This window comes from Lineus longissimus, chromosome 13, assembly GCF_910592395.1.
Source record: "Lineus longissimus chromosome 13, tnLinLong1.2, whole genome shotgun sequence".
NCBI classification, from domain to species: Eukaryota; Metazoa; Nemertea; class Pilidiophora; order Heteronemertea; family Lineidae; genus Lineus; species Lineus longissimus.
The window spans coordinates 14,279,342-14,351,430 of NC_088320.1; the positions used below are offsets into that span (position 1 = coordinate 14,279,342).

The 72,089-nt window shown below is 40.0% G+C and overlaps 2 protein-coding genes across 2 annotated transcripts in view; both read left to right on the forward strand.

Moving 5' to 3' along the window:
• The first annotated feature begins 16,757 nt into the window (after nt 1-16,757).
• LOC135497706 (putative nuclease HARBI1) lies at nt 16,758-17,177 on the forward strand. Its single transcript, XM_064787540.1, has one exon. The coding sequence runs from the start codon at nt 16,758-16,760 to the stop codon at nt 17,175-17,177; it is 420 nt and encodes a 139-aa protein (XP_064643610.1).
• A 54,466-nt stretch (nt 17,178-71,643) lies between these two features.
• LOC135497707 (uncharacterized) overlaps nt 71,644-72,089 on the forward strand; it is a gene marked incomplete at its 3' end in the record, with an annotated part of 1,294 nt that continues 848 nt past the window's right edge. Inside the window, exon 1 of the mRNA XM_064787541.1 lies at nt 71,644-71,968. Coding sequence (XP_064643611.1) covers nt 71,772-71,968 — 197 coding nt within the window. The remainder of the gene's footprint in view (nt 71,969-72,089) is intronic.

Below are 72,089 nucleotides of genomic sequence, written 5' to 3' on the forward strand. Positions count from 1 at the left end.
AAAATAATTTGTCTTCTTACATTCTACTCCAAAATCAATTATCAGTTTTGTTACATTTGAATGCCTTTCCCAAAGCTTGCCTAAACCGTTGTCCCGTTGCACAGTAGATGAAGAAATTTACAAAACTGTTCAAATTGCTCAGAAAGTATGAAATAGTGAGAACAGCAATACTTATATCATGGTCAACATCGAAACTTGAATATGTTTCAATTAGTCCCAGTATTTGGTAAAGCCCACCCGGTACTTCTAGTAATATAAATATTACCACCACTGTGACAACCCTGTACGTAACTATCTTCATTTGCTTAGCTCGATGTATATCATTTTTGATGAGATGTGCAGAGGTCGCCTGCTTTAGGCCAGATAATATTAAGCCAGTGAAAAATATCAGGATAATTATTGGTATCGAAGAATTGATAATGATATGTAGGCTGCTAATGTAGATGATGTCGAAATAATAGTTATAGGACAAATCACTCATGTACCACATGGGCAGGATCATACGTGAGCAAGGATCATAATGAAATGTCAACTCAAATGAGAAGATCAAAGGTATTCGATACAAGAAAGCCCCTAAACAAATTGCGAAAAGTAAAATGTAGGCATTCTTCTTTGTGCATATAGCTGCCGCCCGCAGAGGCCTGCAGACAGCAATGAATCGCTCAGTGGCAACGCAAACAGTGATATAGATGGATGCTGTCTTTGAAAAGAACTGCAGTGTGTTAAGATAACGCATTGCTTGCGCATGAAACAAAATATACTCCAACCAGAAACCTGTATAGTTGTACAAGTCCTCCAATAACACACCAAATACTACCGAAACTAAGACCAAACTGTCTGTCGCGGCTAAACCTTGTAGCAGCACAGAAGTTGATGTGTAAGGCCGCTCATATCCTATGCCAATAATCGCAAGTACATTTGCTGGTAAACCAATTATTGCCATTATGAACGTTAATGTTACATTAACGGTGAAAACCACCAAATCATAGTAACCAGTCAAGGGATATATATGATACAAACATCGTTCACGCTCTATCGATGTGGTGAAAGGAATAGTTTCGTTTTTTGTCACCATCGTAGCTCGTAGCGGTTAAACATCTACGAGAAAATTATAACAATAATATGTAAAAATTCTACTAGCCTTAACTGAAGTTCCCACCATTTCGCACTCCTGCATAAGGAAGCTCAAGTTTATACATCAAATCAAGCAGAATCCACTAGTCTGCACGTCATTGCTGTATATTAAAAACACGTGTCGAGGTAACGTCATAATCAAATTTTATGGTTGATTTTGTTAAGTTTGAATTAGTTGAATCATTTGTTGAATGAGAAAGACTTGACCATGTTTTCTTGATTATCAAAACTGTAATATGTTGGATGAAATACCTGGTTTTCATGCGGAGGACATTTTTATTTTGGCCTTCTGACAACATATCAGTCATATATCTTGCCGACAAACAGAAGTCATTAAAGAACACACACCCCAAAGGAATCGATTTCATCAATGTGTTGATTATCATCGGAAACGGCGCGTTAAACCACCACCACTAACTTATACCGAATTTCTCTTTAGCCCTCAATTAGCTTTTCATTCAGTTGGACAATTTTCCATTCCTGTGAGACAGTTCAAACAAAACTCTCCGTAATTCCCACACATCGGTTTCCAAAGAGTCTGTCCCTGAATCACCTGAAATTACTTGACAATATCCACTCTGATCTGATGATAATGGTCGACGTCAACACCTCCATGATGGTGAACTCGAACTCCTTTTAGCAATCGGACTACCACTGAAGAGAACCACTGAATATCGATAGAAACGCAGCTTAACGCTCTTCGTCACCCTGTCAGTCAGCATGGTCAATGGGACACGAAATGAGAACAGTGGCATAGAGAACATATATTTCTACAAAACTGTTAAAGTTTCGATTTAATCACACTAGCTAGATGCGTACCTTTGAAAACAAATATCCACCTTGCAACTGGAGAAATAACTTTGCTATCGATGTTGTATTCTGTTTCGGTGACACGGAACATGATACCGATATTTAATGTTTAAGTTTACTGTTTGAGGCAGTTCTTGTGTGTATATTGCTAAACTGTTCATACATCACTGTGATCAACCCACACGCCAAATGCAATGCCTCTAGTCATTATCCACATGCGAGAAGTAAGCACACATTTCTTATTTCTTCAATGTTTTTTCTTCAATGATCTTTCCAATACTGAATGTGGTGTCAGGATAGCTGAACATCTTTTTACTAACAGAGCATCCGCTGACGATATAAATTTAATTGCTGCTAATGTTCCCGGACTCCAAATGCTTCATGACAAGTGTTTCAGTTACTCTAAGAAGTGGCGCTTCGTTTTTTTGGAGAGAGTTCGGTCTATTGAGCAACGGTTTCTCCTATCTCGGCGTCTCGTCTGTGGTTAAAGTTCATATGTGGAAAATGGCCGTGTGCCCTATCCTAGTTTATGAATGTGCGACGCTTCACTCTGGCCCTAGAGACATCGCCTCCCTGGTTTCCTTTCAGGGGTCTTGTATCAAACGTGTTTTTTGGTATCCCTAAGCGCAGTCATCACACCAAACTTGTGACTGCTGCTGGTATAAAATGTGTCAAAGATGTTATACATGACCAACAGGTTTCATATTTTACCGTATTTTTAAAAGGTGCTCCCTGCGAGGGACCTCAATATAGCGTTTTTATCTAATTATCTATCTGGTGGTGATGTTGTAAAAAGTACCCTTATGGGCACTAGTTTAAACTGGGTCTCTCACCACTTACATCTGCTTTCACAGTTAAGCAAGGCAAGTCAGGTCTTAATACCCCGGATGGGGTTACTGACTCACTCCGGTCCTTAATTTTTAGTGAATCTTATCAGAAAACATACTCTACTGAGAGGACCCTCGCTAAATTACTCACCTAAGCTTTTTAATGTCACGTGCACTTTATATAAATATTAGCATTGTATCATGTGCATTATGTATTATTTTTTTGTGTATTATCTGTGTCGTTGATGAATTCAATTTATACTTCTCCTTTTAGGAGGATTTATCAAATAAGTCAGTGAATTCCACTTGCAATTAGCACGTAGACAATTACAGCTAACAAACACAAATTCCACACCTCCTCAATTTTGGCCTAGATTAATGCTCATCTTTTGTAATATCGGCTTAATTACTCTATACATTGAAACCTGTTGACACATATTCACTGGAAGCAGCTCTTGGGCGCAATTGATGATTTTTATTTCAATGAGAAAAATGTTCTTGTCTGGTGAAAATATTATTCCGCGAATATGTCCATCGACCGGCATTAGCGAAAATTTAATGACGCGAAAATTGTTTGTTCTACCGCATCTTTCAAGGCCATAGATAATATGGTTACTATTTAGTTCTTACAGAGAGAATCTAAAGACTGGGACGGACACCGTGACGCTTCACGGTGATGTTATGACGGGTTTTTTGTAAAGCCCGGAAATTGTAATTGATAATGGTATATAATATTGATATTGTTCCAGGTGTTCTGATGCCATATACAAGGGCTAAATTGTGAGAGAAAAGCATTACTTCTGACATTCTACTCCAAAATCAATCAGCTCTGGTTACATTTGAATGCCTTTCCCAAGGCTTGTCTAAACCGTCGTCCCGTTGCACAGTAGATGAAAAAATTGACAAAACTGTTCAAATTGCTGAGAAAGTATGAAATAATGATGACAGCAAAATAGATATCGAGATGAATATCGAAACTTGAATATGTTTGAATTAGTCCAAGTATTTGGGTAATCCCACCCGGTACTTCAAGTACTATGAATATTACCGCCACTGTGATAACCCTGTACGTAACTATCTTCATTTGCTTGGCTCGATGTGTATCAGTTTTGATGAGATGTGCAGAGGTCGCTTGCTTTAAGCCAGATAATATCAAGCCAGTGAAAAATGTCATAATTATTATTGGAATCGAAGAACTGAAAATGAAATATAGGCTTCTGATGTAGATGATGTCGTAATAATAGTTATAGGACAAATCACTCATGTCCCACACGGGCAGGATCATTCGTGAGCAAGGGTCATATTGAAATGTCAACTCGTATAAGAAGATCAAAGGAATTCGATACAAGAAAGACCCTAAACAAATTGCGAAAAGTAAAATGTAGGCATTCTTCTTTGTGCATATAGCTGCCGCCCGCAGAGGTCTGCAGACAGCAATGAATCGCTCCGTGGCAACGCAAACAGTGATATAGATAGATGCTGTCTTTGAAAAGAACTCCAGTGTGTTAAGATAACGCATTGCTTGCGCATGAAACAAAATATACTCGAACCAGAAACCTGTGTACCTGTACAAGTCCTGCAATAACACACCAAATACTACCGAAACCAAGACCAGACTGTCTGTCGCGGCTAAACCTTGTAGCAGCACAGAAGTTGATGTGTAAGGCCGCTCATATCCTATGCCAATAATCGCAAGTACATTTGCTGGTAAACCAATTATTGCCATTATGAACGTTTATGTTACATTAACGGTGAAAACCACCAAATGATAGTAACCTGTCAAGGGATATATATGATACAAACATCGTCCACGCTCTATCGATGTGGTGAAAGGAATAGTTCCGTTTTTTGTCACCATCGTAGCTCGTAGCTGTTAAACATCTACGAGAAAATTATAACAATAATATGTAAAAATTCTACTAGCCTTAACTGAAGTTCCCACCATTTCGCACTCCTGGATAAGGAAGCTCAAGTTTATACATCAAATCTAGCAGAATCCACTAGTCTGCACGTCATTGCTGTATATTAAAAACACGTGTCGAGGTAACGTCATAATCAAATTTTATGGTTGATTTTGTTAAATTAGAATTAGTTGAATCATTTGTTGAATGAGAAAGACTTGACCATGTTGACTTGATTATCCAAACTGTAATATGCTGGATGAAATACCTGGTTTTCATGTGGAGGACATTTTTATTATGGCCTTCTGACAACATATCAGTCATATATCTTGCCGACCAACAGGAGTGATTAAAGAACACAAACCCCAAAGGAATCAATTTCATAAACGTGTTGATTATCATTGCAAACTGTGCGTTAAACCACCACCACTAACTTATACCGAAGTTCTCTTAGCCCTCTATTCGCTTTTCATTCAGTTGGACAATTTTCCATTCCTGTGAGACAGTTCGAACAAAACTCTCCGTAATTCCCACACATCGGTTTCCAAAGAGTCTGTCCCTGAATCACCTGAAATTACTTGACAATATCCACTCTGATCTGATGATAATGGTCGACGTCAACACCTCCATTATGGTGAACTCGAACTCCTTTTAGCAATCGGACTACCACTGTAGAGAACCACTGAATATCGATAGAAACGCAGCTTAACGCTCTTCGTCACCCTGTCAGTCAGCATGGTCAATGGGACACGAAATGAGAACAGTGGCATAGAGAACATATATTTCTACAAAACTGTTAAGGTTTCGATTTAATCACACTAGCTAGATGCGTACCTTTGAAAACAAATATCCACCTTGCAACTGGAGAAATAACTTTGCTATCGATGTTGTATTCTGTTTCGGTGACACAGAACATGATATCGGTATTTAATGTTTGAGCGTACTTCCGGGGGTAGTTCTTGTGTGTATATTGCTAAACGGTACATACATCACTGTGATCAATCAACACGCCAAATGCAATGCCTCTGGTCATTATTCACATGCGAGAAGTAAGCACACATTTCTTATTTCTTCAATGTTTTTAATACCAATAGGCACATTAGGAAGAGTTTTTTCAATGTACACCTCACGAAGTCAAAACCTTTATATATAAATAATTGATTTTCAAGATTCCGCATGCGCAGTCGACGTACAATTTCTAAAAGCATTGATTTTGTCTAGAAACACATTGCGACCAGGAATAGTAGCCGAAATCAAACATATTTATCTTGTCAGCACATGCTTATTAAACGATATTTGGCTATCCTGATACCGGTGTTAACGTTTGAAAAATCCAAGTATAGAATATCGGGGAAAACAGGCTTCTATAATCATACGCTTATTCTAATGGTCAAAAAAAGGAGTATTTTATGAAATTTCACGAAATATATCATTTCTGGTCACATTTGAACGCGTTCGACAGGATTTGTGTAAACCGTCGTCCCGTTGCAGTAGATGAAAATACTGACGAAACTGTTTAGATCACCCAGAAAATATGAAATATTGGGGACCTCTAAATAGCAATGGTCAATATCGAGAATTAAGGATGGTTGACAAAGTATTTGCTGAAGCCTGCCCGGTTTTACTTGAATATTAAGATACGATATAAAGTCAATGAACTTATTCATACATCATACAGTGCAGCCGTCTTTTAGATCGATGAAACACGGGCATAAGGCGTTTCCTACAGCGTCCATAAGTTAGCTCTGATTTGTTCATCAGCTAGGTAGCAATTCAGTTCAGATAAGTCCTGTTATGCGAACAGTGTGCTCGTAGGACATATTTTTCTACTACCAATCGAATCGAATAAATAACCACCACTAAAAGCCAAAAATACAGTTATATACCTGACAACGGAAGAAATCGATTAACTCTAAAAGTTTACTGTTTGAATCAGTTTCTCATGTGAATATTGCTTAACAGTTCGAAAATCACCATGATCGTCCAAGGTCAAGTCCTCTAATAATTGTCCTCGTATTATCATTTGAGGAGGATTTCAATTGTTCAACACTACGATGACAAATGTAACACTCGTTATAATCTTCGAGACTAAGTTTTATAACCAAAGAAGCCATTACTCGGGTATAGTGACAATGGTTTATCGTTGGGAGCAGCGGTCCGTTATAGAACAGCTTAACCCCAGGGCTGCTATACGAAAATGTTTAAACTATCCAATGTAACAACTAGGAGCTACAAGTCGCAGAAGTGATTGAAAGGGTTGCAGGTTGTTTCTCAATCCTGAGATGTCAAAAATTTAAGAGCACCTTCTCTGGATTAAGAGAGAATGTCGTGTTAACGTTGGCATCACCATTTGTTGCAAATTATTCTCATCTCAAATCGACGCCTTGTTTGGAAGGTTGTTTTGCCACATTAAGGCTGGTTTACGCTTGCAAAGTTCTCCCAGCATTTTTTTGCAAATATTAATAGCAAACGCCGAGTTTGCTTCTGTTTGGATTGGATGTCCTCACTCTGAAAGAACGGTAGACTGGCAAACAAATGTTCGGGCGTCTTTTACAATGTTTTTGGTAAATTGAAGGGAGTTCCATTGCATTTTTTTCTCCAAATCTATCAAAACAATGGCGGAATTCAAAAAGACATTTCATGAGGGCACATGCAGCAATATGTGCAACTGCTGTTAGACGTCGTTGCCGCTGGAACAACAGAAGCCTCAGTTGTCGTTGTTGGAGATTTTTATCTCCCGGGTAAAAAAGGAAGGTCACTTAGCATGTTGGTTTACATACGTTTTACCTACTCAAATTTGACACAGTTGGAATTATCTTTTGAAAGAAAAATTCCATTGGTATGGTTGATTATAGCATAGAATGGGCATCTTTTTTTTTAAATTTCAGCGCTGTTATCAAGGCAATGTTGTGTGATTTGTAAAGTGCTAAAGTCCTAAGAAAGAACCTAATATTATTCCAAACAAAGGCCCAGGTGTATGGTACGAGGTTTATATTACCGATTTTGATCATAAATGTCATTGAATTTTGTCATTTAAAGCATAAATTCAACCAAAAAGTGGATTTTCTTATACTTTTTCTTGGTGCGATTGGGGGTGGACACAAAATAGAACAGCCAGCAATAAACCACTTGTGAACATAAGTTGATCATTTCATGAGGGCTTTTAAATGCTCTGTTGGTAACAGTCATGTCATTTACCTTTCTCTGCTTTGGTGAGCAGAGATTAATTGATGAATTAGTTCTCTTGGAGAAGGTCCATTAAGTTACACACCATACGGATATTGCCTACGAGCATTTGATTTGACCATGGCCAATTAGAAATGTAGCTATTGCCTTTATGTGTATGACCAACACCTGCATCTTCTGATGCACACGTCAGTGTACAATGCAGAATGTTAAGGGTGGCCCATGTTGTGACCTGGGGCAAGTCACTGTTCTTGAACAGACGACTGACTTTAAACTTGCAGAAGGAAATGACAAAAGTTCTACCACCCAGTGATGCATTTTTCCCTAGTTGAACCGTAGTGGTTGTCATCTGTCATTGGCTAGCGATGTGATACGCGGTGGTAAGACATCAAGAAATACAAAGTACCATGTTACATGGAGAAGCTAACGAATAATCGCACTATTGTGGATTATACAAGTTTCATATTTGTGATGGATATATTACAACTTCATGCAGCGACGATTCTGGCACTTAGGTCATTGATATCTGGTGAAGGCGACTTGTTGTCTTGGTTCTCAATATTTCCCAGGGGGTGAGGTCAGGGGACCGTGGTGACCATTTAATCTCACGGTTGGTCGCACCAAATGCATCTGCTACTTGCTGGAGACTTCAGTCCATTCCTCAGCCACTCGTTTACCTCAAACACACGCTGCTTAGTTCTAAGCTGCATTTTGCTGGTCTGAGAAAATGAGCAACCTTTCCAAATTTTAAGGAGTGTGCAATTGAAACACATGCAAAAGGTTTGCATAATTTTGAGGCCAAACAAAAGGAAACCCTGCACTGGGCAGACAATGTTGATTACCAACACGTTTGTCTGGTTGAGGACCAGTTCTGCCATGGTTGATTGAACTGTTTCGTGTTCAATCATCTCTGACAGTTAATTGGATTTAATGGTGTCATAAGAAAGAGGACATCATTGGGTAATAGATGGTGGTTGTCAATTTCAAAAATATTTAGCCGTGTCCAGGAAATTAACAACTTAATCTCGGTTTCCTTTTTTTGAAAAACCCTGTATATTTTGAAGATTAATGCAAAGAGAGTGCTTACAAATCCTCTTATTTTGCAAGATGAGACATTTCACTGAAAAAGCTGCTCATATATTCATGTTGTCAAAGACCCAATGATCAGTGTGTCAAAGTTCTAACAAAATTGACCCAACATAAAGCGTTCCAAGAACAAAATATTTTTTGTAAAGTTTCTGTTCATCAAAGTCACTATTTTCAAAAATCAACCATGTTCCTAGTCCTAGCTACAATGCTATATATATGTGTATATATTAAACATCGTGTATCTAGTATTTTTTAATCTCTACCTCGGGTGACACATAATGTATGGTTTAAAATTAGGATTTTCTATACACGTCTGGTTATATAATAATCACACAAAGCAGCAGTGACCCATATCCTCAACCCAAAGGAGGTGTTAAATACTGCTGCCCTCTGTTGGATTAGTTACTGGATCAACTCACCAATGAGATCCCAAGCCCGACAATACCCAATTTCTACCACCGCCTCGGTTCAGCTGTTTATACTCTTCCCATCGAGGCGGTGGTACAAATCGGGTATTGTGGGGCTTGGGATCTTATTGGTGAGAGGTCCAGTATATTCATATATATATATATAATAGGGAGGTCGGCAGATCTATGGAACAACTTCCTTGCTATTGTTTGGGGTTGAGGGATTAGGCTCACGCTTCGGTCGGGAACAATGGACAATCTTGAGGGAAGATAGCACGAAATCCGAATCAAGGGTTTTAGAAACGTAATGTACTCTTAAACATGTTGAAATAATTGAAAGCAAAAACATTATTTGAACCACAATCTGAATTCACCAATATCATGAACCCTGCATCGACCACGTTGATGAATGATGCTACTAGTATATCCAGGTGTTAATAATAGTCCAGACACCATGCATGTCCAGGAACCATGCATGCCCAGGCACCAAGCATTTGCAGCTACCTTGCATGTCCATGCACCATGCATGCCCAGGCACCATACATATTCTGGCACCACTCGTGACCAGGAACCATGCATGTCCAGGAACCATACATGTCCAGGAACCATACATGTCCAGGCACCATACATGTCCAGGAACCATACATGTCCACGAACCATACATGTCCAGGAACCATACATGTCCACGAACCATACATGTCCAGGAACCATACATGTCCAGGAACCATACATGTCCACGAACCATACATGTCCAGGAACCATACATGTCCAGGAACCATACATGTCCAGGAACCATACATGTCCAGGAACCATACATGTCCAGGAACCATGCATGTCCAGGAACCATACATGTCCAGGAACCATGCATGTCCAGGAACCATACATGTCCAGGAACCATGCATGTCCAGGAACCATACATGTCCAGGAACCATACATGTCCAGGAACCATGCATGTCCAGGAACCATACATGTCCAGGAACCATACATGTCCAGGAACCATACATGTCCAGGAACCATACATGTCCAGGAACCATACATGTCCAGGAACCATACATGTCCAGGAACCATGCATGTCCAGGAACCATGCATTTCCAGGCAACATGCATTTCCTGGCAACATCCATGTCCTGCTGTAGTAGAAATATATACCCAGTGTCAAAACCAACATGCCTTATTATTTCGCTGACTCAGATTTTTAACTTCTGCGGACCCATTTGTAGTACGGTATCCATGATTTCCGCGGTATTCTTCATATCCTGCTATGACAGTGCCTTTCCTTGTACCCAGACATGCCAGTAACTGTTAGGTAGCAAGGATACATTGCATATCACACAAGTTCTTAAGGGGGGCAGGACATTCATCTGAAGACAGGAAACATTTTCCTTTTTTTTAAAAACTGTTTTCCTGAATTTGTTATCTAAATCATGGGACATTTTCTGCACTTAGAATCCCCGTGACGGAGCGGGGTTTAGGCTATGCTATGGGTCTGTTCAACAAGCAAGGAAACCAATACTGAAAGTGTAAGTAAACGTGTTTTTAAAAAAATGAAAACAACGGAAACAAAGCAATCTTTATACATTATTAACACCCTGGATATACTGGTAGCATCATTCATCAACGTGGTCGATGCAGGGTTCATGAGATTGGTTAATTCTGATTGTCGTTCAAATAATTAGGAAAATAATATAGCAACAGTACGCTCAAACATTAAATCGATACCGGTATCATGATCCGTATTCACCGGAACATAATACAACATCGATAGCAAAGTTATTTCTCCAGTTGCAAGGTGGATATTTGTTTTCAATGGTACGCATAGCTAGTGTGATTGAATCAAAACTTTTTAATAGGTTTGCAGAAATATATGTTCTCTATGCACACTGTTCTCATTTCGTGTCCCATTGACCATGTTGACTGATAGGTTGACGAAGAGCGTTAAGCTGCGTTTCTATCGATATTCAGTGGTTCTCTACAGTGGTAGTCCGATCGCTAAAGGAGTTCGCGTTCACCATCATGGAGGTGTTTACGTCGACCATTATCATAAGATAGGAGTGGATATTGTCAGGGAATTTCAGGTGATTCAGGGACAGACTCTTTGGAAACTGATGTGTGAAAATTACGGAGAGCTTTGTTCGAACTGTCCCACACGAATGGAAAATCGGCCAACCAAATGAAAAGCGAATAGAGGGCTAAGAGAACTTCGGTATAAATAAGTGGTTGTGGTTTATAATGATAATCAACACGTTTATGAAATCGGTTCCATTGGGGTCTGTGTTCTTTAATGACTTCTGTTTGTCGGCAAGATATATGACTGATATGTTGTCAGAAGGCCAAAATAAAAATGTCCTCCACATGAAAACCAGGTATTTCATCCAACATATACAGTTTGGATAATCAAGTCAACATGGTCAAATCTTTCTCATTCAACAAATGATTCAACTAATTCTAATTCAACAAAATCAACAATAAAATTTGAATATGACGTTACCTCAACACGGATTTTTAATGTGCAACAATGACCTGTAGATCAGTGGACCGTGCTTGATTTGAAGTATAAACTTGAGTTTCCTTATGCAGGAGTGCGAAATGGTGGGAACTTCAGTTAAGACTTATATAAAATTTTACATAAAATTGTTATATTTGAAGGTTCAGTTAAGGCTAGTAGAATTTTTACATATTATTGTTATAATTTTCTCGTAGATGTTTAACAGCTACGAGCTACGATGGTAACAACTAACGAAACCATTCCTTTCACCACATCGATAGACCGTGGACGATGTTTGTATCATATATATCCCTTGACTGGTTACTATGATTTGGTGGTTTTCACCGTTAATGTAATATTAACGTTAATAATGGCAATAATTGGTTTACCAGCAAATGTACTTGCGATTATTGGCATAGGATATGAGCGGCCTTACACATCAACTTCGGTGCTGCTACAAGGTTTAGCCGCGACAGACAGTCTGGTCTTGGTTTCGGTAGTATTTGATGTGCTGTTGCAGGACTTGTACATGTACACAGGTTTCTGGTTCGAGTATATTTTGTTTCATGCGCAAGCAATGCGTTATCTTAACACACTGCAGTTCTTTTCAAAGACAGCATCTATCTATATCACTGTTTGCGTTGCCACTGAGCGATTCATTGCTGTCTGCAGGCCTCTGCGGGCGGCAGCTATATGCACAAAGAAGAATGCCTACATCTTACTTTTCGCAATTTGTTTAGGGGCTTTCTTGTATAGAATACCTTTGATCTTCTTAATCGAGTTGACATTTCATTATGATCCTTGCTCAGGTATGATCCTGCCTGTGTGGGACATGAGTGATTTGTCCTATAACTATTATTACGATATCATCTACATTAGGAGCCTACATATCATTATCAATTCTTCGATACCTATAACTATCCTGACATTTTTCACTGGCTTGATACTATCTGGCTTAGAGCAGGCGACCTCTGCGCATCTCATCAAAAATGATATACATCGAGCCAAGCAAATGAAGATAGTTACGTACAGGGTTGTCACAGTGGTGGTAATATTTATATTACTAGAAGTACCGGGTGGGCTTACCCAAATACTTGGACTAATTCAAACATATTCAAGTTTCGATATTGACCCTGCTATCTATTTTGCTGTTCTCACTATTTCATACTTTCTGAGCAATTTGAACAGTTTTGTCAATTTCTTCATCTACTGTGCAACGGGACAACGGTTTAGACAAGCCTTGGGAAAGGCATTCAAATGTAACCAAAACTGATAATTGATTTTGGAGTAGAATGTCAGAAGTAATGTTTTTTTCCTCTCACAATGTAGCCCTAGTATGTGGCTTCAGAACACCTCGAACAATAATAATTTAATATACTATTATCAATTACAATTTCCCGGATTTAAAAAGATAATCCGTCATAACGTCACTGTGAAGCGACACGGCTCCTCATTTATATATGTCAGGGTCACTGTAAAGTGCCACGGCCCCTCATTGAAACTAAAGGGGAACACAAACGACGCATCAACATTGTGAAAATCAATTGCACTTTCCATTTTCTCTTTTCAACTGATGGTTAACGATGTCAATTACCTGTTTGGGTGTCCGTCCCAGTCTTAAGATTCTCTCTGTAATTTTTCAAGAGCTAAATTGTGTCTTCTCATTTCTTCTTGGTAACCATTTTTATCTACATGACTTTGAAAAGATAAGATGGAACAGACCATTTTCGCTAATGCTGGTCGATGGACATATCTGCGGCATTATATTTTCGGCAGACAAGAATGTTTTTCTCATCAATATATCAATCGTCTATTGCTCCCAAGAGCTACTACCAGTGAATATGTGTCAACAGGTCTCAATGTATAGAGTAATTAAGCCGATAGCACAAAAATAAAGTCAGTGGCCGGTTTCTCTAACCCGCAACACCACTCATTGCCTCGGCATATTTCGTAGTTGTTTTGTGGTAGAAGATTTGTGTTCAAACTGATAATTTTTCTAACAGCTTCTTTTTTAGTTTTTCTGTTCAGGTTATTTTCTAATTTTATACAAGATTTTCTTAAATGCTAAATAAATAGAGAATCCCATGCAGGTTACGGATAGGCCCTGCCCCTCAAGACTAGGGGGGGGGGGGGGATGGAGAAGTGAAAAGAATATTTGTCACTATTTTCAAAGAAGCCAAACCAGAGAAGTTGCAGTTTGACGATGAAGAATAGTTCCACAAAAAATCTCTGAAAACAGGATTACTGGAGAAGAATAACATAAAATGGTTTTCAACTTTCTCAAGTATGAAAGCAGCTGTTGTGGAATGAGTTAACAGGATTCAACAGGACAACAAAAATGTGGAAAAATTTCACGGAAAAAGATACCTACAAATGATTAGACTTTTTTTTATGATTGAGTGAATGGTGTACAATCCACATTTCACTGGAATGAAGCCAGTAAAAGCCCATCCTGACTCTCATGCGTTTGCGTCAATACGATCGATCTCAACAAACCAATGACGGATTCCATCGATTTTTCTGTTTCCTCGGCACGCTCTCAGCGCGTGCCCCAATCACAGACTTAAAGAGGGCAAAGGTCAACGCCGATCGCAGGTGTTCAACCTCGTTGCCTCTTTTGGCAAAGGTCCTACTAATGCAAGTATAGTGCATTTTTAGAATCCGATCAATTGGCACAGGGTTGTAGGCTGCCAGATACCTTTGCAGTTGCCGAGATCGTTCCGTAGGTCCAGAATCAAGGCTACAGCTAGGTCCAGAAGTATGTACCGGTTTTGGCAGTTACGGACCGATAAGGAACCGACCAGAAACCTATAGTCGCCACATGTATTGCGTGGTTCGTACCTCAAATCTATTGCCACGATTTGCAGTACACGAACCGAAATAAATTACGTTACGGACCTAGGTCATTTAGACTACTGACAGACGATCATTGACCGACTCGACCTGACCCGATGCAACGATGATACGAACCGACACGAACCGGGAAAAAGATGACGGGCCACATCCTCACCAATGTCGTGATGCCAGGTGGGCCAGGCAAACATTTATTTAATTCAGAACACAGGGATATTTTGGCCTTCATTGTTAATGAGTCAGTTGTGTCAAATTTCAACATTTTGCGAACACATCAATGGACTCGCCGCTATAAATCATCTAGGGCTATTTATCCTTGTCAAAACTTTCTTGATCGCTGTGCTTTTGATCTCCACACTTGCCGCTGAAACTGAGCAGTCTGCTGCTTTGACCAATCAGCTTTCACTACTGATCATGATGTCAGGGGACAGCTGTCAATTAATGACAGGCCGCATGAAATTCAACTTTCCTTCTGTTTTGAAGGAATTATCCATATTTACTTAGAGATGTAGCTGAACAGTAACCATTTCCCACAAATTGTATTTGGGGACTCCCTCAAAACAAATATTTGAGATAAAATAATTTTGTTGACAAAAAAGAAGCGAAAACCGCAAGGCTCAAAGACTGCGTTGATCTTCACGATGCAACTAACCAAAATGCAAATAAACACCTGTATCTTATCATTTTTATGCGTACCTCGGAGTAATCAACCTATAGTTTGGTTGCTCGGTGCGTATAGGGCCTACACTGCACATATTTCGGGCAGTTCGTATTGGTGTGAAGTGTACCTGTGTGTTCCGTGGAATGCATCATTGAAAATATGTTGTGGTAGACAAGATCATTCTGATTTTGCTGGAAACAAATGTACGCACGCACATTGAATTGTGTCATGTGTTGTGTCGTCGCATTTTGTTTGGACTGGCGGCGCGGCCGGTGTAACAGTAACAAATACCCCCCTGGAAAAAGTGTCCGGCCCTATTGTATTCTGCAATATGGTTCTATAGAGACCCTGACCGTCAATAGCTCAGAGATTGAAGCGCATAATATAATCCTTTGTTTCCCGGGCATTCTATCCTAGGACATTTTAAACTTCTACACCGGTCACGACACATAAAATACGGCGAGAGTAATGATGAGGAACCGAACCCAACCGGCGATACATGGACCGAAGAAAATCAATAAAATCCGAACTTGGGTGCCCCACTTTGACATAAGTAGCTTAATGAATACTTAAGTCAAAGTGGGGCGCCCAAAATGCATCTTAAGTTTAGGTGGGGTACTTTCTTAAAACAAGTCATATTCATAAGCATACTTAAGTCAAGAGGACCACTCAAATCGAGTCTTAGATTGGAGACACCTCTGGGGCAGTCTTAACTCTAAGTGGACTTGTTCTTCTTGTTCATTTTTTGCACGGTGCTCGACGGAGATGGCTGCGTTGATATTTGCTTGGCAACATGAATTTGAACACAGACGTGCAATTCGCAGGGAAAGGGTTTTTCGAGATCGGCTCCATCCACTGGACGCTTACAATGACTTAGAATTGTACCAGCGATATCGGTTTGACCGGCAAACAATTTTTTAATTGATTGATCTTGTGAGGGATGACCTAGAATCGAAAACTAGGAGGAATTACGCGCTGCCTCCTGAGTTGAAGTTGCTTGCGTCTCTTCGGTTTTACGCTTGCGGATCATTCCAACAGGTTACTGGTGACACTGTCCACATTTCACAACCAACCATGAGCCAAGTGATCGCGGAAATAACAACTCAGTAAAACCATTCTCTAAAACACATTATCAAATTTCCGAGACAAGAGGACACCTCAATTATCTGCAGATTTTTATGAGATAGCTCGATTTCCCGGTGTTATAGGTGTGGTCGATGAAACGCATATTTGGATTTTAGGACCTTCATTTCATGAGTGGAGATATGTAAACAGGAAAAACTGGTATTCCATCAATGTGCAGGTTGTTTTGGATGCACATTTTAGGTTCATCAATGTTGTGGTTAGATGGCCTGGGAGCACCCACGACTCAGTTGTGCTCCGAGAAAGCGCAGTAACCGATATCATGAGACATTGGGAAGGAGATGAGGTCCTCCTTGGTGACAGTGGATATCCATTGCGGCCTTGGCTGATGACGCCATTTTTGATCCCTAACACCCCCGGGCAACGACGATATAATCAGTCTCACAAGAAAACTCGGTGTTTGGTTGAAAGGGGCATCGGTCAATGGAAAAGGCGATTCCACTGTCTGCATGGAAAACTGCGTCATGCACCGGAGAAAGCCTGTGCAATCATTGCTGCGTGTGCAATGTTGCACAATATTGCTATCGACAGAGCTCTTCCAGATTTCGATCCAGCAGACATGGAGGATATCGAACATCAACCACAACCCGATGAGGATGGGAACAATGAAGAGAATATTGTACCATTTGCAGGTGTAAATGCAACTGCTACAAGAGATCACATTGTCCAGCAACATTTCTAAGGCAAGTAGTAAGTGTAACAAATACCTATCTATTATATCCTCATACTACACAATTTATTTGCTTTCAACGGTTTATGACAAATATTCACAACTGTGTAAATATGTTTTCATCGTTCGCCTGAAATGAATTTACAGAAATTGCTTTTTTCATCTCCTTCTCCATCTTACTTGTTTTCATTTTCAACAAATCAATTTCTAGAACCAATTTTTCCTTTTCAAGTTTAAGCTTATCTATCTCGAGCGCACATCTTTGCTTCTCAGAAGCAAGCAGTTCTTTCTGCAGTACAACCATCTCGTCCTTATTTCCTGAATTCTTTTGGGTTTTATCCTTTTCAGTGTCCTTGGGAAGCGGTGGGCACGGATTAGGCAACAACGACCTCACGTCAGAACGCTGCGTTACCCTTTGGATTTTAGTTGAGGCACTGGCGAGGGCTGCCGAAGCACAACCAAGGGATGATGAAGCTTTTCGCTTTTGTGTCCGCATCTTGGATTCTTGAAGACAAGACTCAATTTCATTCTCTTCCTCAATCTCGCAAAAAGAACTGAAAGGAAATGTATTGACTTTACTAATGCTAGCTGCTAATTTCAAGCAGATCGGCTAAATTTAAAAGTTTGATTGAATTCTACTAGTTGGTTTGTAAAATTGTTAGGCACACTACCTGTCGTTTGTTGCAAAGCTGTGGGTAATCTTCGGGATAGTAACTGATGTAGTGACGGTGATTTTTGGTTTTGGTGCACCGCTATCAAAGCCGCCATCTATACCATGCACAGATGATTCATCCTCGCCAATAACCGCTGCAACTTTCTGTGAAATTATCGACGGTTCCTTAGGAGGTGGTCCACCACCTGAAATGAATTTGAAATCGGTCATGGATTGTTATTCCTGTGGCACCATTTTAATTTTTCGCATGAAATGTGTTCAATTAATTAAGTGGTATTTTTTTCTTAATTTTCACGACATAACCGAGCGGAGTATGGGGTAATTTGCCGATGGTTTTTATGTATGTATGTATGTACATAAAGGATTTTAAAAAACCGAGAGTGTGCAGAGTTAACATAGAAAAGGTATTCGATGAAATAAATTTAGTTATTTACTAACCTGTCTTTCCCAGCGCTTTTTTGTATTCCCTATATTCATCCTTCATATTTGATGTCAGATTTTGCCACTTTTTCTGAAGGTCGGCCATTTCTCGCACAACATGCGGATTTCGACTATTTTACGTCATCTGTTATTTCAAGCCAAGCATCATGTTTGCGCCTCGATGAAACATTTGATGAAAACTTCCCCACAAGTATTACATTTTCCGAGCTTAGTATGCCTCAATGAGGCGGATTTTTTCCGCATCCGAAAAGTTAGGTTTCCTCCCCATAATTAACGAGCATAATTATAGGCCTACATGCACTTGGTCTACATGCGTGTCTGCCTTTTATTCTGTATCTCCTGTGATGTACAGAAAATGCTCTGTTATTTGCACATGTGAATGCCCACGATCACTGAACGATGAGTTTACAACAGGCGCAAATCAACAATAAATATGTCATGGGTACCTGGGAATGTCTTTTGAAGAAAGATTAGTGGTGCACTCAAACTTAAGCGGTCAACCTGGCTAAGTGGGCCACTGAGTCGTTTTATGAATCCCATTTTAGGTTGGGGACTTAGGGAAGTTGACGACTTAGGATTTTTTGGCACTTAAGTTAAGAACTTTTATGAATATGGGCCCAGGCCGGTATTCATAAAACTTCTTAACTTAAGTTGAAAAAAAACACTTAGTGCCTTACTAACTAAAGTACCTCACTTACGTTGAGATTCATAAAACCACTAAGTGATCAGCTGAGCAGAGTAACTCGAATAACTTTAAGTGACTTGCACAACTTTATGCACAAGTCATTCCCAGTGCAGAATGTTGCATTTCATGACAATTTTAGTGGTCTGGAAATGGGCCAAAACACTTGATATACAGGAAGAAGACAGATTATTGTGTCATATTTAACAAAGCACTGTTACGCGGACAATAAAAAGGGTGCCACACACAATATGATGTCCGCAATGAAAGATGATTGTAGGGCGTACAAGAGTGTGCAAAGACAGGTATGTGGGATCTATTGGGGACTGTAGCAAAAGCCGTTGAATCCAAAAGAAACTAAAACTTTTAGTTTCCTTGCTGACCCCTCCCCCTATAAATGAAACATTTCCGATCTTATTGGCTTCAGTTTCGATCCTTCAGTCATAACATTTACACTCAAAGCAGTTTCTTTAAGGAAAAAAAGTGACCACTCTGGATCAACCCACTTCCTCCCTCCTCTAAAAAAAAGAAATGTACGTTCTTTTGATTTCACAAACTTTTGCTACAGTCCTTTTTTAATATAAGGCGATTGTACCACAACCACTCGACATTCTTTTGGGCAATTCCCGGCATATTTCGATTTTTCGATAGGCCTTCATTACTGTAAGTGTGACCTGTGTAACTTGTGCACTGTGTATGATGCTATAATCAACCATACCAATGGAATTTCTCTTTCAAAAGATAATTCCAACTGTGTCAAATTTGAGTTGGTAGAACACATGTGAACCAACATGCTAAGTGACCTTCCTTTTTTACCCGGGAGATAAAAATCTCCAACAACGACAAGCGAGGCTTCTGTTGTTCCAGCGGCAACGACGTCTAACAGCAGTTACACATATTGCTGCATGTGCCCTCATGAAATATCATTTTGAATTTCGCCATTGTTTTGATAGATTTGGAGAAAAAAATGCAATGCAATACCCTTCAATTTACCAAAAACATTGTAAAAGAGGCCGAAACATTTGTTTGCCAGTCTACCGTTCTTTCAGAGTGAGGACATCCAATCCAAACAGAAGCAAACTCGGCGTTTGCTGATAATATTTGCAAACAAATGCTGGGAGAACTGTGCAAGCGTAGACCAGCCTTAATGTGGCAAAACAACCTTCCAAACAAGGCGTCGATTTGAGATGAGAATAATTTGCAACAAATGGTGATGCCAACGTTAACACGACATTCTCTCTCAATCCAGAGAAGGTGCTCTTAAATTTTTGACATCTCAGGATTGAGAAACAACCTGCAACCCTTTCAATCACTTCTGCGACTTGCAGCTCCTAGTTGTTACATTGAATAGTTTAAACATTTTCGTATAGCAGCCCTTGGGTTAAGCTGTTCTAGATCTATAACGGACCGCTGCTACCAACGATAAACCATTGTCACTATAATACCCGAGTAATGGCTTCTTTGCTTATAAAACTTAGTCTCGAAGATTATAACGGGCGTTACATTTGTCATCGTAGTGTTGAACAATTAAAACCCTCCTCAAATGATAATACCAGAACAATGATTAGAGGACATGACCTTGGACGATCATGGTGATTTTCGAACTGTTAAGCAATATTCACATGAGAAACTGATTCAAACAGTAAACTTTTACAGTAAATCGATTTCTTCCGTTGTCAGGTATATAACTGTATCTTTGGCTTTTAGTGGTGGTTATTTATTCGATTCGATTGGTAGTAGAAAAACATGTCCTACGAGCACACTGTTCGCATAACAGGACTTATCTGAACTGAATTGCTACCTAGCTGATGAACAAATCAGAGCTAACTGATAGACACTGTGGGAAACGCCTTATGCCCGAGTTTCATCGATCTAAAAGACGGCTGCACTATATGATGTATGAATAAGTTAACCGACTTTATATCGTATCTTAATATTCAAGTCAAACCGGGCAGGCTTAATTCTCTATATTGACCATTGCTATTTAGAGGTCCCCAATATTTCATATTTTCTGGGTGATCTTAACAGGTTCGTCAGTATTTTCATCTACTCTGCAAATAAAGGGACGAAGGTTTAGACAAATCCTGTCGAAGGCGTTCAAATGTGACCAGAAATGATATATGGCGTGAAATTTCATAAAATACTCCTTGTTCTGACCATTAGAATAAGCGTATAATTATAGAAGCCTGTTTTCCCCGATATTCTATCCTTGGATTTTTCAAACGTTAACACCGGCATCAGGATAGCCAAATATCGTTTAAAAAGCATGTGCTGACAAGATAAATATGTTTGATTTCGGCTACTATTCATGGTCGCAATGTGTTTCTAGACAAAATCAATGCTTTTAGAAAGTGTACGTCGACTGCGCATGCGGAATCTTGAAAATCAATTATTTATATACAAAGGTTTTGACTTCGTGAGGTGTACATTGAAAAAACTCTTCCTAATGTGCCTATTGGTATTAAAAACATTGAAGAAATAAGAAATGTGTGCTTACTTCTCGCATGTGAATAATGACCAGAGGCATTACATTTGGCGTGTGGGTTGATCACAGTGATGTATGTACCGTTTAGCAATATACACACAAGAACTACCTCCGGAAGTACGCTCAAACATTAAATACCGATATCATGTTCCGTGTCACCGAAACAGAATACAACATCGATAGCAAAGTTATTTCTCCAGTTGCAAGGTGGATATTTGTTTTCAAAGGTACGCATCTAGCTAGTGTGATTAAATCGAAACTTTAACAGTTTTGTAGAAATATATGTTCTCTATGCCACTGTTCTCATTTCGTGTCCCATTGACCATGCTGACTGACAGGGTGACGAAGAGCGTTAAGCTGCGTTTCTATCGATATTCAGTGGTTCTCTTCAGTGGTAGTCCGATTGCTAAAAGGAGTTCGAGTTCACCATCATGGAGGTGTTGACGTCGACCATTATCATCAGATCAAAGTGGATATTGTCAAGTAATTTCAGGTGATTCAGGGACAGACTCTTTGGAAACCGATGTGTGGAAATTACGGAGAGTTTTGTTCGAACTGTCTCACAGGAATGGAAAATTGTCCAACTGAATGAAAAGCTAATTGAGGGCTAAAGAGAAATTCGGTATAAGTTAGTGGTGGTGGTTTAACGCGCCGTTTCCGATGATAATCAACACATTGATGAAATCGATTCCTTTGGGGTGTGTGTTCTTTAATGACTTCTGTTTGTCGGCAAGATATATGACTGATATGTTGTCAGAAGGCCAAAATAAAAATGTCCTCCGCATGAACACCAGGTATTTCATCAAACATATTACAGTTTTGATAATCAAGTCAACATGGTCAAGTCTTTCTCATTCAACAAATGATTCAACTAATTCAAACTTAACAAAATCAACCATAAAATTTGATTATGACGTTACCTCGACACGTGTTTTTAATATACAGCAATGACGTGCAGACTAGTGGATTCTGCTAGATTTGATGTATAAACTTGAGCTTCCTTATGCAGGAGTGCGAAATGGTGGGAACTTCAGTTAAGGCTAGTAGAATTTTTACATATTATTTTTATAATTTTCTCGTAGATGTTTAACCGCTACGAGCTACGATGGTGACAAAAAACGAAACTATTCCTTTCACCACATCGATAGAGCGTGGACGATGTTTGTATCATATATATCCCTTGACTGGTTACTATCATTTGGTGGTTTTCACCGTTAATGTAACATTAACGTTCATAATGGCAATAATTGGTTTACCAGCAAATGTACTTGCGATTATTGGCATAGGATATGAGCGGCCTTACACATCAACTTCTGTGCTGCTACAAGGTTTAGCCGCGACAGACAGTCTGGTCTTAGTTTCGGTAGTATTTGGTGTGTTATTGGAGGACTTGTGCAACTATACAGGTTTCTGGTTCGAGTATATTTTGTTTCATGCGCAAGCAATGCGTTATCTTAACACACTGCAGTTCTTTTCAAAGACAGCATCTATCTATATCACTGTTTGCGTTGCCACTGAGCGATTCATTGCTGTCTGCAGGCCTCTGCGGGCGGCAGCTATATGCACAAAGAAGAATGCCTACATTTTACTTTTCGCAATTTGTTTAGGGGCTTTCTTGTATCGAATACCTTTGATCTTCTCATTTGAGTTGACATTTCATTATGATCGTTGCTCACGTATGATCCTGCCCATGTGGTACATGAGTGATTTGTCCTATAACTATTATTTCGACATCATCTACATTAGCAGCCTACATATCATTATCAATTCTTCGATACCAATAATTATCCTGATATTTTTCACTGGCTTAATATTATCTGGCCTAAAGCAGGCGACCTCTGCACATCTCATCAAAAATGATATACATCGAGCTAAGCAAATGAAGATAGTTACGTACAGGGTTGTCACAGTGGTGGTAATATTTATACAATGTATTACTAGAAGTACCGGGTGGGCTTTACCAAATACTGGGACTAATTGAAACATATTCAAGTTTCGATGTTGACCATGATATAAGTGTTGCTGTTCTCACTATTTCATACTTTCTGAGCAATTTGAACAGTTTTGTAAATTTCTTCATCTACTGTGCAACGGGACAACGGTTTAGGCAAGCTTTGGGAAAGGCATTCAAATGTAACAAAACTGATAATTGATTTTGGAGTAGAATGTAAGAAGACAAATTATTTTCTCTCACAATGTAGCCCTAGTATGTGGCATCAGAACACCTCGAACAATAATAATTTAATATACTATTATCAATTACAATTTCCCGGACTTAAAAAGATAATCCGTCATAACGTCACTGTGAAGCGACACGGCTCCTCATTTATATATGTCAGGATCACTGTAAAGTGCCATGGCCCCTCATTGAAACTAAAGGGGAATAGAAGGGTTACACACTCTCGGGTATAAGGGTTTTTGGCCGCTTGGATAAAGTGCCCTTTTCCAGGGCCCTTCGTCTCCGCCTTATGACACTTTTTGGGGCGATTATCCGGCCTCCCCACACCCAAGCCTCCTAAAATGTTGCCCTTTACTACAAAAATAGCATTTTCTCTTTTCAACTGATGGTTAACGAAGTCAATGAGCTGTTTAGGTGTCCGTCCCAGTCTTTAGATTCTCTATGTAATTTTTTAAGAGCTAAAGTGTGTCTTCTCATTTATTCTTGGTAACCATTTTTATCTTTATGGCTTTGAATATATACGGTAGAACAGACAATTTTTGCGGCATTAAATTTTCGCTAATGCCGGTCGATGGACTTATTCGTGGTATATTATTTTCGGCAGACAAGAATGTTTTTTTATCAAAATAAAAATCGTATATTGCTCCAAAAGAGCTACTACCAGTGAATATGCGTCAACAGGTGTCAATGCATAGAGTAATTAAGCCGATAGCAAGATGAGCATTAATTTAGGCCAACATTGAGGAGGTGTGGAATTTGTGTTAGCCGTAATCACAAGTGGTATACGTTGTCTCTAATTAATCACATATTCATGGTTTGGTAAGCTTTTAGATCTATATAGGGCCTAGCTGGATGCAATGCCTGTGGAGACATGGCAACAACGACATGGACTTCTTTCTGATAGGCAAGACAGTTTCGCGGCATAATATATATATTAATATCGCGAGCATGACCGTACTCATTAAATTCGCGAAAATATGCTCCACGCGAAATTTTTCCGTTCTGCAGTACCTAGCCCCAGAAAAAGCAACGGCTGGCATTAGCATCCCAGCCATTTACAACCTGTGAAAAGTAATCCGATCTTCAGAAAATAATTTTCTGTATCTTCTTGTTCTTTTTCCTTTAGCGATAAATTTCTCAGCCGCTTTAAGCTGTTTCTCAAAGAATTAGAATTGACTTCGGAATTCTTCAGACTATTTTCATTGGTTTCTATGGGCATGATGTTTACCCAACTATCTATAATAGATAAATATTTTGAAGCGGCTATAAACTTTATTGAATAATTTATTGGCAAAACATGGTGTAAATTTTCATTGAGAATAATTATGTACACTTTGGGTTTTAATCCAAGCATGGAAAAAATTCATTTGAACATTTTAACAAAGCCCATGTTACGCCATTTATTGATTTGGACGATTTTATCTTTTCAAGAATAAACGTTTTTAATTGTTGTATAATTTCACTTACCTTCTCCTTTTCCGCATTTATTTAACCACAGCCACTACAGATACATTTAAGTGCAGAGAGGGGGGAAAGTCAGTGGCCAGTGTCTCTTTCCCGCAACACCATATCATAGCCTCGGCATATTTCATTATTGTTTTGTGGTAGAAGATTTGTGTTCAAACTAATAATCTTTCTTATCGCTTCTTTTTTAGTTTTTCTGTTTAGGTTATTTTCCATTTTAATACAAGATTCTTAAATATTCTTAAATGCTAAATAAATAGAGAATCCCATGCAGAATCCTACAGAGAAAGACGTTTCAAAAGGATGGTATCTGAGAGACTTACTGTAACCCTTAAATCACTGTGGCCTACACCAATGCAAGCCGATTCCGGAGAAAACTAAAATCTGGCGGAAAGCTGATCAAGTATGGAGACCTAAAATATTTCCTGGCCAATTTACCGACCTTCCAATTGATAAAACCAATCACTGAAAACTTCTCTTTTCGGAAAACAATGGTCTCTCACGCGGACCAGCAATGGCAGGCGGATTAAGTGGATTTACAGAAGTATGAAAAAGGCAATAAAAGCTTCAGACACATTTTAACTATCATTGATTTATTCAGCCGTTACGGATGGGCCCTGCCCTTCAAGACTAAGAGGCGGGGGGGGGGAGTGAAATAATTATTTGTCACTATTTTCAAAGAAGCCAATCCAGAAAAGTTGCAGTTTGACGATGGTGAATAATTCCACAAAAAATCTCTGAAAGAACTACTTGAGAAAATGGACATAGAATGGTTGTCAACTTTCTCAAGTAAGAAGGCAGTTGTTGTGGAACGAGTTAACAGGATTTAACAGGACAAGAATGCGGACAAATTTCACGGAAAAAGAGACTACATATGGTTAGACATTTTTTATAATTGAGTGAATTGGTGTCTAGAAAACTAAGACCAAAGACCCAAGACCCACTATGAAACTAAGAATCTGGATACTATGAAACTAAGACCTAAGACCCTGGATAATATAAAACTAAGACCCTGTATAATTCATTAATATCCAGCCAATTTATCTCATGGATGGGTTCTCCATCGTTTCTTAACCAGCAGTGGAAGTGTTTAGGGATAGCTAAGGGGAAATAACCCCCCCCCCCCCCCCCACCACAACCATCTCAACTTTGGTTATCATTTGACCAAGCAGCAGTGGAAGGGTTCATCTCAACCTTGGTGCATTGCTGTCAGACCTGAGAAGAAGGAATTATAGGAACATCCTAAATTTCATCATTTTCCTGGTGAGTCTTAGTTTCATAGTGGGTGTTAGGTGTTAGGTGTTAGGTCGTATGTCTCAGTTTACTAGACACCCTTGAGTGAATGGTTACAATCCACATTTCATTGGAATAAAGCCCGTAAAAGCCAATGCTGACTCCCATGCGTTCGCGTCACCGCTATATCGAGCTCCACAATCCCATGACGGATTCCATAGATTTTTCAGTTTTCTCGGCAAGCTCTCAGCGCGTGCCCCAATCACAGACTTAAAGAACGCAAAGGTTAACGCCGATCGCAGGTGTTCGACCTCGTCGCCTCTTTTGGCGACGGTCCAACTAATGCAAGTGTAGTGCATTTTTAGAATCCGCTTAATGGGCACAGGGTTTTAGGCTGTCGGATTCTACTGCAGTTGCCGAGATCATTCCGTAAGAGATGTTCTGATTGGTCCAAAATCGAGGCCACTTGCCTTGGCTAAAAAAACAGCTTCTGAGACGGAAAATGTCAAGGGTGTGGGTGAGCGATTTAGCGATCCTAAAACATTGCGGGTCAGGATGGTAAAAGCCAGGACGGAAGAAAATGCCGGGACTGTTTTGTACAATCTTCATGGCGCATTTCTACTAAATATCATAACAAGCCAAAATACTGGATTAGCGATAGTGTTAGAATAACCAAGTACAAAACGTTACCTTCCTAGTTTCACATATGAAGTTTTTTAAATAAAGCAGATGATTTTCACAAAGCCCATTGTCTACCAACTTGAGGACTAAAAATCAGAAATTAGAGACGATTATTTTTATATAGAGGAACTCAGCTACGGCCCAAACCAAGAACCGATTGAATACAATATTAAAAAGGTTTTGCACTACAAAACTGTTAAGAGCGAAAAATACGGATTAGTTAAGTGGAAAGACTACTCTGAAAATTCAATGAGTAGCTACCCGTCTCAGACATAAAATAACTCCAGGGTGTTTTTTCCCTGCTTCAAATTTACTTAAGGTTCTGTCTCACTAGAAAACGTGTACTGACCTAGAAAATCACATACCACCATTTTCCTCTCTACTGATCGGTCTTATATTTGAACAGTGCCAACATATAATGTCTCTTTTTCTCTTTTTGGTTCATCGTGTCTGAACGATACCGCAGTGTCGGTCATCGGCTGTGGTCCTATGTATCCTGTTTCATAAACAGTTTCAATCATTCATGGTGCTGAAATACGTTTAATTCATAAAACTACTTTAGTCAAAGTAAGGCACATATGTACCATCTTAAGTGAAGCAAATTACTTAAGTGGGATTATGTATGCTACTTAAACCTAGTGACTTGCTCAAACATATCCCTATATTTGAGACTCCTCTTGAGCTGTCTTAACTTTAAGTGGATTGGACAAGTTGCAAAGAAATATTCATTTAGCTGCAAACTAAAGTGAGAGATGGCTGCACTGATGTTGGCAGCGCAAATAGAGTGGGACTTGTGGCTTGCTATGCGCTGTGAGAGAGTTTTTCGGGACCGAGTACACACACTTGAGATTTAAAATACCTTGCAATTATATCAACGCTACATATCAGATAGACAAACAATTCTCGATTTGTGTGCCTTTTGCGACATGCCTGATGGTCTATTTGGTCTGGGTCCGCCACATATTCAGAAATATCATCATACACAGTGCACAAGTTACACAGGTCACACTTACAGTAATGAAGGCCTATCGAAAAATCGAAATATGCCGGGAATTGCCCAAAAGAATGTCGAGTGGTTGTGGTACAATCGCCTTATATTAAAAAAGGACTGTAGCAAAAGTTTGTGAAATCAAAAGAACGTACATTTCTTTTTTTTAGAGGAGGGAGGAAGTGGGTTGATCCAGAGTGGTCACTTTTTTTCCTTAAAGAAACTGCTTTGAGTGTAAATGTTATGACTGAAGGATCGAAACTGAAGCCAATAAGATCGGAAATGTTTCATTTATAGGGGGAGGGGTCAGCAAGGAAACTAAAAGTTTTAGTTTCTTTTGGATTCAACGGCTTTTGCTACAGTCCCCAATAGATCCCACATACCTGTCTTTGCACACTCTTGTACGCCCTATAATCATCTTTCATTGCGGACATCATATTGTGTGTGGCACCCTTTTTATTGTCCGCGTAACAGTGCTTTGTTAAATATGACACAATAATCTGTCTTCTTCCTGTATATCAAGTGTTTTGGCCCATTTCCAGACCACTAAAATTGTCATGAAATGCAACATTCTGCACTGGGAATGACTTGTGCATAAAGTTGTGCAAGTCACTTAAAGTTATTCGAGTTACTCTGCTCAGCTGATCACTTAGTGGTTTTATGAATCCCAACGTAAGTGAGGTACTTTAGTTGGTAAGGCACTAAGTGTTTTTTTTCAACTTAAGTTAAGAAGTTTTATTAATACCGGCCTGGGCCCATATTCATAAAAGTTCTTAACTTAAGTGCCAAAAAATCCTAAGTCGTCAACTTCCCTAAGTCCCCAACCTAAAATGGGATTCATAAAACGACTCAGTGGCCCACTTAGCCAGGTTGACCGCTTAAGTTTGAGTGCACCACTAATCTTTCTTCAAAAGACATTCCCAGGTACCCATGACATATTTCTTGTTGATTTGCGCCTGTTTAAACTCATCGTTCAGTGATCGTGGGCATTCACATGTGCAAATAACAGAGCATTTTCTGTACATCACAGGAGATACAGAATAAAAGGCAGACACACATGTAGACCAAGTGCATGTAGGCCTATAATTATGCTCGTTAATTATGGGGAGGAAACCTAACTTTTCGGATGCGGAAAAAATCCGCCTCATTGAGGCATACGAAGCTCGGAAAATGTAATACTTGTGGGGAAGTTTTCATCAAATGTTTCGTCGAGGCGCAAACATGATGCTTGGCTTGAAATAACAGATGACGTAAAATAGTCGAAATCCGCATGTTGTGCGAGAAATGGCCGACCTTCAGAAAAAGTGGCAAAATCTGACATCAAATATGAAGGATGAATATAGGGAATACAAAAAAGCGCTGGGAAAGACAGGTTAGTAAATAACTAAATTTATTTCATCGAATACCTTTGCTATGCTAACTCTGCACACTCTCGGTTTTTTTAAATCCTTTATGTACATACATACATACATAAAAACCATCGGCAAATTACCCCATACTCCGCTCGGTTATGTCGTGAAAATTAAGAAAAAAATACCACTTAATTAATTGAACACATTTCATGCGAAAAATTAAAATGGTGCCACAGGAATAACAATCAATGACCGATTTCAAATTCATTTCAGGTGGTGGACCACCTCCTAAGGAACCGTCGATAATTTCACAGAAAGTTGCAGCGGTTATTGGCGAGGATGAATCATCTGTGCATGGTATAGATGGCGGCTTTGATAGCGGTGCACCAAAACCAAAAATCACCGTCACTACATCAGTTACTATCCCGAAGATTACCCACAGCTTTGCAACAAACGACAGGTAGTGTGCCTAACAATTTTACAAACCAACTAGTAGAATTCAATCAAACTTTAAAATTTAGCCGATCTGCTTGAAATTAGCAGCTAGCATTAGTAAAGTCAATACATTTTATTTCAGTTCTTTCTGCGAGATTGAGGAAGAGAATGAAATTGAGTCTTGTCTTCAAGAATCCAAGATGCGGACACAAAAGCGAAAAGCTTCATCATCCCTTGGTTGTGCTTCGGCAGCCCTCGCCAGTGCCTCAACTAAAATCCAAAGGGTAACGCAGCGTTCTGACGTGAGGTCGTTGTTGCCTAATCCGTGCCCACCGCTTCCCAAGGACACTGAAAAGGACAAAACCCAAAAGAATTCAGGAAATAAGGACGAGATGGTTGTACTGCAGAAAGAACTGCTTGCTTCTGAGAAGCAAAGATGTGCGCTCGAGATAGATAAGCTTAAACTTGAAAAGGAAAAATTGGTTCTAGAAATTGATTTGTTGAAAATGAAAACAAGTAAGATGGGGAAGGAGATGAAAAAAGCAATTTCTGTAAATTCATTTCAGGCGAACGATGAAAACATATTTACACAGTTGTGAATATTTGTCCTAAACCGTTGAAAGCAAATAAATTGTGTAGTATGAGGATATAATAGATAGGTATTTGTTACACTTACTACTTGCCTTAGAAATGTTGCTGGACAATGTGATATCTTGTAGCAGTTGCATTTACACCTGCAAATGGTACAATATTCTCTTCATCGTTCCCATCCTCATCGGGTTGTGGTTGATGTTCGATATCCTCCATGTCTGCTGTGACAGGATCGAAATCTGGAAGAGCTCTGTCGATAGCAATGTTGTGCAACATTGCACACGCAGCAATGATTTTTCTCCGGTGCATGACGCAGTTTTCCATGCAGACAGTGGAATCGCCTTTTCCATTGACCGATGCCCCTTTCAACCAAACACCGAGTTTTCTTGTGAGACTGATTATATCGTCGTTGCCCGGGGGTGTTAGGGATCAAAAATGGCGTCATCAGCCAAGGCCGCAATGGATATCCACTGTCACCAAGGAGGACCTCATCTCCTCCCCAATGTCTCATGATATCGGTTACTGCGCTTTCTCGGAGCACAACTGAGTCGTGGGTGCTCCCAGGCCATCTAACCACAACGAAGGTCCTAGAATCCAAATATGCGTTTCATCGACCACACCTATAACACCGGGAAATCGAGCAATCTCATAAACATCTGCAGATAATTGAGGTGTCCTCTTGTCTCGGAAATTTGATAATGTGTTTTAGAGAATGGTGTTACTGAGTTTTTACATCCGCGATCACTTGGCTCATGGTTGGTTGTGAAATGTGGACAGTGTCACCAGTAACCTGTTGGAATGATCCGCAAGCTTAAAACCGAAGAGACGCAAGCAACTTCAACTCAGGAGGCAGCGCGTAATTCCTCCTAGTTTTCGATTCTAGGTCATCCCTCACAAGATCAATCAATTAAAAAATTGTTTGCCGGTCAAACCGATATCGCTGGTACAATTCTAAGTCATTGTAAGCGTCCAGTGGATGGAGTCGATCTCGAAAAACCCTTTCCCTGCGAATTGCACGTCTGTGTTCAAATTCATGTTGCCAAGCAAATATCAACGCAGCCATCTCCGTCGAGCACCGTGCAAAAAATGAACAAGAAGAACAAGTCCACTTAGAGTTAAGACTGCCCCAGAGGTGTCTCCAATCTAAGACTCGATTTGAGTGGTCCTCTTGACTTAAGTATGTTTATGAATATGACTTGTTTTAAGAAAGTACCCCACCTAAACTTAAGATGCATTTTGGGCGCCCCACTTTGACTTAAGTATTCATTAAGCTACTTATGTCAAAGTGGGGCACCCAAGTTCGGATTTTATTGATTTTCTTCGGTCCATGTATCGCCGGTTGGGTTCGGTTCCTCATCATTACTCTCGCCGTATTTTATGTGTCGTGACCGGTGTAGAAGTTTAAAATGTCCTAGGATAGAATGCCCGGGAAACAAAGGATTATATTATGCGCTTCAATCTCTGAGCTATTGACGGTCAGGGTCTCTATAGAACCATATTGCAGAATACAATAGGGCCGGACACTTTTTCCAGGGGGGTATTTGTTACTGTTACACCGGCCGCGCCGCCAGTCCAAACAAAATGCGACGACACAACACATGACACAATTCAATGTGCGTGCGTACATTTGTTTCCAGCAAAATCAGAATGATCTTGTCTACCACAACATATTTTCAATGATGCATTCCACGGAACACACAGGTACACTTCACACCAATACGAACTGCCCGAAATATGTGCAGTGTAGGCCCTATACGCACCGAGCAACCAAACTATAGGTTGATTACTCCGAGGTACGCATAAAAATGATAAGATACAGGTGTTTATTTGCATTTTGGTTAGTTGCATCGTGAAGATCAACGCAGTCTTTGAGCCTTGCGGTTTTCGCTTCTTTTTTGTCAACAAAATTATTTTATCTCAAATATTTGTTTTGAGGGAGTCCCCAAATACAATTTGTGGGAAATGGTTACTGTTCAGCTGCATCTCTAAGTAAATATGGATAATTCCTTCAAAACAGAAGGAAAGTTGAATTTCATGCGGCCTGTCATTAATTGACAGCTGTCCCCTGACATCATGATCAGTAGTGAAAGCTGATTGGTCAAAGCAGCAGACTGCTCAGTTTCAGCGGCAAGTGTGGAGATCAAAAGCACAGCGATCAAGAACGTTTTGACAAGGATAAATAGCCCTAGATGATTTATAGCGGCGAGTCCATTGATGTGTTCGCAAAATGTTGAAATTTGGCACAACTGACTCATTAACAATGAAGGCCAAAATATCCCTGTGTTCTGAATTAAATAAATGTTTGCCTGGCCCACCTGGCATCACGACATTGGTGAGGATGTGGCCCGTCATCTTTTTCCCGGTTCGTGTCGGTTCGTATCATCGTTGCATCGGGTCAGGTCGAGTCGGTCAATGATCGTCTGTCAGTAGTCTAAATGACCTAGGTCCGTAACGTAATTTATTTCGGTTCGTGTACTGCAAATCATGGCAATAGATTTGAGGTACGAACCACGTAATACATGTGGCGACTATCGGTTTCTGGTCGGTTCCTTATTGGTCCGTAACTGCCAAAACCGGTACATGCTTTTGGACCTAGCTGTAGCCTTGATTCTGGACCTACGGAACGATCTCGGCAACTGCAAAGGTATCCGGCAGCCTAAAACCCTGTGCCAATTGATCGGATTCTAAAAATGCACTATACTTGCATTAGTAGGACCTTTGCCAAAAGAGGCGACGAGGTTGACCACCTGCGATCGGCGTCACCTTTGCCCTCTTTAAGTCTGTGATTGGGGCACGCGCTGAGAGCGTGCCGTGGAAACAGAACAATCGATGGAATCCGTCATGGGTTTGTTGAGATCGATCGTATTGACGCAAACGCATGAGAGTCAGGATGGGCTTTTACTGGCTTCATTATAGTGAAATGTGGATTGTATACCATTCACTTAATCATAAACAAATGTCTAACCATTTGTAGGTATCTTTTTCCGTGAAATTTTTCCACATTTTTGTTGTCCTGTTGAATCCTGTAAACTCATTCCACAACAGCTGCTTTCTTACTTGAGAAAGTTGAAAACCATTTTATGTTATTCTTCTCCAGTAATCCTGTTTTCAGAGATTTTTTGTGGAATTATTCTCCATCGTCAAACTGCAACTTCTCTGGTTTGACTTCTTTGAAAATAGTGACAAATATTTGTTTCACTTCTCCATCCCCCCCCCCCCCCTTAGTCTTGAGGGGCAGGGCCTATCCGTACCCTGCATGGGATTCTCTATTAATTTAGCATTTAAGAAAATCTTGTATAAAATTAGAAAATAACCTGAACAGAAAAACTAAAAAAGAAGCGGTTAGAAAAATTATTAGTTTGAACACAAATCTTCTACCACAAAACAACTACGAAATATGCCGAGGCGATGAGTGGTGTTGCAGGTTAGAGAAACCGGCCACTGACTTTATTTTTGTGCTATCGGCTTATTTACTCTATACATTGAGACCTGTTGACACATATTCACTGGTAGTAGCTCTTGGGAGCAATAGACGATTGATATATTGATGAGAAAAACATTCTTGTCTGCCGAAAATATAATGCCGCGGATATGTCCATCGACCGGCATTAGCGAAAATGGTCAGTTCCATCTTATCTTTTCAAAGACATGTAGATAAAAATGATTATCAAGAAGAAATGAGAAGACACAATTTAGCTCTTGAAAAATTACAGAGAGAATCTAAAGACTGGGACGGACACCCAAACAGGTCATTGACCTCGTTAACTATCAGTTATGAAAATAGAAAATGGAAAGTGCAATTGATTTTCAGAATGTTGATGCGTCGTTTGTGTTCCCCTTTAGTTTCAATGAGGGGCCGTGGCACTTTACAGTGACCCTGGCATATATCAATGAGGAGCTGTGTCGCTTCACAGTGACGTTATGACGGATTATCTTTTTAAATCCGGGAAATTGTAATTGATAAGAGTATATTAAATTATTATTGTTCGAGGTGTTCTGATGCCACATACTAGGGCTACATTGTGAGAGAAAAAAACCCATTACTTCTGACATTCTACTCCAAAATCAATTGTCAGTTTTTGTTACATTTGAATGCCTTTCCCAAGGCTTGTCTAAACCGTCGTCCCGTTGCACAGTAGATGAAGAAATTGACAAAACTGTTCAAATTGCTCAGAAAGTATGAATTAACGAGAACAGCAAAATAGATATCAGGGTCAATATCGAAACTTGAATATGATTGAATTAGTCCAAGTATTTGGGTAAGCCCACCCGGTACTTCAAGTACTATGAATATTACCACCACTGTGACAACCCTGTACGTAACTATCTTCATTTGCTTGGCTCGATGTATATCATTTTTGATGAGATGCGCAGAGGTCGCCTGCTCTAAGCCAGATAGTATCAAGCCAGTGAAATATGTCAGGATAGTTATTGGTATCGAAGAATTGATAATGATATGTAGGCTCCTAATGTAGATGATGTCGTAATAATAGTTATAGGACAAATCACTAAAGTCACACACGGGCAGGATCATACGTGAGCAAGGATCATAATGAAATGTCAACTCGAATAAGAAGATCAAAGGTATTCGATACAAGAAAGCCCCTAAACAAATTGCGAAAAGTAAAATGTAGGCATTCTTCTTTGTGCATATAGCTGCCGCCCGCAGAGGCCTGCAGACAGCAATGAATCGCTCCGTGGCAACGCAGACAGTGATATAGATAGATGCTGTCTTTGAAAAGAACTCCAGTGTGTTAAGATAACGCATTGCTTGCGCATGAAACAAAATATACTCGAACCAGAAACCTGTGTACATGTACAAGTCCTGCAACAGCACACCAAATACTACCGAAACCAAGACCAGACTGTCTGTCGCGGCTAAACCTTGTAGCAGCACCGAAGTTGATGTGTAAGGCCGCTCATATCCTATGCCAATAATCGCAAGTACATTTGCTGGTAAACCAATTATTGCCATTATTAACGTTAATATTACATTAACGGTGAAAACCACCAAATCATAGTAACCAGTCAAGGGATATATAGGATACAAACATCGTCCACGGTCTATCGATGTGGTGAAAGGAATGGTTTCGTTAGTTGTTACCATCGTAGCTCGTAGCTGTTAAACATCTACGAGAAAATTATAACAATAATATGTAAAAATTCTACTAGCCTTAACTGAACCTTCAAATATAACAATTTTATGTAAAATTTCTATAAGTCTTAACTGAAGTTCCCACCATTTCGCACTCCTGCATAAGGAAGCTCAAGTTTATACTTCAAATCAAGCACGGTCCACTGATCTACAGGTCATTGTTGCACATTAAAAATCCGTGTTGAGGTAACGTCATATTCAAATTTTATTGTTGATTTTGTTGAAATAGAATTAGTTGAATCATTTGTTGAATGTGAAAGACTTGACCATGTTGACTTGATTATCCAAACTGTATATGCTGGATGAAATACCTGGTTTTCATGTGGAGGACATTTTTATTTTGGCCTTCTGACAACATATCAGTCATATATCTTGCCGACAAACAGAAGTGATTAAAGAACACAGACCCCAATGGAACCGATTTCATCAGCGTGTTGATTATCATTGGAAACGGCGCGTTAAACCACCACCACTTATTTATACCGAAGTTCTCTTAGCCCTCTATTCGCTTTTCATTTGGTTGGCCGATTTTCCATTCCTGTGAGACAGTTCGAACAAAGCTCTCCGTAATTTTCACACATCAGTTTCCAAAGAGTCTGTCCCTGAATCACCTGAAATTCCCTGACAATATCCACTCCTATCTTATGATAATGGTCGACGTAAACACCTCCATGATGGTGAACACGAACTCCTTTAGCAATCGGACTACCACTGTAGAGAACCACTGAATATCGATAGAAACGCAGCCTAACGCTCTTCGTCAACCTATCAGTCAACATGGTCAATGGGACACGAAATGAGAACAGTGTGCATAGAGAACATATATTTCTGCAAACCTATTAAAAAGTTTTGATTCAATCACACTAGCTATGCGTATCATTGAAAACAAATATCCACCTTGCAACTTGAGAAATTACTTTGCTATTGATGTTGTATTATGTTCCGGTGGATACGGATCATGATACCGGTATCGATTTAATGTTTGAGCGTACTGTTGCTATATTATTTTCCTTATTATTTGAACCACAATCTGAATTGACCGATATCATGAACCCTGCATCGACCACGTTGATGAATGATGCTACTAGTATACCCAGGGTGTTAATAATGTATATAGATTGCTTTCCGCCAGATTTTAGTTTTCTCCGGAATCGGCTTGCATTGGTGTAGGCCACAGTGATTTAAGGGTTACAATAAGTCTCTCAGATACCGTCCTTTTGAAACTTCTTTCTCTGTAGGATTCTGCATGGGATTCTCTATTTATTTAGCATTTAAGAATATTTAAGAATCTTGTATTAAAATGGAAAATAACCTAAACAGAAAAACTAAAAAAGAAGCGATAAGAAAGATTATTAGTTTGAACACAAATCTTCTACCACAAAACAATAATGAAATATGCCGAGGCTATGATATGGTGTTGCGGGATATAGACACTGGCCACTGACTTTCCCCCCTCTCTGCACTTAAATGTATCTGTAGTGGCTGTGGTTAAACAAATGCGGAAAAGGAGAAGGTAAGTGAAATTATACAACAATTAAAAACGTTTATTCTTGAAAAGATAAAATCTTCCAAATCAATAAATGGCGTAACATGGGCTTTGTTAAAATGTTCAAATGATTTTTTTCTGTGCTTGGATTAAAACCCAAAGTGTACATAATTATTCTCAATGAAAATTTACACCATGTTTTGCCAATAAATTATTCAAAGAAGTTTATAGCCGCTTCAAAATATTTATCTATTATAGATAGTTGGGTAAACATCATGCCCATAGAAACCAATGAAAATAGTCTGAAGAATTCCGAAGTCAATTCTAATTCTTTGAGAAACAGCTTAAAGCGGCTGAGAAATTTATCGCTAAAGGAAAAAGTACAAGAAGATACAGAAAAATTATTTTCTGAAGATCGGATTACTTTTCACAGGTTGTAAATGGCTGGGATGCTAATGCCAGCCGTTGCTTTTTCTGGGGCTAGGTACTGCAGAACGGAAAAATTTCGCGTGGAGCATATTTTCGCGAATTTAATGAGTACGGTCATGCTCGCGAAAATATTATGCCGCGAAACTGTCTTGCCTATCAGAAAGAAGTCCATGTCGTTGCTGCCATGTCTCCACAGGCATTGCATCCAGCTAGGCCCTATATAGATCTAAAAGCTTACCAAACCATGAATATGTGATTAATTAGAGACAACGTATACCACTTGTAATTACGGCTAACACAAATTCCACACCTCCTCAATGTTGGCCTAAATTAATGCTCATCTTGCTATCGGCTTAATTCCTCTATGCATTGACACATGTTGACGCATATTCACTGGTAGTAGCTCTTTTAGAGCAATATACGGTTTTTATTTTGATAAAAAAACATTCTTGTCTGCCGAAAATAATATACCACGAATAAGTCCATCGACCGGCATTAGCGAAAATTTAATGCCGCAAAAATTGTCTGTTCTACCGTATCTTTTCAAAGCCATAAATATAAAAATGGTTACCAAGAATAAATGAGAAGACACACTTTAGCTCTTAAAAAATTACATAGAGAATCTAAAGACTGGGACGGACACCTAAACAGCTCATTGACTTCGTTAACCATCAGTTGAAAAGAGAAAATGCTATTTTTGTAGTAAAGGGCAACATTTTAGGAGGCTTGGGTGTGGGGAGGCCGGATAATCGCCCCAAAAAGTGTCATAAGGCGGAGACGAAGGGCCCTGGAAAAGGGCACTTTATCCAAGCGTCCAAAAACCCTTATACCCGAGAGTGTGTAACCCTTCTATTCCCCTTTAGTTTCAATGAGGGGCCATGGCACTTTACAGTGATCCTGAGATATATCAATGAGGAGCCGTGTCGCTTCACAGTGACGTAATGACGGATTATCTTTTTAAGTCCGGGAAATTGTAATTGATAATAGTATATTGAATTATTATTGTTCGAGGTGTTCTGATGCCACATACTAGGGCTACATTGTGAGAGAAAATAATTTGTCTTCTTACATTCTACTCCAAAATCAATTATCAGTTTTGTTACATTTGAATGCCTTTCCCAAAGCTTGCCTAAACCGTTGTCCCGTTGCACAGTAGATGAAGAAATTTACAAAACTGTTCAAATTGCTCAGAAAGTATGAAATAGTGAGAACAGCAAAACTTATATCATGGTCAACATCGAAACTTGAATATGTTTCAATTAGTCCCAGTATTTGGGTAAGCCCACCCGGTACTTCTAGTAATATAAATATTACCACCACTGTGACAACCCTGTACGTAACTATCTTCATTTGCTTAGCTCGATGTATATCATTTTTGATGAGATGTGCAGAGTTCGCCTGCTTTAGACCAGATAATATTAAGCCAGTGAAAAATATCAGGATAATTATTGGTATCGAAGAATTGATAATGATATGTAGGCTGCTAATGTAGATGATGTCGAAATAATAGTTATAGGACAAATCACTCTTGTCCCACACGGGCAGGATCATACGTGAGCAACGATCATAATGAAATGTCAACTCAAATGAGAAGATCAAAGGTATTCGATACAAGAAAGCCCCTAAACAAATTGCGAAAAGTAAAATGTAGGCATTCTTCTTTGTGCATATAGCTGCCGCCCGCAGAGGCCTGCAGACAGCAATGAATCGCTCAGTGGCAACGCAAACAGTGATATAGATAGATGATGTCTTTGAAAAGAACTGCAGTGTGTTAAGATAACGCATTGCTTGCGCATGAAACAAAATATACTCGAACCAGAAACTTGTATAGTTGTACAAGTCCTGCAATAACACACCAAATACTACCGAAACCAAGACCAGACTGTCTGTCGCGGCTAAACCTTGTAGCAGCACCGAAGTTGATGTGTAAGGTCGCTCATATCTCAAGCCAATAATCGCAAGTACATTTGCTGGTAAACCAATTATTGCCATTATGAACGTTAATGTTACATTAACGGTGAAAACCACCAAATGATAGTAACCAGTCAAGGGATATATATGATACAAACATCGTCCACGCTCTATCGATGTGGTGAAAGGAATAGTTTCGTTTTTTGTCACCATCGTAGCTCGTAGCGGTTAAACATCTACGAGAAAATTATAACAATAATATGTAAAAATTCTACTAGCCTTAACTGAAGTTCCCACCATTTCGCACTCCTGCATAAGGAAGCTCAAGTTTATACATCAAATCAAGCAGAATCCACTAGTCTGCACGTCATTGCTGTATATTAAAAACACGTGTCGAGGTAACGTCATAATCACATTTTATGGTTGATTTTGTTAAGTTTAAATTAGTTGAATCATTTGTTGAATGAGAAAGACTTGACCATGTTGACTTGATTATCAAAACTGTAATATGTTGGATGAAATACCTGGTTTTCATGCGGAGGGGACATTTTTATTTTGGCCTTCTGACAACATATCAGTCATATATCTTGCCGACAAACAGAAGTCATTAAAGAACACACACCCCAAAGGAATCGATTTCATCAATGTGTTGATTATCATCGGAAACGGCGCGTTAAACCACCACCACTAACTTATACCGAATTTCTCTTTAGCCCTCAATTAGCTTTTCATTCAGTTGGACAATTTTCCATTCCTGTGAGACAGTTCGAACAAAACTCTCCGTAATTCCCACACATCGGTTTCCAAAGAGTCTGTCCCTGAATCACCTGAAATTACTTGACAATATCCACTCTGATCTGATGATAATGGTCGACGTCAACACCTCCATGATGGTGAACTCGAACTCCTTTTAGCAATCGGACTACCACTGAAGAGAACCACTGAATATCGATAGAAACGCAGCTTAACGCTCTTCGTCACCCTGTCAGTCAGCATGGTCAATGGGACACGAAATGAGAACAGTGGCATAGAGAACATATATTTCTACAAAACTGTTAAAGTTTCGATTTAATCACACTAGCTAGATGCGTACCTTTGAAAACAAATATCCACCTTGCAACTGGAGAAATAACTTTGCTATCGATGTTGTATTCTGTTTCGGTGACACGGAACATGATACCGATATTTAATGTTTAAGTTTACTGTTTGAGGCAGTTCTTGTGTGTATATTGCTAAACTGTTCATACATCACTGTGATCAACCCACACGCCAAATGCAATGCCTCTAGTCATTATCCACATGCGAGAAGTAAGCACACATTTCTTATTTCTTCAATGTTTTTTCTTCAATGATCTTTCCAATACTGAATGTGGTGTCAGGATAGCTGAACATCTTTTTACTAACAGAGCATCCGCTGACGATATAAATTTAATTGCTGCTAATGTTCCCGGACTCCAAATGCTTAATGACAAGTGTTTCAGTTACTCTAAGAAGTGGCGCTTCGTTTTTTTGGAGAGAGTTCGGTCTATTGAGCAACGGTTTCTCCTATCTCGGCGTCTCGTCTGTGGTTAAAGTTCATATGTGGAAAATGGCCGTGTGCCCTATCCTAGTTTATGAATGTGCGACGCTTCACTCTGGCCCTAGAGACATCGCCTCCCTGGTTTCCTTTCAGGGGTCTTGTATCAAACGTGTTTTTTGGTATCCCTAAGCGCAGTCATCACACCAAACTTGTGACTGCTGCTGGTATAAAATGTGTCAAAGATGTTATACATGACCAACAGGTTTCATATTTTACCGTATTTTTAAAAGGTGCTCCCTGCGAGGGACCTCAATATAGCGTTTTTATCTAATTATCTATCTGGTGGTGATGTTGTAAAAAGTACCCTTATGGACACTAGTTTAAACTGGGTCTCTCACCACTTACATCTGCTTTCACAGTTAAGCAAGGCAAGTCAGGTCTTAATACCCCGGATGGGGTTACTGACTCACTCCGGTCCTTAATTTTTAGTGAATCTTATCAGAAAACATACTCTACTGAGAGGACCCTCGCTAAATTACTCACCAAAGCTTTTTAATGTCACGTGCACTTTATATAAATATTAGCATTGTATCATGTGCATTATGTATTATTTTTTTGTGTATTATCTGTGTCGTTGATGAATTCAATTTATACTTCTCCTTTTAGGAGGATTTATCAAATAAGTCAATGAATACCACTTGCAATTAGCACGTAGACAATTACAGCTAACAAACACAAATTCCACACCTCCTCAATTTTGGCCTAGATTAATGCTCATCTTTTGTAATATCGGCTGAATTACTCTATACATTGAAACCTGTTGACACATATTCACTGGAAGCAGCTCTTGGGCGCAATTGATGATTTTTATTTCAATGAGAAAAATATTCTTGTCTGGTGAAAATATTATTCCGCGAATATGTCCATCGACCGGCATTAGCGCAAATTTAATGACGCGAAAATTGTTTGTTCTACCGCATCTTTCAAGGCCATAGATAATATGGTTACCATTTAGTTCTTACAGAGAGAATCTAAAGACTGGGACGGACACCGTGAGGCTTCACGGTGATGTTATGACGGGTTTTTTTTAAAGCCCGGAAATTGTAATTGATAATGGTATATAATATTGATATTGTTCCAGGTGTTCTGATGCCATATACAAGGGCTAAATTGTGAGAGAAAAGCATTACTTCTGACATTCTACTCCAATATCAATCAGTTCTGGTTACATTTGAATGCCTTTCCCAAGGCTTGTCTAAACCGTCGTCCCGTTGCACAGTAGATGAAAAAATTGACAAAACTGTTCAAATTGCTGAGAAAGTATGAAATAATGATGACAGCAAAATAGATATCAGGATGAATATCGAAACTTGAATATGTTTGAATTAGTCCAAGTATTTGGGTAATCCCACCCGGTACTTCAAGTACTATGAATATTACCGCCACTGTGACAACCCTGTACGTAACTATCTTCATTTGCTTGGCTCGATGTGTATCAGTTTTGATGAGATGTGCAGAGGTCGCTTGCTTTAAGCCAGATAATATCAAGCCAGTGAAAAATGTCATAATTATTATTGGTATCGAAGAACTGAAAATGAAATATAGGCTTCTAATGTAGATGATGTCGTAATAATAGTTATAGGACAAATCACTCATGTCCCACACGGGCACGATCATTCGTGAGCAAGGGTCATATTGAAATGTCAACTCGTATAAGAAGATCAAAGGAATTCGATACAAGAAAGCCCCTAAACAAATTGCGAAAAGTAAAATGTAGGCATTCTTCTTCGTGCATATAGCTGCCGCCCGCAGAGGTCTGCAGACAGCAATGAATCGCTCCGTGGCAACGCAAACAGTGATATAGATAGATGCTGTCTTTGAAAAGAACTCCAGTGTGTTAAGATAACGCATTGCTTGCGCATGAAACAAAATATACTCGAACCAGAAACCTGTGTAAGTGTACAAGTCCTCCAATAACACACCAAATACTACCGAAACTAAGACCAGACTGTCTGTCGCGGCTAAACCTTGTAGCAGCACAGAAGTTGATGTGTAAGGCCGCTCATATCCTATGCCAATAATCGCAAGTACATTTGCTGGTAAACCAATTATTGCCATTATGAACGTTAATGTTACATTAACGGTGAAAACCACCAAATGATAGTAACCAGTCAAGGGATATATAGGATGCAAACATCGTCCACGCTCTATCGATGTGGTGAAAGGAATAGTTCCGTTTTTTGTCACCATCGTAGCTCGTAGCTGTTAAACATCTACGAGAAAATTATAACAATAATATGTAAAAATTCTACTAGCCTTAACTGAAGTTCCCACCATTTCGCACTCCTGCATAAGGAAGCTCAAGTTTATACATCAAATCTAGCAGAATCCACTAGTCTGCACGTCATTGCTGTATATTAAAAACACGTGTCGAGGTAACGTCATAATCAAATTTTATGGTTGATTTTGTTAAATTTGAATTTGCTGAATCATTTGTTGAATGTGAAAGACTTGACCATGTTGACTTGATTATCAAAACTGTAATATGTTGGATGAAATACCTGGTTTTCATGCGGAGGACATTTTTATTTTGGCCTTCTGACAACATATCAGTCATATATCTTGCCGACAAACAGAAGTCATTAAAGAACACACACCCCAAAGGAATCGATTTCATCAATGTGTTGATTATCATCGGAAACGGCGCGTTAAATTACCACAACTAACTTATACCGAATTTCTCTTTAGCCCTCAATTAGCTTTTCATTCAGTTGGACAATTTTCCATTCCTGTGAGACAGTTCGAACAAAACTTTCCGTAATTCCCACACATCGGTTTCCAAAGAGTCTGTCCCTAAATCACCTGAAATTACTTGACAATATCCACTCTGATCTGATGATAATGGTCGACGTCAACACCTCCATGATGGTGAACTCGAACTCCTTTTAGCAATCGGACTACCACTGTAGAGAACCACTGAATATCGATAGAAACGCAGCTTAACGCTCTTCGTCACCCTGTCAGTCAGCATGGTCAATGGGACACGAAATGAGAACAGTGGCATAGAGAACATATATTTCTACAAAACTGTTAAGGTTTCGATTTAATCACACTAGCTAGATGCGTACCTTTGAAAACAAATATCTACCTTGCAACTGGAGAAATAACTTTGCTATCGATGTTGTATTCTGTTTCGGTGACACGGAATATCGGTGATATCGGTATTTAATATTTGAGCGTACTTCCGGAGGTAGTTCTTGTGTGTATATTGCTAAACGGTACATACATCACTGTGATCAACCCACACGCCAAATGCAATGCCTCTGGTCATTATTCACATGCGAGAAGTAAGCACACATTTCTTATTTCTTCAATGTTTTTAATACCAATAGGCACATTAGGAAGAGTTTTTTTCAATGTACACCTCACGAAGTCAAAACCTTTATATATAAATAATTGATTTTCAAGATTCCGCATGCGCAGTCGACGTACACTTTCTAAAAGCATTGATTTTGTCCAGAAACACATTGCGACCAGGAATAGTAGCCGCAATCATACATATTTATCTTGTCAGCACATGCTTTTTAAACGATGTTTGGCTATCCTGATGCCGGTGTTAACGTATGAAAAATCCAAGGATAGAATATCCGGGGAAAACAGGTTTCTATAATTATACGCTTATTCTAATGGTCAGAAAAAGGAGTATTTTATGAAATTTCACGCCATATATCATTTCTGGTCACATTTGAACGCCTTCGACAGGATTTGTCTAAACCTTCGTCCCTTTATTTGCAGAGTAGATGAAAATACTGACGAACCTGTTATGCAAGTATCAATTCGTGTCTTGTACCCCCCTCCTCAAGGGTACGACACCTTATCACCCTATAACAATATCTTAAGGCTCAAGCATCACCCTTTTTTCACCAATGCTACTTTTTCTTTCGTCAAGACATCACCATCAACAATATATCAGTTATCACCGTCATATAAAGTAACCGAACTAATTTTACTGGGTAAGGCTGTATGTTCGACAAGACATCGACACATTAGCATCCTTATTCTTTCCAGCTTCGCCAAATTTTCACTAAAGGAAAAATAAATACTACTCAAGCATCGGCAAAGATTAGTGGTGATAGCTTAACTACCCTTGGGTGATAAGGGTGATAAGGTGTCGTACCCTTGAGGAGGGGGGTACAAGAAACGAATTGATACTTGCATTAAGATCACCCAGAAAATACGAAATATTGGGGACCTCTAAATAGCAATGGTCAATATCGAGAAGTAAGCCTGCCCGGTTTGACTTGAATATTAAGATACGATATAAAGTCGGTTAACTTATTCATACATCATACAGTGCAGCCGTCTTTTAGATCGATGAAACTCGGGCATAAGGCGTTTCTCACAGTGTCTATCAGTTAGCTCTGATTTGTTCATCAGCTAGGTAGCAATTCAGTTCAGATAAGTCCTGTTATGCGAACAGCGTGCTCGTAGGACATATTTTTCTACTACCAATCGAATCGAATAAATAACCACCACTAAAAGCCAAAGATACAGTTATATACCTGACAACGGAAGAAATCGATTTACTGTAAAAGTTTACTGTTTGAATCAGTTTCTCATGTGAATATTGCTTAACAGTTCGAAAATCACCATGATCGTCCAAGGTCAAGTCCTCTAATCATTGTTCTCGTATTATCATTTGAGGAGGGTTTTAATTGTTCAAGACTACGATGACAAATGTAACGCTCGTTATAATCTTCGAGACTAAGTTTTATAAGCAAAGAAGCCATTACTCGGGTAAAGTGACAATGGTTTATCGATGGTAGCAGCGGTCCGTTATAGAACGGCTTAACACCAGGGCTGCTATACGAAAATGTTTAAATTAACGAATGTTATAACTAGGAGCTGCAAGTCGCGGAAGTGACTTAAAGTGTTGCATGTTGTTTCTCGATCATGAGATGTCGCAAATGTAAGAGCACCTTCTCTGGATTGAGAGAGAATGTCGTGTTAACGTTGGCATCACCATTTGTTGCAAATTATTCTCATCTCAAATCGACGCCTTGTTTGGAAGGTTGTTTTGCCACATTAAGGCTGGTCTACGCTTGCAAAGTTCTCCCAGCATTTGTTTGCAAATATTATCAGCAAGCTTCTGTTTGGATTGGATGTCCTCACTCTGAAAGAACGGTAGACTGGCAAACAAATGTTTGGGCGTCTTTTACAATGTTTTTGGTAAATTGAAGGGAGTTCCATTGCATTTCTTTCTCCAAATCTATCAAAACAATGGCGGAATTCAAAAAGACATTTCATGAGGGCACATGCAGCAATATGTGCAACTGCTGTTAGACGTCGTTGCCGCTGGAACAACTAAAGCCTCGCTTGTCGTTGTTGGAGTTTTTGATCTCCCGGGTAAAAAAGGAAGGTCACTTAGCATGTTGGTTTATATACGTTTTACCAACTCAAATTTGACACAGTTGGAATTATCTTTTGAAAGAAAATTCCATTGGTATGGTTGATTATATCATATTATGGGCATTTAAAAAAAATTCAGCGCTGTTATCAAGGTGATGTTGTGTGATTTGTAAAGTGCTGAAGTCCTAAGTAAGAACCTGATATTATTCCAAACAAAGACCCAGGTGTATGGTACGAAGTTTTCATTACCGATTTTGATCATAAATGTCATTGAATTTTGTCATTTTAAGCATAAATTCAACCAAAAAGTGGATTTTCTTATACTTTTCCTTGGTGCGATTGGGGGTGGACACAAAATAGAACGGCCAACAATAAACCACTTGTGAACATAAGTTGATCATTTCATGAGGGCTTTTAAATGCTTTGTTGATCACAGTCATGTCATTTACCTTTCTCTGCTTTGGTGAGCAGAGATTAATTGATGAATTGGTTCTCTTGGAGAAGGTCCATTAAGTTACACACCATACGGATATTGCCTACGAGCATTTGATTTGACCATGGCCAATTAGAAATGTAGCTATTGCCTTTATGTGTATGACCGACACCTGCATCTTCTGATGCACACGTCAGTGTACAATTCAGGATGTAGAGGGTGGCCCATTTTGTGTCCTGGGGCAAGTCACTGTTCTTGAACAGACGACTGACTGTAAATTTGCAGAAGGCAATGACAAAAGTTCTACCACCCAGTGATGCATTTTTCCCTAGTTGAACCGCAGTGGTTGTCATCTGTCATTGGCTAGCGATGTGATACGCGGTGGTAAGACATCAAGAAATACAAAGTACCATGTTACATGGAGAAGCTAACTAATAATCGCACTATTGTGGATTACACAAGTTTCATATTTGTGATGGATATATTACAACTTCATGCAGCGACGATTCTGGCACTTAGGTCATTGATATCTGGTGAAGGCGACTTGTTATCTTGGTTCTCAATATTTCCCCGCAAAAAAATCACAGGAGGTGAGGTCAGGGGACCGTGGTGACCATTTAATCTCACGGTTGGTCGCACCAAATGTATCTGCTACTTGCTGGAGACTTCAGTCCATTCCTCAGCCACTCGTTTACCTCAAACACACGCTGCTTAGTTCTAAGCTGCATTTTGCTGGTCTGAGAAAATGATCAACATTTCCAAATTTTAGGAAGTGTGCAATGGAAACACATGCAAAAGGTTTGCATAATTTTGAGGCCAAACAAAAGGAAACCCTGCACTAGGCAGACAATGTTTATTACCAACACGTTTGTCTGGTTGAGGACCAGTTCTGCCATGGTTGATTGAACTGTTTCGTGTTCAATCATCTCTGACAGTTAATTGGATTTAATGGTGTCATAAGAAAGAGGACATCATTGGGTAATAGATGGTGGTTGTCAATTTCAAAAATATTTAGCCGTGTCCAGGAAATTAACAACTTAATCTCGGTTTCCTTTTTTTGAAAAACCCTGTATATTTTGAAGATTAATGCAAAGAGAGTGCTTACAAATCCTATTATTTTGCAAGATGAGACATTTCACTGAAAAAGCTGCTCATATATTCATGTTGTCATAGACCCAATGATCAGTGTGTCAAAGTTCTAACAAAATTGACCCAACATAAAGCGTTCTAAGAACAAAATATTTTTTGTAAAGTTTCTGTTCATCAAAGTCACTATTTTCAAAAATCAACCATGTTCCTAGTCCTAGCTACAATGCTATATATATGTGTATATATTAAACATCGTGTATCCAGAAGTATTAGGGTAGCAGGAAGGGTTGGGCGTTTGTGGTTTCTGAGTCTGAGGGGGTTGGTGTCTGTTGACTGTGCTTTAAGAGAGACTAGGCATGGCGCCAGTCTCTCTTAAAGCACAGTCAACAGGCATTTGGTCTCAGTATTTGGGTTTTGATTGCCATGACTGTACCCCTGTAAAAGTCAGAGGAGGAGAAGTTTGGAATGATGAAAGCATTGAAGAAGAAGAAATGTTATTATATATTGAGGAAAGCAAAATTTATTATGAGACTAGAAGGCAGTGTCCTGACTTGATTATTTTGAAAATGGCAGTCTGAACACATTAAAAGGTGGAACATGGCATTTTATCGACCTTGAAGTGTTCCGCAGTTAAAGGGAGACTATAGGCAGCAGCTAGGTAGGCAAGATAAAGTCATACAATTTGCCAATAGGGGTCAGTCATATCTCTAGGCATGGCGCCAGTCTCTCTTAAAGCACAGTCAACAGGCATTTGGTCTTAGTATTTGGGTACAGAATCAAGGCAGCTCAGAGAGCAATGATTGAACGATGCTGTGGACAAGTCCAAGGATACTGCATCAGTCACGACCAACTTCTCATCAGAAAGCGTCACCACCAGCATATTCAATGTTCAGTTCCAACCTGTACCAGTCCAATGCACGCCTGTCATGGTCAGCAGTGGTCAGCTTAGCGCGATATGGAACATTCTTCCGAAACTCAAGCGAGGGAAGTCTGCTCATTAGCCTATCTCGCGCACTGCTCCTTCTTGTCAAACATCGTAGTGAAATCGTGGTACAGTGGGGCGTCCTCGAGGATTGCAGCTGGTCGGACAGACGTGAGGTGGAATGTGGGCGGCTGCACTTCTTCGTTGATGTGCGATGGCAGATAGCACAGTTGTTGCGTTGCATGACAGCTGAAAGTGAATGTGATATCATAGAACTGAGGCGTTTGCAATGAGACTATAGGTGAAGTAGAAGCAAGGAGTGAAATGGGCCATCTTCCAGTGACTAATATACAGAGTAAGGGCACTGGGTGTTGTTAGATTCAGCATTGATTGTATTCCTCGTACAAGCGTGAATAGTGTGGACATACAGTGAGAGGTGAGAGACCCCTATTGACTACTTCTTGTAACTTTATCTTGGATATTATATTAGTACTGAACTTCTAGCCATGGATTATGAAGAAATTGAAGTTGTAGGCATGGAATATGAAAAATTATTCAACGTTGAAAGACATTATTCCATGAGGCTTTGCCGTGATCGCAAAGGATGCGACGCGATTGGTTCACATGCTAATGAGGTATGATAATGATAATTACCTCTATAATGCTACTTGGATAGCGACTGTGTCGTTGATTGCAACAGTGGTCTATGTCAATGTGTGCCTGTAATGTCAATGAAGTATGATGAGGTGATGACGATAGTGCAATTGACCAGGTGGCGCATTTTAGAATCAGCAGTGAGCACTGTGTGTAACATGGTGGAGGCAGCGGAGATAATAACTGTGTCGAAAGTATTGTTATAGGGCCTTCCCTAGGCCCATGGGGTTAAATTTACAATCCACGATTGAAAAGATGTAGTTTGATCGCATTCAACTATAAATCCATTGAACAGTTGTGTTCCTTGGCTTTAGTCAACCGATGACATTTTGTTGGGCCATGATCGGGGATTGTAAACTGTAAATGTATTATGGACTGGGAGACGGGGGAAACACAAGTGAAATAGACCAAAACAAGTGATTTTGGGGCTTTGGTTTAGACGCATGCCCCACATGCGCCATGCAGGATTATGCGGGCTTATACGGTTCATGTGAACTTGTTGACATCTACATGATCTAGTGCCGTTATTGGTCATGGTACATGGTAGGCCTAATCATCATGGCAATATGTTTCAGGAAAAGCTCGGAGTAAAATGAACTGCCGATGAATAATGATGTTGTTCATGTTTACCATGTTTACTATACATAGCCATAGGGTATGCACTGGCCAGTGCACTTTCTGCACGTCGTCATGGTCATGTTACATGTACGTGATACCTTGCATATTTTGTTTTTTGAATGCGCATGCTTTTTGGGCAAAATCACTTGTACCAACACTAATGAATAATGTCTTCTTATCCCTATGACTCCATACACAGTGAGGGCATTGTCCCATTCTCATCAAATGGTAACTTATTGTACCGTATTAGGGTGGAAGTTGGGGAGCAGATACCTACCGCTGCACGCCTGTCATAATCAGCAGTGATGAGCTTAGCGCGATATGGAACATTCTTCAGAAACTCAAGCGAGGGAAGTCTGCTCATTAGCATATCTCGCGCACTGCTCCTTATTGTCAAACATCGTAGTGAAATCGTTATGGAAAACGTCTGGCTTTGCGCCAGACGTTGAGACTAATAAGTGAAGAACTAGTAGGTAAAGAACTTCTACTTGCGCGAGACTGCTCTGATAAAATTATCATTGCAGAGACTACGGTGACGTACACATATATTTTTTACAATCAAAAATGCCCTCAAAAGACGACATGGAATGATTATTTTATTGATATTTCCTACTATATACCTTCCAATTATCACTTTATACAAATAGATCGGCGTTAGGTCGCATGCTTTTCTTTCCTGGTGACACTATAAAGCAAAATAGTTGCAACCCCGTAAATGCGCTATAAGTCCAATAATAAGTGACGGTGACCCGTTATAAATGTTTCGCCAGCTTCGCTTTTTTGCCGCTACGCGGCGCGTTGGGCCCTTGCGTCTAGTATTTTTTAATCTCTACCTCGGGTGACACATAATGTATGGTTTAAAATTAGGATTTTCTATACACGTCTGGTTATATAATAATCACACAAAGCAGCAGTGACCCATATCCTCTACCCAAAGGAGGTGTTAAATACTGCTGCCCTCTGTTGGATTAGTTACTGGATCAACTCACCAATGAGATCCCAAGCCCGACAATACCCAATTTCTACCACCGCCTCGGTTCAGCTGTTTATACTCTTCCCATCCAGAAGTATTAGGGTAGCAGGAAGGGTTGGGCGTTTGTGGTTTCTGAGTCTGAGGGGGTTGGTGTCTGTTGACTGTGCTTTAAGAGAGACTAGGCATGGCGCCAGTCTCTCTTAAAGCACAGTCAACAGGCATTTGGTCTCAGTATTTGGGTTTTGATTGCCAGGACTGTACCCCTGTAAAAGTCAGAGGAGGAGAAGTTTGGAATGATGAAAGCATTGAAGAAGAAGAAATGTTATTATATATTGAGGAAAGCAAAATTTATTATGAGACTAGAAGGCAGTGTCCTGACTTGATTATTTTAAAAATGGCAGTCTGAACACATTAAAAGGTGGAACATGGCATTTTATCGACTTTGAAGTGTTCCGCAGTTAAAGGGAAACTATAGGCAGCAGCTAGGTAGGCAAGATAAAGTCATACAAATTTGCCAATAGGGGTCAGTCATATCTCTAGGCATGGCGCCAGTCTCTCTTAAAGCACGGTCAACAGGCATTTGGTCTTAGTATTTGGGTACAGAATCAAGGCAGAATCAAGGCAGCTCGGAGAGCAATGATTGAACGATGCTGTGGACAAGTCCAAGGATACTGCATCAGTCACGACCAACTTCTCATCAGAAAGCGTCACCACCAGCATATTCAATGTTCAGTTCCAACCTGTACCAGTCCAATGCACGCCTGTCATGGTCAGCAGTGGTCAGCTTAGCGCGATATGGAACATTCTTCCGAAACTCAAGCGAGGGAAGTCTGCTCATTAGCCTATGTCGCGCACTGCTCCTTCTTGTCAAACATCGTAGTGAAATCGTGGTACAGTGGGGCGTCCTCGAGGATTGCAGCTGGTCGGACAGACGTGAGGTGGAATGTGGGCGGCTGCACTTCTTCGTTGATGTGCGATGGCAGATAGCACAGTTGTTGCGTTGCATGACAGCTGAAAGTGAATGTGATATCATAGAACTGAGGCGTTTGCAATGAGACTATAGGTGAAGTAGAAGCAAGGAGTGAAATGGGCCATCTTCCAGTGACTAATATACAGAGTAAGGGCACTGGGTGTTGTTAGATTCAGCATTGAATGTATTCCTCGTACAAGCGTGAATAGTGTGGACATACAGTGAGAGGTGAGAGACCCCTATTGACTACTTCTTGTAACTTTATCTTGGATATTATATTAGTATTGAACTTCTAGCCATGGATTATGAAGAAATTGAAGTTGTAGGCATGGAATATGAAAAATTATTCAACGTTGAAAGACATTATTCCATGAGGCTTTGCCGTGATCGCAAAGGACGCGACGCGATTGGTTCACATGCTAATGAGGTATGATAATGATAATTACCTCTATAATGCTACTTGGATAGCGACTGTGTCGTTGATTGCAACAGTGGTCTATGTCAATGTGTGCCTGTGATGTCAATGAAGTATGATGAGGTGATGACGATAGTGCAATTGACTAGGTGGCGCATTTTAGAATCAGCAGTGAGCACTGTGTGTAACATGGTGGAGGCAGCGGAGATAATAACTGTGTCGAAAGTATTGTTATAGGGCCTTCCCTAGGCCCATGGGGTTAAATTTACAATCCACGATTGAAAAGACGTAGTTTGATCGCATTCAACTATAAATCCATTGAACAGTTGTGTTCCTTGGCTTTAGTCAACCGATGACCTTTTGTTGGGCCATGATCGGGGATTGTAAACTGTAAATGTATTATGGACTGGGAGACGGGGGAAACACAAGTGAAATAGACCAAAACAAGTGATTTTGGGGCTTTGGTTTAGACGCATGCCCCACATGCGCCATGCGGGATTATGCGGGATTATACGGTTCATGTGAACTTGTTGACATCTACATGATCTAGTGCCGTTATTGGTCATGGTACATGGTAGGCCTAATCATCATGGCAATATGTTTCAGGAAAAGCTCGGAGTAAAATGAACTGCCGATGAATAATGATGTTGTTCATGTTTACCATGTTTACTATACATAACCATAGGGTATGCACTGGCCAGTGCACTTTCTGCACGTCGTCATGGTCATGTACGTGACACCTTGCATATTTTGTTTTTTGAATGCGCATGCTTTTTGGGCAAAATCACTTGTACCAACACTAATGAATAATGTCTTCTTATCCCTACGACTCCATACACAGTGAGGGCATTGTCCCATTCTCATCAAATGGTAACTTATTGTACCGTAAACTATTAGGGTGGAAGTTGAGGAGCAGATACCTACCGCTGCACGCCTGTCATAATCAGCAGTGATGAGCTTAGCGCGATATGGAACATTCTTCAGAAACTCAAGCGAGGGAAGTCTGCTCATTAGCATATCTCGCGCACTGCTCCTTATTGTCAAACATCGTAGTGAAATCGTAATGGAAAACGTCTGGCTTTGCGCCAGACGTTGAGACTAGTAAGTGAAGAACTAGTAGGTAAAGAACTTCTACTTGCGCGAGACTGCTCTGATAAAATTATCATTGCAGAGACTACGGTGACGTACACATATATTTTTTACAATCAAAAATGCCCTCAAAATACGACATGGAATGATTATTTTATTGATATTTCCTACTATATACCTTCCAATTATCACTTTATACAAATAGCTCGGCGTTAGGTCGCATGCTTTTCTTTCCTGGTGACACTATAAAGCAAAATAGTTGCAACCCCGTAAATGCGCTATAAGTCCAATAATAAGTGACGGTGACCCGTTATAAATGTTTCGCCAGCTTCGCTTTTTTGCCGCTACGCGGCGCGTTGGGCCCTTGCGTCGAGGCGGTGGTACAAATCGGGTATTGTGGGGCTTGGGATCTTATTGGTTAGAGGTCCAGTATATTCATATATATATATAATAGGGAGGTCGGCAGATCTATGGAACAACTTCCTTGCTATTGTTTGGGGTTGAGGGATTAGGCTCACGCTTCGGTCGGGAACAATGGACAATCTTGAGGGAAGATAGCACGAAATCCGAATCAAGGGTTTTAGAAATGTAATGTACTCTTAAACATATTGAAATAATTGAAAGCAAAAACATTATTTGAACCACAATCTGAATTCACCAATATCATGAACCCTGCATCGACCACGTTGATGAATGATGCTACTAGTATATCCAGGGTGTTAATAATAGTCCAGACACCATGCATGTCCAGGCACCATGCATGTCCAGGAACCATACATGTCCAGGAACCATGCATGTCCAGGAACCATACATGTCCAGGAACCATGCATGTCCAGGAACCATGCATGCCCAGGCACCAAACATTTGCAGCTACCTTGCATGCCCAGGCACCATACATATTCTGGCACCACTCGTGACCAGGAACCATGCATGTCCAGGAACCATGCATGTCCAGGAACCATGCATGTCCAGGAACCATACATGTCCAGGAACCATGCATGTCCAGGAACCATGCATGTCCAGGAACCATACATGTCCAGGAACCATGCATGTCCAGGAACCATACATGTCCAGGAACCATACATGTCCAGGAACCATGCATGTCCAGGAACCATACATGTCCAGGAACCATACATGTCCAGGAACCATGCATGTCCAGGAACCATACATGTCCAGGAACCATGCATGTCCACGAACCATGCATGTCCAGGAACCATGCATTTCCAGGCAACATGCATTTCCTGGCAACATCCATGTCCTGCTGTAGTAGAAATATATACCCAGTGTCAAAACCAACATGCCTTATTATTTCGCTGACTCAGATTTTTAACTTCTGCGGACCCATTTGTAGTACGGTATCCATGATTTCCGCGGTATTCTTCATATCCTGCTATGACAGTGCCTTTCCTTGTACCCAGACATGCCAGGAACTGTTAGGTAGCAAGGATACATTGCATATCACACAAGTTCTTAAGGGGGGCAGGACATTCATCTGAAGACAGGAAACATTTTCCTTTTTTTAAAAACTGTTTTCCTGAATTTGTTATCTAAATCATGGGACATTTTCTGCACTTAGAATCCCCGTGACGGAGCGGGGTTTAGGCTATGCTATGGGTCTGTTCAACAAGCAAGGAAAACAATACTGGAAGTGTAAGTAAAAGTGTTTTAAAAAAAATGAAAACAACGGAAACAAAGCAATATATATACATTATTAACACCCTGGATATACTGGTAGCATCATTCAACAACGTGGTCGATGCAGGGTTCATGATATCGGTCAATTCAGATTGTGGTTCAAATAATAAGGAAAATAATATAGCAACAGTACGCTCAAACATTAAATCGATACCGGTATCATGATCCGTATTCACCGGAACATAATACAACAACGATAGCAAAGTAATTTCTCCAGTTGCAAGGTGGATATTTGTTTTCAATGGTACGCATAGCTAGTGTGATTGAATCAAAACTTTTTTCATAGGTTTGCAGAAATATATGTTTTCTATGCACACTGTTCTCATTTCGTGTCCCATTGACCATGTTGACTGATAGGTTGACGAAGAGCGTTAGGCTGCGTTTCTATCGATATTCAGTGGTTCTCTACAGTGGTAGTCCGATTGCTAAAGGAGTTCGTGTTCACCATCATGGAGGTGTTTACGTCGACCATTATCATAAGATAGGAGTGGATATTGTCAGGGAATTTCAGGTGATTCAGGGACAGACTCTTTGGAAACTGATGTGTGAAAATTACGGAGAGCTTTGTTCGAACTGTCCCACAGGAATGGAAAATCGGCCAACCAAATGAAAAGCGAATAGAGGGCTAAGAGAACTTCGGTATAAATAAGTGGTGGTGGTTTAACGCGCCGTTTCCAATGATAATCAACACGTTGATGAAATCGGTTCCATTGGGGTCTGTGTTCTTTAATCACTTCTGTTTGTCGGCAAGATATATGACTGATATGTTGTCAGAAGGCCAAAATAAAAATGTCCTCCACATGAAAACCAGGTATTTCATCCAGCATATACAGTTTGGATAATCAAGTCAACATGGTCAAGTCTTTCACATTCAACAAATTATTCAACTAATTCTAATTCAACAAATTCAACAATAACATTTGAATATGACGTTACCACAACACGGATTTTTAATGTGCAACAATGACCTGTAGATCAGTGGACCGTGCTTGATTTGAAGTATAAACTTGGGTTTCCTTATGCAGGAGTTAAGAGTTCAGTTCAGACTTCAGTTAAGACTAGTAGAAATTGTACATAAAATTGTTATATTTGAAGGTTAACAGCTACGATGGTAACAACTAACGAAACCATTCCTTTCACCACATCGATAGACCGTGGACGATGTTTGCATCCTATATATCCCTTGACTGGTTACTATGATTTGGTGGTTATCATCTTTAATGTAATATTAACGTTATTAATGGCAATAATTGGTTTACCAGCAAATGTACTTGCGATTATTGGCATAGGATATGAGCGGCCTTACACATCAACTTCTGTGCTGCTACAAGGTTTAGCCGCGACAGACAGTCTGGTCTTAGTTTCGGTAGTATTTGGTGTGTTATTGGAGGACTTGTACACTTACACAGGTTTCTGGTTCGAGTATATTTTGTTTCATGCGCAAGCAATGCGTTATCTTAACACACTGCAGTTCTTTTCAAAGACAGCATCTATCTATATCACTGTTTGCGTTGCCACGGAGCGATTCATTGCTGTCTGCAAGCCTCTGCGGGCGGCAGCTATATGCACAAAGAAGAATGCCTACATTTTACTTTTCGCAATTTGTTTAGGGGCTTTCTTGTATAGAATACCTTTGATCTTCTTAATCGAGTTGACATTTCATTATGATCCTTGCTCAGGTATGATCCTGCCCGTGTGGGACATGAGTGATTTGTCCTATAACTATTATTACGATATCATCTACATTAGGAGCCTACATATCATCATCAATTCTTCGATACCTATAACTATCCTGACATTTTTCACTGGCTCGATACTATCTGGCTTAGAGCAGGCGACCTCTGCGTATCTCATCAAAAATGATATACATCGAGCGAAGCAAATGAAGATAGTTACGTACAGGGTTGTCACAGTGGTGGTAATATTTATATTACTAGAAGTACCGGGTGGGCTTACCCAAATACTTGGACTAATTCAAACATATTCAAGTTTCGATATTGACCCTGCTATCTATTTTGCTGTTCTCACTATTTCGTACTTTCTGAGCAATTTGAACAGTTTTGTCAATTTCTTCATCTACTGTGCAACGGGACAACGGTTTAGACAAGCCTTGGGAAAGGCATTCAAATGTAACAAAAACTTATAGTTGATTTTGGAGTAGAATGTTAGAAGACGAATGCTTAAATTCTCGCCCTTGTATGTGGCATCAGAACACCTCGAACAATAATAATTTAATATACTATTATCAATTACAATTTCCCGGCTTTAAAAAGATAAACCGTCATAACATCACTGTGAAGCGATACGGCTCCTCATTGATATATGTCAGGGTCACTGTAAACTGTCACGGCCCCTCATTGAAACGAAAGGGGAACACAAACGACGCATCAACATTCTGAAAATCAATTGCACTTTCCATTTTCTATTTTCATAACTGATGGTTAACGAGGTCAATGACCTGTTTGGGTGTCCGTCCCAGTCTTTAGATTCTCTCTGTAATTATTCAAGAGCTAAATTGTGTCTTCTCATTTCAACTTGATAACCATTTTTATCTTTATGGCTTTGAATATATACGGTAGAACAGACAATTTTCGCTAATGCCGGCCGTTGGACATATTCGCGGAATAATATTTTCGCCAGACAAGAATGTTTTTCTCATCAAAATAAAAATCGTCTATTGCTCCCAAGAGCTACTACCAGTGAATATGTGTCAACAGGTATCAATGTATTGAGTAATTAAGCCGATAGCACAAAAAGAAAGTCATTGATTTAACCTTCATGAGCTACGCCTCTTTCCTTACAGAGTTTTCGGAGGTCACCGAGTGTAAGCTTCTCCAAATCTTTAGCTAATATCTTTCCTTTCACGCACACAAGATTCACTCTCCCAGCATTCAGCAAAATATACGAAGTAATACAAGATTGCACCTAAGCGACTAACTTCATTTCAACTTTGCTCACTATCCCAAAATACCACACAAAATGTTACCTTCTAGCAAATGTGACCCGTCAGAGCAAAACCAGGCGCATGTCGCTCTGAGCTTGGTAGGTTGAGACGGACTGTTTGTTCATTTCTCTATTGTCTGCATTTTGTGAAATATGAGCACATCAATCTCTTCCATTATCTCCTGGTGTCATTTAGGCTCATCTTCTGTGCGACATGCGCCTGGTTTTTGCCACGCTGGAATTTGTTGCGATATGCGATGTGTCCTTACCTAGCAGTTACTGACTCGTCAATGACCCACATGAACTGTGAAAAATAAATCGAAAACGAGTATCTTATAAGCGAGACAACACTTAGGTTTTTGTCCCCTTGTGGCCAAGTCGAGAATTAGCTCGGACCGTAATTCAGTGTCACTGACCAAGGGGTCCTAAGTACAAAGTTTCAAGTGAAGAGCCCCCGTAGTAACGAAACTTGAAACTGTTTTTGAAACATGATACAAACGACGGACGACGACAGACGATGACGGCCACTAGTACTGCGGTCAATACGGCCCGTAGACACCTCTGATCCGATAAGTCGAAAGAGACTAAACTCTTAAATTACTAAGTACATGTATATTCGGTTACCTTTGAGGAAAGAATTTAACCAGACTTAAAATCTATATATGTTTGATATCCATTAGACTCATGGCTTCAACCCATTCAACGGGTTTTGAACGTCCAATCGATGCGAAAGCACATGAAGAAACGCATATCATGAATGTCCCGCTTTGCGGCTAACGCATATTTTAATTTGAATACATTCAGTCATGTCCAAGTACCATGCGGAAGTGATCAATAGCTCTAGGTTTCTTGCTGATGTACCATGTGTGAGATAAAAGTATTCCATTTGTACTGATTGCAAATATTGGACTTAGAATTGCGTGGGCTGGAATCCACACTTCGAAACCTGGAACTGTTGTCAAATGCATCGAATTGTTGTCCTCCCTAAATGACCACCTAAAAAGTGAAAAGAGTCGATATTTCCCTCTAGACTCCCCTTTGAAAAATATTAATTCGCTGTTGACATGATCCCATGACACAGAATAAATTCTTCCTATATTTTTAAACTTCTGCTTGTGAATCAGTCTGTAGTAACCTTCTTTGTAGTGAAATACAACTACTGACCTTTTCTTTATAAAATAGATAAAAATGTTTTCATTCGACCAAACTACTTGATGAGGAGGCCGGACATTATTTCTTTCTGCTGGGACGGACGCTATTCGATTTGGATGAGTAAATGCAGTATATTGTTCGGAGCGATGGTCAATTTCAAAAAGAATTAATTCGATATTAGCCGTGGAGTGCTTGGCCGTTCTGGTAGGATTTTCAGTCCAAACTATCATATGACTCATGTCATCTGACATCACTGGGTAGAATCTTAAACCACTAATGGTGAAGTTAACAGTCACACGAGATAGAAACCTTCCTCTATAACTGTATAAATCTACAGACAACTTACTGCGAGGAGAATGTAAACAGAACACAAGCAGATATGCTTTAAAGCATAATACATCAGTAACCCGTTCTTGAAGGTTAAAAAGATGTTTTTGTGTAGGAACTGAGCTTGGGTAATATGCAATAATGAAAGATGGAGGATTCATCCATTTGGAATTGCCACCACATGAATTTAAGAGAAAGAACTGTTGTTTAGGACAGTAAACAATACACAGTATATGCCGAGTAATTTTCTTCAGTCGAAACTTTCGTTGTAGCCGAAACGTAGCGAATCTATTCGGACCTTAAATGAGAAGAACTAGTGACCTTCAGCACCGTAAAAAACAAATCAGCTATCCTAATGGAAATTACGTATGTCGCATACTGGTAATTGATACTTAACACAGCCGTGCAAAATTAATGAAGATAGGTGGTAATGTAAACGCCTCTAATTTCTCCCAAAAAACTTTACAATCGAAAAATTCTTCAACTAAATATACAATATTTGTCGACCAGATGGAAACAATATAGAAGACTCAATTTAGATGCAATTGCAAATTAAATCGTTCAATATCACACGTACTGCCTCCCGTATGGAGTACAATTATTGCGTTTATACTGATGCGGTATCTGCCACTTGTCGTCCAAACTACACAAACAGATGACAACGTACGCAAAATCTATAAGGATATGTTATACAGGATGGAGATTGGACGGCGCTGAAAGTCTCTAATACCGCATGTGGCTTCCCGTGGCACTTTTGGGGGGTGCTGCTCCCCAGAAATTCGGAGACCTATTAGTATTGGTCGAGGAGATGGCAGAGTGATCGACATCCTCCCATCTCCGCCGATAACAACCCAGCAGATATCACGTTATTGTGATACGATACATGTGGCGGCGCATGGTATCAAGCAGGGGTACTCTCCTGCTGGCTAGGTAAAGCTGGCTAGGTAGTCCCTTTAAGAGTAAGTTAAGCGTATGTTTAAGGTAGGTTTATGACTAATGCACACTTGTGTCTCATGCTATGCAATTTTCCGATCCGAATAATAGTACGATATGACGCTTGCGGATTCAACTACGAAGAGTTATATTAGTCAGTAGGGTCTCTGAGGATATATTATAACATTTTGGTCCTTACCTCTACCTACCCTGTCCATCCAGATGTATGCTCCCTTTTTGTTTATATTTGGAGCTGCTACAACCTCACGCTGTGATGAATGTATTATGCAAGTGGTTTGCACTTTGTAATCAACACTGAAACCCACCACACGTCTTCCTGAAGTGAATATAATAGTGCACTGCAGTAGAGATGTCGTCAGCGATACCTCCTTTGTGGTAAGAGAGCCTTCCCAAAGCACTCGCTCAAAGCTTCTCGTACAACGGACCACATGGAATAAAAGTGCAGAATACATAGCAATGTGGATGTAATATGCACCGCTGATCAGTGGAGACACGTGATGAGCCATGGTCTAATGGAAGGGTTGTCATATGATTTCTCTTATTATTTCACCATCGCTAAGGCTCTGAAAAGCTGTAGATAATAATTCATTTTAGACTCAGCGAAGTTACTTTAAAAACTGAACTTGCGTTACTAAGTTGAGTGTTGGACCAATATTGAAATTTCGATCCCATGCGCCGTTTTCTTAAAGAACACGCGTCTTATTTCTTCAGTAATAAAGTATCTACACGGAGCTGTGACTGCTTGCTGTCGAGACATAGTTTTCCTCGTTGTTAAGCGAATTGGGGAGTGCCCCAATCAACCTCGGTGACGGATGACGTTACTTGCTGTTGTTTGTCAGTGACCCTGTTAACGAGGAGAAATTCAAATGACGTCACGGAATTCCGCAGGCTTCGGGGAGCGGGAAAGAAATTCGGGCGCTAGAATGAGCTTTTATAATCGCCAGAAACGTTCAGAAGACAGGAATGTGTGCAAATGAAAGATAAGAAGAATAACGCTATTGAAGTAAAAGCCGCTCATTTCTATCCTGATGGTAAGACTCTTCGTCATTTCCAGCGTATGTCCTGATTTTTGTCCCGCAATTTGAGCGACCTGCTGTACTGGGAAATCCTGAGCTTTGCCTGACCTCCTGGCTAACTGGCCGTGTCAATAGCATGGATTTTCTATGTACAAATGTGTTCAGTGTAGTAAGATAAACATCTTGCCTATAACTGAATAGACTTTTAGCCGTGCAGTATCGAGCCCTGGTTTGTACTTTTTTTAGACGCTTGACAGTTTTCACAACAATTTTGCTATTCCAAATCATGATCAGTGCTGCGAAGTTCAACAGAGATCCGGCCCACGGTGAGTGAGAAATGTTGCATAACTGTAGGTCTAGAGAGCAGCATCTCATACTCTGAAACATGTTTAAATAATTGAAAGGAAAAAAATTATTTGAAGGATCTAAATTGACCGATATCGATTGTACTATACTCATAGTGTATTGCGATCAATACGATTATCACTGCAAATTTTCTTTAAACTGCATTGACAACGTTGATGAATTATGCTACAAGCATGTTACAAGCATTATACAGGGTGTTAATGATAGTCCAGGCAGCATGCGTGTCCAGCACCATGCATATCCAGATTCCATGAATGTCCTGGCACCATGCTGGCCAGGCACTATTCAAGTTCAGGTACTATGCATGTCCTGGCACCGTGCTTGCCATGCACCATTCAAGTTCAGGTACTATGCATGTCCTGGCACCGTGCTTGTCAAGCACCATTCTAGTTCAGGTACTATGCATGTCCTGGCACCGTGCTTGTCAAGCACCATTCAAGTTCAGGTACTATGCATGTCCTGGCACCGTGCTTGTCAAGCACCATTCAAGTTCAGGTACTATGCATGTCCTGGCACCATGCTAGTCAAGGCACCATGCTTGTCAAAGAAACATGCATGTCCAGGCACCATGCATATCCAGGCATCATATATGTCCAGGGACCATGCATGTTCAGTCAGCAAGTGGAGTTAAGTTTACACCACGTGAATCATCTGCATACGAAGTGCAAATATTTAAAGGAAGTTATTGTTTCTCAGCAACTTGACCACTACGCCTAGGAAAATATTGTCAACTGCATGTCTCTAACTGACACCAACACATGTGAGATGAATTTATGAATTTTATATTTGTGTTCCCTGCTGTAGTGGATGTAAATATCCAGTGTCGACACCGATTTGCGTCATCGTTGACTCAGATTTCTTCGGACCAATTTGTAGCACGGTATCCGTGGTTTCCGTGTTATCATTTTAGAACCATTCGTTGTATTCAGGCATGCTGTAACTGCTAGGTAGCAAGGATACATCCTATAATACACGGATATCTTAACTGAGGGGTGAAGGGTAGGACTTTCATCTTAGGGGGGAAATATGCATTTTTTTAAACGTTATTTTCCCGAAATGTCTGCCCCTAGCATTCCTCATGACCAGGTTGGTTCCAAAATACCCTTTTGTTACATCACGAATCATACATATATCCATCAATATTGGAAAAACACAAATTATCTCTTGAAGGGTGGGGCATGTCCTCTTGAAGAAACCCTGGGATTTGACTTCCCCAACTTTGAAAAATAGGTCAACTCAGAATTCCGTACGATATGTGATGTATCCTTGCTATCCTTGTTCCATCCTGAGAAACATGTTTTTGATACTCCTACTTAGCATACGAAACTCTGGGAAAAAACCAGTACAATCCGCTGTGAAGGGTGGCTGTTTACTTTACACACCTTGTATATTTTATGTTCAGATTTGCGGTATTACAATAAACACGTTCCTAACGTTTTGATTCTTCAATCTACATCGATTTTGCTGCTAGACATTCTGTTGAAGTGTTTCTGTGTATCTATTACGAAATGAAACAAACTTTCAGCGGGGGCTGCGCAGTTCAACAAAGAGCCTTCGACAGATAACTCAAGCTCAAAAGTTGATTTCGCACGGCTAGCGATTCAGCCTACTGTAGTAAAGCTTGAAATGGAATCAAAGCTTGATAAACTGATCGTTTGCGAGCAACACAATATGCTTATCTCCGCTGTGACAAATTATAGTAAGGCATGTTTTGCTTTTGACCTCTTAGAAAAGGGATATCGTAATAAGTTCCAGAACACGGACATTTTCTGTCCAACATATTTCAACAATAAGACATACGACAGGAAATGGATTTACACAGATCAAAATGTCTACATAGTTAATCCAGAAGCTGTGTCAAGTGACTTGAACCTTGTGCTTAAATTTGCTACTCTAGCCTTAACAGGATCAAGTACGTTATTCAATATCAATGATTGTGCTAACTTGAGAGACTCAAAGAAGAAGGTTTCAGAAATATGTCATTTAGCCTTTTCCGGTAGGCACTATGATCTGTCTGCGTGGTTACTTGTTCAGAAGTACAATTCGGTTGTTAAAGGCCATATATCTAGGTTTTTTGCCATTTTCTGCTGTAAGACGATTTCAAAAGTGTACCTAACACTTTATACAATACAGAAAACCAAATGCAATTAGCTCCATCCATTTTGAAGATATAGCCAATTATGTGTTGATTACCTAATCAGGCTAGCAACTGGCTTGTTAGAGCCAGGCGGCGGGTTCAGCAAAAGTTGTGATGTAGATCAGGTTATCTGTTCATGTCATGCAATCAAAAAAGCAGGAGGGCCTTAATTAATTATGCACACCTGGAAGTAATGTGTTTCATTCACTATGGTGTATTGTGTGGCTCCGAATTGTGTCAAGGCTAGCACAAAGAACAATCGAATGACGGATGGGACCCATTTTCATGAATTTCCAAAGCCAGTTGAACGAGAGAGGAGGAAGCTGTGGATTCGGAAGTGCAAACGTTTGGAGTGTTGGAAGCCTGGGCCTTCGGCCAAACTTTGCAGTGATCACTTTATCGATACGGATTATCACATGAAGCCGGATATCTGCATCCAACTGAATATTAAATGCCACTTGTTAAAAACAGCTGTTCCAACCATGTCAATTGCATTTAATGCCCGAGGCTGCTGAGGTCGGTTGCTATACATAATGTGTAGGCCCTATTGGGGCCTGTGATACCGCATAGTGTCTTCTTGTGTTCCAGCCATAGCAAGGTGACAGCGACACAGGTCAGTGTCAGTGACAGCCACTGTCAATGACAGATTATTGTCATCTGACATCTAGGCCTATCTAACGTTGCACAGCATTATATCGTCACGTCAAGATGATTATGCATAATACCGTCACTTTTCAATAGTAGTTCAGCGTCATGACATAACTGGCGATACAACACAGACGAGGCGAAACAATATTGTGCAACATTAGTCTGTTCAAAAATCATACATGTTATGCATCTGCAACCATCTATCAATGTCTTCTTTGCTATATCGGCAGGTCTGCCATGCAAATTGATTAACCGCAAATTCTAATCACTTTCGTCCGAATGATCACTCTCATTATGATCTAGTGATATTAATGGCTCGAACATGTACGGCTCAACGTTTAAATATCCTTCTGTATCGACCAAAACATCCTCAAATTCACTGCTCTCACTCTCTGAACTGTATGCGGAAGCCATCTTGCTTTGTTCTGACTGGCCTGATCTACGTCATCAAAAAATCCCTAGCGGCCACATGTGGAACTAATCTAAATTTGTGTGTGGTGGGAAATTCAAATAGTTTAAAATTGAAAATTGAAATAACTAAATAATGACTTTATTATTAGAATTTTTTTAATGTCTGGGATCTTGTTTTTTTAACCCTCAGCATATTTCATGAGTATCAAGCATGTTTTCAAATCTTGATATATGGCCTTTAAGGATTTCAGGGAGAACATCAGTATTTTAGTACTGTTTTTTTTAATAAGGTTGAAGCGGCAATGAAAGATGCCTTGGAAAAAAATTGTGTTATCCCTAACGATAAAAGGCAGTATTACATAGAAGAACTTAAGGTGAAAAAGAGATCAACATTAATCATCAGGCTCCATTCATGTTTAGTGTGACTTCGTCATGAGTGCAAATCTCGAATCTATTAACTGTTTCGAATATCTACCTCTTAAAGTAGTAAATACCAAACCTTAAAAACACTCATTCCTAGGATAATCCAGAGGTAGTCGTATTTCTTCTTTCATCACTTTGCTTGCAGAAGTCACTTAATTGTGGTCGTTTAGGAATTGTTTTTAAGTTATGTGGGTCCTAGTGATTGCACAATGAATGTGCAAATGTTGCTTTCTAAAAAAGAGCCTACCCACAGCTGGTCAAACGGAATTGCCAAAACTTGCAAAGGTTGTCTAAATTAGCCTCTAGGCCAAGAATCAGTGGCCCTTGAACAAACAAACATTAGGTTCATGAGGCATAAACTGGAAAGCAATGATCCTTTACTGATTTTGGCAAAAACTTGGGTCCTCCTGACAAACGAGGTTTTACAATTCTCGGTAAAACTCGGCTGATCACGGTGAAATCTCGGAAACCTCAGCAAATTCTTGTCCAAAATGGCCATTTCTCGACTAAAGGGCTCTATTAGTGTGTGCACAATATGAATTTAATTGTATCAGTTTGAGTCATCTGATTTACCAATCTTGGTAGTAACATGATTGTTAGTAACAGGCAGGAGGCTTACCAGTATCAGTACTGTAATCAACACGGTTTTGATCAGCTTTATGATCATTAACCTGTTTAACCTTACTATCAATCTTACTAATAGGTTTTTTAAATTTCAATGACATCATTAGTCTTCACTCTTATTGTCTTAACAAACCGGTTAAGGAAGCCGCTTCGCACATACACCTTGGTGTAATACAGAACAAATACAGCCGAACAACGACAACAGCAATTTCCGCCGCTCAAAAGCTAAAGAAAACTCTCATGTGCATACTAGGTCCGGGGATGCAACCCAACAAATTTAATGCCATCTCCAGTTACCATATCTACTGTAGAAAATGCCTTCCGAAGGCACTTTACGGCAGTGAACTATGGTCCAATATGTCTGAACGTGACTTAATGATCTTAGAGCGTGCTCACAGATTTTGTCTCAAACGAATGCAAGGATTTAGCAAAATCACTCGAACTGTAACAACACAAGCCATGATAGGAAGTATAAGCCTAAAAGCACTCATCGATAAACAATGTCTTCTATTCTTTGGACAGTTAGCAAGAATGCCTGAGCTCCCCAGGCGTGTTTTCAATTTTCGGTTCCGCTCAATGTTGAACAGAACAAATAGTTCCGAAACTTGTCTCGGGTATGTGCCAAACTTAATGACAGCAATGGACAGGTATAACCTTTCAAACTCTCTAACATAATCATTTGTTTCCCGGGCATTCTATCCTAGGACATTTCAAACTTCTACACCGGCCCAGGTTGCATAATTAAAATAGGCAGGTGAAGTAACCAGTGAAATGGGCACGATTTCATTTTGTATTCGGTGGATAATCCCCAATTGATAAAGGCGTGTCATTATTAAATCGATCATGGCAGTGATTTATCTGTCATGTAATCATTTAAGGCTAGGCCTAGGTAATCATTGAAATGTGGTTTTGGTTGGAAGAGTGTCATAACATTCCCTTCTATTGTATTGTTGGCACAGTTCTGGATCTATCAGAACAGTTGAACAGTTCTAGGCAAGAACATTTCTGAAACTATTCCAGTCCACAACTAACCCAATGGCTGGGAGGAATGATCAAGACGTTCAAAGGGACTTAGGCTCATGAAGCAGCTTTTGTTGACTTCGGCACGATCTTCTTTGAGGATTTGCTGCCCTCACCCCGCACGCAAACGGCTGAAAGATGCCCGACGCCATATTGCCCGTTTGGATATGACACCATATCGCCCTGGTCGGGATATGGTTGATGGACATCTGATTATTCCACTCTAAATCCCCCAAATCATCCTCAACAACCAGAGCAACAATTATAATTGTCACGCCGGATGACTGCACAGCCCATGGCAAACGTAACTGGGATATTCATTTTCCTAAATTAATTGTTTTCCTCTGAATTTAGGATTCAATACTTCGAAATCGTAGGCATATCTGTGGTAAAATCATGCTTATTGGCTCACCGGTACGGCGAGTCTATACAACACCGCAGTGTCCGTCGTCCGTCGTCGTCGTCGTCGTCCGTCGTATCCTATTTCAAAAACAGTGGCACGTTTCTTAACCGCTCGGGCTATTGACTCAAAACTTTGTACGAATGACCCCCTAGATCAGATGACATTTGACATTGAATTTCGGTCCGGTCTGATTCTTGACTTGGCCACCAGGGGCCTACACTGAAAACATAAATAGTGTGATATCTGACTTATTAGTGATTTGTTTTTGAAGAAATGTTTATGATAGGTACTCCTAGCAAGGATACAGTACATATCATATGATATTTGATTTGGCTTGCTTTTCAAGGTCACATAGGTCAAATGGCGTAAATTGGTCGTTTGAGTGTAACTATGGCACGTTTCTTCACAAAAGCTATGTACTTGAAATTTGGTGCACATGACTCTCTACGTCATGTAACCTCGGACACCGAATTTCGATATGATCTGGTACTCAACTTGGCCACCAGTAGGCCAAAAGTAAAATAGGTAAAAAGTGCAATATCTCGTTTATTAGTGACTTGTTTTTGATGATATTCTCATTGTACTTACTCCAAGCAACGATACATCATATGTCATACCGACTTTGGTTTGACCTATGTACTATACATGTACAATGTTTCTTAACCAGGATGAATTCCAAAGCACTAAATATATTTACGGTGAGCACAATGGCCCCTGGCCGTTTCATATCATGTTACATTACTTGCTTTATGATTATGTATTACCTTGACCTGGGATTTTTTTTTATAACTGTTTTATCTCTTCAGAGGACAACTCTCCTGGGAACCGCGCTCGAATTTTCGACCAGTAAGTAGAGTAACTACACTTCGTCCAAGTTGATGTACATGAATGTATGCACACCAGCTTTCAAAAAAGGAAGAAATTGCACCCGGCAAAACATTCATTTTACAGAGTGTGCTTAATATCAAAAGTACATTACAGGCCATTAGCGTACAGCTTCAGGAAAAGGTAAGAAATGCCCTTATGTCTGGTGAGAAAAGAGAACATTGTAGTGAAAGAGTGGTTGCGAGTAGATGCAGCACTATCCGACCTGTCAGGAGAAGGTCCGACTTTTGACAAATAAATCAGGAAAAAGTTAGAAAAACCGGCTTTTTTACTGCAGTATGTTTGTTCTTCTTCTGGTTCATCAATCAACTATTTTTCTGAACGTGTTTTTTTTGCTTTTCCTATTTTTTCCAGCTCTTAGATAGTAGAAAAATGCAGTATTCGTTAATTTTAAGTCCTTGGGCGAAAAAAAACATCTCCCGCCACGTGAGTGCACGCCGAGATCCGAGTTCACGTCACCCCGCTATAACGACGCAACGTCATTTCCATTTTCGTCACTGTAGTGGGGTAATCAAGCGCCATCAGCGTAAAACCCGGTCTACACTAGCGAACATGAACCAACAATTGTTAGCCAACATCGTGTTGGGCCTTGTTGCAGAGGCATGTTTGCTATTGTTTGCCAGTGTGGACGGGTCGAAAAACAAGTGAAAACATCAGCGAACTTGTTGGCCAATGTTGGCCAATGTTAGGCCAGGCACCTTCTGAAAAACATGTTGGTTGGTGTTGGGCAATCAGCAGCCAATCAGGGAACAGATTTGGATCATGTGATGGAGCTACTGTGACAAAATGGCAGCCTCAATGAAAGATAGAGAATGGCAATTTCAAGAAATTGAACATTTAATTTCGAATACGAAAAGCTTCATCCATCCGCATGAAATTCTTGAGGCTTTTGGGGTCTGAGTCCCTTAACACTTGAAGGAGGCAGTGATAGGCCCCATGCATGCTTTTTCCACAAGTATGGCTTTTGTCAGTTGCGGCGGCGACGGGGGTTAATCACAACTGAAAGAATTGCTGCTGAAGCACCTAGGCATGCTTTCTTCCTGTGGTTCTCCATTGTTTTAAAGAAAAATGGAGAGAAATGACTGATTTTCCCTCCAAATTGCTCTCAAATTCATGCCAAACACGGCAAAACTTAGCCAAACTTGTTTGGTAATGTTTGTCTGTGTTTGATAGTGTGGACGGGTCCCCTGTTGGCCAACAATTGTTGGCGAATGTTTGCTAGTGTTGACCAGGCTTAACTGTAGAGAAATCGATATCAGCACCAATACGTCACATGGTAGATCCTTGGCTACAGGAATCGCCTTACTAGTGCAGCGTTCCCCGTGGGATAAGATCGCCTCATGGAGAGCTAATTCTGGTCAAATCGGAGTCAACATTGGAAAAGCGTGACAATTAAGTCGGATTTTGAATTTATCCTTTTTTGTGCAATGTGATGATGGAAGCTATTTAAGAGGAGGTGACTGGGCAACCGACAGCTGGGTAATATTGCCCTTAATAAAACCAATGGTCCTTTAAGAAGTCGGGAAAAGCCCCCTACCATTGTCTGGGCTCTCGGACCGATCAGCGGGTCGGGTCCGATTCATCGCACCAGCATGAACTCGGCCATATAGAACCTTTGTCAGAAATCCATTGTCCGCCGGGCTTAAGGACATAACATTTATGTACAGGCTCATGACCGTCCAACTGATATCCACGCAGATATAGAAACAGTTACCAAAAGAGGATCAAGCAAGTGTCCAGGCACCATGTGGAAGTGATAAATGATTAGAGGTTCCTTGCAGATTTTGGCTGAGCGAGATAAGAGCATTCTGTTTGAACTGATCACAAACATTGGCCCTGGTTTTGGGTTTGATAACAACTTTACTATAAAGCATGGCAATCTGGTATCCTGCATCGAATTGTTGTGCTCTCTAAATATGACATTGACAAGTGAAAATGATGCATGCTCCTTTCATCCTATGTTCAAAAACTATAAATCCGTCATTGACATGACTCCATAGTTTATAAAACATGATGGTATCTCACTTTTGCTTGCGAATCAGTTTGTAGTAGCCTTCATAGCAAAGTAAAAGTATTGTCGGGCGCCACAAATCATAAACGAGAATAGTATCATTTCAACATCCTGCCTCATGATCAGATCGCTGATGACGAGGTGGCATTTGAATAGCCGTTATAAGTTGGACGAGTAAAAACAATATCTTGCTCGGAACTAAATTAGATTTCAAAGAGAAATAATTTGAATTTGTCGTCTGGCATGCGGCTTTTCCTATACGAAGTAAGATTTTGTGTCCCGAGAGGTTCCCGTGTGACACTGTGCATCTCCAATTTCACGTTGACGATAGAATATTGGGGGGGGGGGGGGGGTAATGCCATTCTTCAACGAGAAACGAGAGATGACCAACTAAACAGAAGGAGTAAAATGAAGGTGGGGGGGCTGCGAAATTTTAACATATTTCATGACGTTCCACACTACACGTTAGTCCGTGTAGGCTATCGTATGTACGAAAATAATTTGAATAAACAAAAGTAATAAGTAATCAAGGCTTGTTGGCCTAATTGATCAAAAAAAGAACTAACTTACATATAGTGCTAATTGTGAATCATATCCCCATAAAAAACATCCTGAAAATATCAGACTTAGTAATTGTTCACTTTCCCCTGTGAGACACATTAATGAACTCCGGATGAATGCATCTACAAGTGATTTCGCGCCAAAACATCGACGACATGAAGATGTACCCGAATATATACGGACTGTCACGAAGGTTCCCGAATGAGCACCAAATATAAACAAAGATGGTGATTGGTTGAAGCCGAAAGCACGTGTAGAAAATCTCGTGTGAATATTATAAACCCCTGTCCACGACACCTTTAATGTTCCGAACAATCTGCCCCTGTTGTTCAACCAGGCTTCTACCAAAGAAGTGATCCACGATCAATGCTCGTTGCGCAATGTCAATCGTGACCGCTGCTACAGGGATCACAGGGATCACTTCGATAGTATTCGAGCTTTGCTCTTGTGACCTTGTCAGACTCCATAGAAAACATTTTCTGTCATTTGATTGCACGTTAATGAGAGCTTTTGTTTTAAAGGTCATATATCAAGGTTTGAAAACATGCTTGATACTCATGAAATATGTTGAGGGTTAAAAAAACAAGATCCCAGACATTAAAAAAATTATAATAATAAAGTCATTATTTAGTTATTTCAATTTTCAATTTGAAACTATTTGAATTTCCCACCACACACAACTTTAGATTAGTTCCACATGTGGCCGCTAGGGATTTTTTGATGACGTAGGTCGTGTCAGTCAGAACAAAGCAAGATGGCTTCCGCATACAGTTCAGAGAGTGAGAGCAGTGAATTTGAGGATGTTTTGGTCGATACAGAAGGATATTTAAACGTTGAGCCATACATGTTCGAGCCATTGATATCACTAGATCATAATGAGAGTGATCATTCGGACGAAAGTGATGAGGAAGTGGAGGATGAACGCCCTGAACGTGCAGGCAACAGAAAATGGCAAGTTTTGTTTACATTCTCACTCTGTTCTCTATGCACACAGCACTACATCACGGTCTACCTAATGCGCGTCCGGAACAATTTGTGCGTCCGGAGCGCGTCCGGAAGAGAAAGTGCGCGT

What these genes read in the sequence shown, in the direction of transcription:
- LOC135497706 (XM_064787540.1), top strand. Translation starts at nt 16,758, where the DNA reads ATGAGACATTGGGAAGGAGATGAGGTCCTCCTTGGTGACAGTGGATAT.